General features: G+C 46.7%; 3 protein-coding genes across 3 annotated transcripts; 1 reads left to right on the top strand and 2 right to left on the bottom strand.

Annotated features, from left to right (window-relative positions):
- Positions 1 to 32,233: 32,233 nt before the first annotated feature.
- Positions 32,234 to 32,767, bottom strand: LOC119398821 (uncharacterized). Its single transcript, XM_037665636.1, has one exon. The coding sequence runs from the start codon at positions 32,765 to 32,767 to the stop codon at positions 32,234 to 32,236; it is 534 nt and encodes a 177-aa protein (XP_037521564.1).
- Positions 32,768 to 34,996: 2,229 nt separating this feature from the next.
- LOC119400775 (uncharacterized) lies at positions 34,997 to 38,412 on the top strand. The gene is made up of 2 exons (XM_037667726.2): positions 34,997 to 36,474; positions 37,572 to 38,412. Exons 1-2 carry the CDS (start codon positions 35,449 to 35,451, stop codon positions 37,668 to 37,670), a joined length of 1,125 nt encoding a protein of 374 aa, XP_037523654.1. The 5' UTR covers positions 34,997 to 35,448; the 3' UTR covers positions 37,671 to 38,412.
- A 16,540-nt stretch (positions 38,413 to 54,952) lies between these two features.
- Positions 54,953 to 70,571, bottom strand: LOC119398820 (venom allergen 5-like). Its single transcript, XM_037665634.2, has 4 exons — positions 70,225 to 70,571; positions 58,924 to 59,026; positions 56,398 to 56,573; positions 54,953 to 54,982 (listed from the first exon to the last, which is right to left on the bottom strand). The coding sequence occupies exons 1-4, from the start codon at positions 70,552 to 70,554 to the stop codon at positions 54,953 to 54,955; spliced, it is 639 nt and encodes a 212-aa protein (XP_037521562.2). The 5' UTR covers positions 70,555 to 70,571.
- Between the last annotated feature and the right edge of the window lie 1,518 nt (positions 70,572 to 72,089).

Genomic DNA, 72,089 nt, shown 5'->3' with positions numbered 1-72,089 from the left:
TGACGCGGGCGAAGAAACCAACGCCCGTGGCTCTGACGACGAAGGCCGTGCCACGGCCGAAACGTTAGGCATAAAGAATTGCTTTCTCGTACGTGCACCCCCTTGTTATATATATATATATATATATATATATATATATATATATATATATATATATATATATATATATATATATATATAAATGGGTCATTCCATGCCAAGTGTCCCAGACGTGGCGCTCGCACATCACAGATTTTGCTGATAAAATTTGTACCTTTTTGCTGTGCACATGGAGTATTGTCGCAAAATATTTTTGCTCGAAAAAAATTTTGACGATCATGGCGCCCCCTCGAAATTCACTTGTATTTGTTAAACTGTGCCTAACAGAAAAATGTGTATAAAATCTATTGTTGTGTGTTGAGCTTCTAAACCACGCTTGCGCTATCGCAGAGGTTCTGTTTAGTTGTCCTATTCATTCATTCCGAAATTTTTGTTTCACTACCAGTTACGTACCTTCGAAAACTACAAAATTCTTCAACGTTTGTCATTTTTTTCTGAGCTATCTGAAACTCTCCCTAACCAATCTTAATAATAGTATAATTTTAAGGAAAGTTTATTTCAATAAAAAAATGTTTAGCGGTAAAATATACTTCAAATAGTCCAGACAAAAATTGTGAAATTAGAGAAAATATGCGATTTGTCGCATGTTTGACCGTATTTTTCATACTGATGCGGTTCAAGTAAAAATACTCGTCATGCGGCGTTTGATAGAAGACTTCATCGTTAAGTAATGCAGAAAGTCTAATCAAATCATTTTTTGTTTTAAGGAAGAAAATAATTTTTGAATTGGGCCCTCCGAACGCGCCCTGCATTTCATTTTGTTGCCACTTCGCCGCAAAGCATGTGGTCGCCCTTACAGCTGACGCTCGTCACAGGCGGCGGCAAGATGCGAGATGCATGTCAGTGGTTCGTAAGGGCTCGAAAGTCTTGTCGCGTTGACGTCAGGGCGACGAGTAATAACTCGCGTTACAATGTGAGCTTCCTTGGCGGGCCCAATGGGAAGTATGGACGCCCGAGAGCAGCCTATGGCGTCGTTGGCACATTGTGCTAGAGGCAGTCTGTACAACATGTATACCCTGAGAAAGAAGTGTGTACAGTGTGCATTATTTCTTTCAGTATGTGTATGCTAGCTGTGCAGACGGCCGTCTAGCACCTTGTGCCAACGACGCCATATGCTGCTCTCGGGCGTCCATACTTCCCATTGGGCCCGCCAAGCAAGCTCACATTGTAAACGCGAGTTCATTACTCGTCGCCCTGACGTCAACGCGGCAAGACTTTCGACCACTCACGAGCCACTGACATACATCTCGCATCTTGCCACTGCCTGTGACGAGCGTTAGCTGTAAGGGCGGCCACATGCTTTGCGGCGAAGTGGCAACAAAATGAAATGCAGAGCGCGTTCGGAGGGCAAAATTCAAAAAGTATTTGCTTCCTTAAAATAAAAACATGATTTGTTTAGACTTTCTGCTTTACTTATGATGAAGTCTTCTATCAAACGCCGCATGACTAGGATTTTTACTTGGACCGCATCAGTATGAAAAATACGGTCAAACATGCAACAAATCGCATATTTTCTCTAATTTCAGAATTTTTTTCTGGACTATTTGAAGTCTATTTTACTCCTAAACATTTTTGTATTGAAGTACACTTTTCTGAAAATCATACTATTATTAAGATTGGTTAGGGAGGGTTTCAGATAGCTCAGAAAAAAATCACGAATATTGAAGAATTGTGTATTTTTTGAAGTTACGTAACTGGTAGTGAAACATAAAAATTTCGGAATTAATGAGCAGGACAACTAAACAGAACCTCTGCGATAGCGCAAGCGCGGTTTAGAAGCTCAACACACAAAAATGAATTTTTTTACAAATTTTTCTATTAGGCACAGTTTAACAAATACAAGCGAATTTCGAGGGGGCGCCATGATCGTCAAAATTTTTTACGAGCAAAAATGTTTTGCGACAGTACTCCATGTGGCACAGGAAAAAGGCACAAATTTTATCACCAAAATCTGTGTGTGTGGGGGGGGGGGGAGCAATGGAAAGGAAGGGAACCGCACGGATCTTTGGTGTACTAGGACTCGCTTCTTGTTCCTGTTGCAATGAGGGACTTTCTTCGGACTTCAACAAGTGACGGTCCTGTCTAAGCGTTAAGCGAGAGTGCAACCGCTCAGCGGAAATAATCTAGTTATTATGTGCCCTCAATTATCGCGTAAATGCAGGCCGTCATTTTATGAGCACGCTATTTGGTCAGAGAGGACACGGGGCTTGGCATAGCCACTCCGTTATTAAGAGCCTTTGAATGCTTAGATATCGTAATGCACGCCGTAGTAGTGGGCGGCAGAATAAAGCTGACAATCTGGGATTCATTAACGTTTCCCTAAATTTAAGTACATGGGTGTCTTTCGTTTCGCCCCCATGTGAGTGCTTCCGGTATGGCTGTTAATTAGTTACCAGCCGTAGTTCCGGCATGTGTAACATTCCTATAACTCAATGAGATGTGTAGAACTTGTATTAGACGAACCACAGGCCTATACTTTAGTACAATTCAGCCCCTTTCCCATCTCCTTTAAACAGCTCGCTCTCAAAAGCCTGACGTAGTAATCGAAGACGTTCAAGTGAGGCTTGAAAAATTTACATAACTTTTCTATACCTATTTATTTCAGAGATGGTTACTACTACGTAGGCCTGAAGTCCGGTACCTTGGAACCATCACTGTCGCTGAACGCTTTTGGTAAGATATATCTCTTCTACTTTGAATGCTAGAAAGTTTATTTAACAGAAGGCGTGTATTTTAATACGAAATCACACTTTTTGGACCAAACGTTTAAGTTAGAGGGCCATAGGCAATTGTTTTCCAGAGAAAAAAGCACATCTATGGCAGCTGTTTATATATTGCTACCGTATTAGCCGGGTCAGGGTATGAGCCACGAGGGAAGAAGAAGAGGCTCAGCTCGTTCTACAATGTTTTTCTAGCCTTGAATATTAGTGTGAGTTTTTCATTACATATCCTTATTATAAACATATTTGAAATGTAAAACAATTTTATCTCAAAAATAAGGTGCCGCCCGTTTCATGGCCGATCCCCCACAGTGGGTTGCGCCAGGCTGACAAGGACCAACCAACCAACCAACTACGGACGCCATTACCTTCTATCATTGCCTGACTTCATCTGAAAATAAACACCGTTAACCTCAATCGAACCGTAACAGTTTTGCGGTGGAGGTGCGGGGTATCGAATCAAGCAACACGGTTGTGCAACCGCCTGATCTACGCCGAAGCCGCTGCATTGCTGGTCTGCGCCCGTTACCACTGGAGGTCGACATGTCTCGCGGTGAAGACGGAACCCGGAACTACGCAGCTGCAGCCACAGCACGAGTTCCAGCAGCACCTTTGCTACCTGCTTCGGTCGCAGCTGGCCCTTCGCAGCGTCAACATCTGATAGAGCCTCGTACCTTCGAAGGCAAATCTGGCGAGGACGTGGACGAGTGGCTCATACACTACAAACGGGTGAGCAATTACTACCGTAGGGACGCGGCAACTCAGCTGACTAACGTGGTGTTTGTCTTGACGGACACGACACTAACATGGTATGAGAACCATGAGAACATCCTCACGACGTGGGATCGCTTCGTGTCGGAAGTAAAAGAGTGTTTTGGGGACTCTGTGGCAAAGAGGAAGCAAGCTGAACAAACGCTGCTGGAAAGAGGCCAGGTACCAGGCGAAACATGCACTATGTGCATTGAAGCAACATTGAAGCTGTGCAAGACCGTCAACCATTGCATGTCTGAAGAGGGCAGAGTCGGCCACCTGTAAAAAGGAATCGCAGAGGACGTTTATCAATTCCTCATCGGCAAAGACAGCATTGCTACAGTAGCCGACGTCATACGGCACTGTCGTACATGTGAGACACTGAAGATGCGGCGTACCGACTACCGAATGTGACCACGGTAGCGAATGTTGACGACTACGCACATTTTGATCTTGCGTCTACAATACGCGAGATCGTACGTGAAGAACTTAGTCGACACGCTCGCGCGAAGCTTTGTGAAGCTGCACCTATGTCGGTTCCAGCTCAGCATGTTTCCATTGCTGCAGCGGGCGTCGATGAGGACAACTACGGTTCTGGCGCACCACCGAAGCCGCAGCGCAATGACTACCAAGACTCAAGGTACGAGCGCCGCTTCAGGTACCCTCGTCAGCTGGCCGCCAGCTATCAGGGCTCGAACGAATATACACTTGTGCCACCGCGTCGGGGCGATGTTTTTCAGCAGTATAATGTATATCGCGAACCTCCTGTGTGCTATGGTTGCGGTGCTGCCGGACACATAGCTCGATTCTGTCATCGGCGGAGTGAGGCGACATCGCGATACGAGCCACCGTCAGCATTTCCTCGTGGTGGCAACGCTTACAACGATCCCTGGTCCGCCTATCCCAGGAGCACCCGGCAACAGGAGAAGCGGCGGGGTAGCTCTCCTGCTTCTGATCGCAGCTTCACACCTCCATCTGCCCGACCGCGTCGCTCCCCTTCACCTCGACGGCGGCTGTCGTCACCGCCACCGCAGGGAAACTAGCTGGCGCGACCGATGGAGGTGAGGTCGCACAAAATGACTCGACTCATATACCTCCACCACTTACCATGTTTAAGAACAGGATACACGTTTCAATAGATGGACTAAGTGCAACAGCTTTAGTGGACACCGGTGCGACAATTTCAGGCATGAGTGTTTCGTTCAGAGATCGCATTGGCCGCAAAGTTACGTTTCCCTGCCAGGATTCTACTAGATTTCGTGGCGTCGCGGTGACGTACTTCAACCTGTAGTAGTCTGTACCGTTAACGTGCTGTTGGCAGGACGGTGTTCCCGACTGAGTTTATGGTTCTGCAGCGGTGTACGCACGATGTTATTCTCGGCATTGACTTCCTCCCAGAGTGTGGTGCTTTCGTCGACTGTGGTATCTGTGAGCTTTATGTTAGTGTTGGCATTGTTCCTGATCTCTTTGACGAGCCGACGCCTGCGGAAGACACACTGATTGTTTCCGAAGAGCTTACAGTACCACCATGGTCCATGAGGTCAATTGCCGTATCTTCTTCAGTTGCTGCCCTGACATCCTTTGATGCCGTCGTTCAACCTCTCACGGCTACGTGTGCAAAGAAACAACGTTTCTGTGGGTGCTTAACTGTTCGCCAGTGCCGGTTATTCTTCATCGAGGAATGAAGCTCGCACGGCTCGATGATGCCACGGAGAGTTCTATTGCTGCTATCGATGACGAAAAAAGTGAAAAACAATTAACGATTTCCAAACGCAGTTGCTCCTACGAGACACACATTTTGAGCATGGTCAACAAGACGCTACAGTCATATGAGCAACAACCGCTGGTTCAGCTATTAGAACGACATGCGTCCGTGTTTGACTTTGGCGAAAAGGAGGAGCGGCTGTCCTTACCGTGTTCTCGAGCCCAACACAGGATTGATACAGGCTCTGCTCATCCGGTTCGGCAAAAACCTTACCGAGTGTCGTCATCGGAACGGAAAGTCATTGCTGACCAAGTTCAGGGTATGCTGCACAAAGACGTTATTGAAGAGTCGACAAGCCCGTGGGCAACGCCTGTCATTTTGGTTAAGAAGAAGGACAGCTCTTGGAGGTTCTGCGTCGATTGTAGACGATTGAACGCCCTGACTAAAAAGGATCTGTATCCACTGCCCCGGATCGACGACGTCATTGAGTGCCTGCACTAAGCTTCTTACTTTTCGTCACTTTACCTAAGATTAGGGTATTGGCAGATCCCTATGCACTATGCTGACAAGGAAAAGACCGCATTTGTGACACCTCATGGACTGTATCAATTTATTGTTATGCCGTTCGGGCTTTGCGATGCTCCCGCAACTTTTGAAAGATTTATGTATTCGATTCTTCGCGGTCTTAAATGGGAAGTGCGTTTGTGCTATTTGGACGACGTGGTTATTTTTGGATGCATATTCGACGAGCATAAAGCCCGCTTAAGCCTTGTTCTGGACTGTGTTGAAAAGGCTGGCTTGGTTTTGAACTCAAAGAAGTGCCGTTTTGATAAATGACAGGCAATGGTCCTCGGCCATCTGGTCGACAAAGATGGTGTCAGGCCCGACCGTCAAAAAATTGAAGCAAGCAGCACCTTTAAGCCACCCAAGTCTGTGAAGGAACTCCGCAGCTTCCTAGGGCTATGTTCTTACTTTCGACGCTTTGTGCACACGTTTGCGGAGATTGTGTATCCATTGAAGAGCCTCTTGCGAAAGAAAGCCCATTCGAATGGACATCTGAATGTGATGCTGTATTCTCTCAACTAAAATTTCTGCTAACACTAGAACCTCTCCTTCGTCACATTGATCCATCTGCGCCTATTGAAGTGCGCTGTGACGCAAGCGTTATTGGCATCGGAGGTGTGCTCGTTCATCGCCGTAATGATGAAGAGCATGTGGTCGCCTATACGAGTCGTTCTCTGAGCAAGGCATAAAGAAATTATACTGTGACAGAGCAAGAATGCTTGGCAGCTGTATTTTCGGTTCGGAAGCTTCGTTGTCACCTGTATGGGCGTCCGTTCACGATTGTCACCGACCATCATTCCCTGTGTTGGCTCGTTACCCTCCGAGACCCTTCTGGACGCCTTGCGCGCTCGGCTTTGCGGCTCCACGAATTTCACTTTATTGTTTCATACAAAAGCGGTAGGCGTCATTCCGATGCGGATTGCCTTTCTCGTCTTTCGTTCTCGACAACGGAAGATAATGCGGACACCTCCGACATCTGCTTTGCTGCTCTCTCTCACACGTTTCCTGACGGCACCATCTTCCGTCGGGGACAGCCTAATGATTCATGTTTGGACCCGCGGTTCGCCGAAGCTCGCAGTCCTAAAGGCAGTGGTCGATTTTGCCTTCGAGATAGACTGTTATACAAGATAAATTACTCGGGTCATGGTGCGCGGTATATATTGGTTGTTCCCGACAGTCTGCGACGCGACGTTCTCCGTGTCATGCATGATCAGACGTCAGGCCATCTTGGATTCATTAGCACCTTACACCGAATGCAGGAGCGCTTTTACTGGCCTAAAATGCGAACATGTACGGAGCAATACGACTCGAGCTGCGACAAGAGCCAGCGTCACAAGCGACCTACAAGCGCTCCACATGGACTTCTTCATCCTGTATCGCGACCCACTTCGCCTTTCGAGCAAGTTGGGATCGACCTGCCACGGCCGTTTCCGCAATCTTCGAACAACAACCGCTGGGTCATAGTGTGTCTCGATCACCTCACCCGATATGCGGAAACCGCTGCGATACCATCCTCCACAGCCGCGTCCGTAGCTTCCTTCCTGTTACGCTCCGTTGTTCTTCGCCATGGACCGCCTCGTGTACTCATTAGTGACCGTGGTCGCCAATTCGTCGCCGGCACTATGGAAGAATAGCTTCGCCTTTGTAATTCGCAGTTCCGCCACTCAACGCCATATCATTCCCAGACAAACGGGCTTGTCGAACGTACAAACCGCACCCTAACTTATATGCTGGCTATGTACGTATCATCGAAACACAAGAACTGGGATGATACCTTGCCATTTATAACCTATGCTTATAATACAGCGAAGGACGAAACCACAGACTCACTCCTTTCTACCTGCTCAACGCTTGATCTCTGTGGACTTGCCTCGATACAATACTCCCATTTGCGCTTCATACGGACGACTCAGTTGCCCAAACATTTTGCCGTGCTGAAGAAGCCCGCCAAATTTCTCGCCTGCGCACACTGGCATCGCAAGACCGATCCAAGCAGCGGTATGATCAACGCCGCGACGATGTTTCATTCCAAAAGGGTGACTGTGTGGTTTATGCCAAACGCAAACGTGGTCTATGCCAGAAATTTTTATCCCAGTATGCTGGCCCATTCGTCGTAGTAGATCGCTTGAGTGAGTTGACCTACGTGGTGGCACGTCTGACGCCGGTCGTCGGTCTAGTCGGACCCAGTTGGCGCATGTTGCTCGCCTCAAGAAGTTCCATCCCGCACTTCGCCAGTGTTTCTGACTCGCCCAGCGGGCTTCTTCTGTGAACCGGGTCAGGGTATAAGCCCCGAGGGAAGAAGAAGAATAGGTTCAACTGGTTCTACCTATGGACGCCACCACCACCTATCCTTGCCCGACCTCATCTGCAAATTAACACAGTTAACCTCAATCGAACCGTAACAATATGAATTGCAATAAACTCGAACAAAACAGTTTGAAATAAGTAAAACAAACACAGTACAAAACGACGTTTGGCTCATGTGGCCGAGTTTGAATGCTTTTTTCACACTCACATTTAGAGATTTCTTTGATAAGGACATCCTGAAAACTCAATATGCTAAAATAACATCTACCTGGCGCACATGCTGCCAAAAAAGAGAGACCGGATGAAGGGTCTTCACGTGCCTTCATCATTTTAACAGCAGAGCTTTTAATCTCGCCATATTTCCGTGACGCGAAAATAGAAATGGTCATCATGATGAACCGGCACGCGCTGTTTTCCCCTTGTTTATCGTCGTCCTCAGCATCATCTTCTGCCTCACTTCCAGAGCACGTGCAGTGATTTTTCCGGATTGAAATACAATGACCTGATGGGCCAGAAAACGAGTACACAGCGATAGAAATAGAGAGGGAAAAAGAAAGAGAGACAGATAGAAAGACAAATAGAGAAACTCTTGGCGAAAAAAGTTTTCGCGAGGCGAGACTACAATCCGTGAACCCAATATTGAAGGCGAGCGTCTCAACCACTCGGCTATCCAGGCACCACTCGCTAACAAATTTTATTATAAGAGATCAGTATCGCTACATGCATCAAATTCGTGGATAACACATTCATACTGGGGATTCATGTTATGTGAAATATACAACAAATAGCTGGCTATAGCGCATTATTGCAGTGTGTGCGAAGCTCTGCACGGCTTCCACCAAGTGTTATATGTATAACATATGTCCCAATTTACGTGAGTAAAGCGGTGTCGCTTAAAACAAATGACCTGAAAATACGATTGCACAAGAACACCATATAAATATGAACTACGCTTTGTTTGGAACACGTGTGTTCCATCTAGTTTCAGATTGGTCGTCCTTTCGAATGCCCATTATGTTACAGCGTGAAAAAAAAAAACGAGGAAAAAAGCTGATCCACACATACGGCAGGGCACAGCGTCGTATGAATGCCTTACCTTTTTCCTGGTTCTCGTCGGGCTGTAACATAATGAACCAGTACCAACTAGCCCAGTTCACTGTGCTCCTAAATTTAGAATACCGTCAAGCTAAGCGCACGCCAACCAGGCTTGCGGTTGTTTACACTAAAATAGTAGCGAGAGTTCGAGCAAGAAGCAGCGAAAAAAGACACGGCATTAAGTATTGCTGCTATATATGTAGCCAAACAATACAGAATATGTATTAGGTTATGTATTTATTATTGAATAATTAATACTATGATTGCGAGTAAGCAAAAAAATACGCGTCAAAGTAATATTTTTTTTTCATTCTTGCTTGAGCTACAAACAACAGGTAAGTTCCACATAAAGGAATACATCGTTTTATTCAGTAGTTTTCGTTTATTTACTCTGAACACCATGTAAGCTGCAGAAAGAAGTGGGTAAAAGTAAGACCGTAGAGGAAACAAAATAGAGTGATTAAAATTTTCAAGTATATTGCGGTGCAGAAATAAGTGTGTCGTGAAGGACATGCTCGCAGAATATTCAAGGAATAATTTCATATGCGAGGAACTGCGAAGCACTGCTGGAGAGTGAACGGATATGCTGGTTTTCATGTAGTTAGAGGGAGTAAAATGTGCTGAGGTATTCTGAACAGTTTATAGGGCGGTAGTTACGTTTACTTGCACAAAATCCCACACTGAATTACTACCAGTTCAAAACGTGTTTCAGACAAATGAATTGCCTTACAGTGAGCCTCGTGTACAAACCTAATGAACGAGCGAATGGGAATTTTTTCGAGGGCCTCGTTTCTTTGTTAGACAGAACCAAATTAATCGAACAGACACTTTAGCCAGGGAAATCATAGCGGACATTAATTGTCGTCTTTAAAGGGGCACTCAAGAGCAAAACCATTTTTCTCATATTAGGAAAGTACTCTTTCACGATGCCAAAACCACCACGCTTGCTGCGAGAAGATGCTTAGTAAGCACGAAAATACGCAACAACAAAATGTGGGTGGCGACGCTACCTTGATGTTTCCACACCATTCGCCGTGACGTTACATGTTTTGACGGCGGCTACTAGGGACTACGTAGTTCCTAATCGGTAAAAATGAAGTACATTGTCCTCTGAGGGGGCCAGAGACTTGCCATACCAAGTTTGGGGTAATTTTATTGAGCAAATGGCGCCAGAATAAGATACACTTTGAAATCAGCGACGTCACGCGAGAAGATTTCGGCGCGAAATTTAAAAATGAGACTTTGACCTTGGTTTTCTTCTCTATTATTAAACCTATGGTGGCGAAATTAACGACATTAGAGTTCTCAGAGCCCAATTTATCGATCTAAACCAATTCATTGTTTCTCTTTAGTGTCCCTTTAATTGTAGTGTAGTAATAAAGGCGTGCGTTGAAATTGATTACAGTGGACGAAAAATCACCCTTTCCGTCGGTGGGATCTGAATCTACAACCTTCTAGTTACACGTCTGGCGCTTCCCCGTTTACTTCGTTGGGTACTTATGTATTTGTTATCCCTAGGAGTCTCAGCCAGCACCGCACGTAGCCCAGGTGGCGAGTTTGGAACTTTCATTTCTGACAGAGGGCATCACGTGGCACTTGATCTTAGCACCACGTAATAATAATAATATCTGTGGTTTAACGTCCCAAAACCACGATATGATTATGAGAGACGCCGTACTGGAGGGCTCCGGAAATTTGGACCACCTGAGATTCTTTAACGTGCACCTAAATCTAAGTACACGGGCCTCAAACATTTCCGCCTCCATCGAAAATGCAGCCGCCGCGGCCGAGATTCGATCCCGCGACCTTCGGATCAGCAGTCGAGCGCCATAACCACTAGACCACTGCGGCGGGGTGTTAGCACCACGTAGCAGCTGACCAATAAACCCTCGCATGCTAACTTGATGTTTTAAGTCTACCGAGGCGACGCCCTCGCTGAATCTACGAAAGAAGGGGATCTTTCGATCGTTTCGGTTGTGTATAAAAAAGAAACGAGGCCCTCCAAAAATACCCTTTTTTTCTTTAATTCACCGCGAAGCCCTTGCCCCGGCTTACTTATGCCTCAGGTTCGCATGCGACGTTTTATCGGTCAGCTGCCGCCTCATGGAAAGATCGCGTGCCACGAGACAAACTCTGGCAAAGAAGAGTGTTCCACACTCACCGCCTTGAGTACGAGTGGCACTGGCTAACACTCCAATAGGCTACACATACATAAATACCCAGCAAACGTACGGCGAAGCGCTTTCCGTCGTAGCTCAATCGGTTGAGCATCGGGTGTTTAGATACCATCAACGCAAAGGGCGATTTTCCGTTCACTTTATTCCATTTCAATTTAGGCAATTATTACTGCACTACAGTTAAAGCCAACAATTAAAGTCCGTTATGATTTCCCTTGGCTAATCGATTGATTTGGTTGTGTCTGTACACACTCAAAAGCTACGATCCTCGACAGACAGACTAAAATCTTTAATATAGAACAACTACGTCCATTATTTGCAAAAACGAGCGCGGCACCGTAGACGGCGACGCAGCTACAAACACATAGCCTCTGAGCAGCATGGCGTATGCATGACCGCGCCGTGTGTGTACATGTGTCTCTCTATCTGCACACCCATATACTTTTATAAAGTTGATTTGCACGTTAGTTAACTATAACCATGCTTATAACAATAATTGATGGGGTTTAACATCCAAAAACCACGATTATGAGCGACGCCGTAGTGGAGGGCTCCAGAAATTTTGACCACCCGGGGTTCTTTATACGTGCACCTAAATCTAAGAACACGGGCCTCAAGCACTTCGCGAGCCCTCAGGCAAAGCGACCGCCGCGGCCGGGATTCGATCTCCGCGACCTCTGGGTCAGCACTCGAGCACCTTAACAACTATATATTTAGACCACCGTGGCGGGTAACTATGCTTATTGAACGATAACGTCTGTTGCAATTCCACTATAGAAAGGGTACGGGGCGACCAGTAATGTTTAAAAGCAGACTCAATTTTATAGTGACAAGGAATGTGCACGTCATTTCATGCAAGGATGCCGCATTGCATAGAGTCAAGAAAGAAGGGCGAAACAACACAAGCCCTGCATAACACAAGCATAGCATCGCGTAATGCAACGCGTATTCGTCAGGTTGTTTTTAGCTCTAATCGACGCACACGGCAACAGCTCCGCGGAAGCGTATAACGAACACCACAGAAGGCAGAGACACTAGTACAACGCATACTTTCGTATCAAACACTTCCTCTTGCACACCATCTCCATTATGGCAGCTCGCGGCTCCGGCAATCTTACCTACACAAAGTCGTCATGCACAGTCACGCGATTTGGCAACGTTCTTGAACTCACCGAAGAGCGATATTCTCTGTGGCGACAGTCTCGTCAAAAGGCGCGCGCTTGTGATCTTGTTCAAAGCTTCGCACTCGTTGGGGCTACGACAACACATGGCCGTCAACGATTCAATGTCAAACAACGATGCGTCCGTCCCGACACGCGGTGTAAGTACGTGTTCATTCCACGACTTCCAGCGACGATACCGGCACGTAGTATTAATCAACGTTGTAAAAATACATGCGCGCAACAAAATTATTTCGGCATTACACACTGCGCTGCAAGAACTTCTTTTACAACGGCCCTCAAATGCGTCAAGTGCCTGAACGGCTTAAACGTCAGTGCGCCTGCGCGCCCCCTGGTTTGAAGTGATTGGCTCTCGCTCAGCGAGGCGATTTGAAACTGAGTTTCAGCTGCGCGCCCTCTTCCGTTCGATTGCCGCACCGGTTCTCGCTTTTCTCCCCTTCCTTATCGTGTTCGCTCGCGCGCCTTCACGATACAAGGCGAAACCCCATATGCGCAAAAATTCAGCGACAGCGACGAGCGATGCTATGAGCGACGAAACGAGCCGTTCGCGCCACGTGTTGCGTGGTCGATTTCGCGCGATCGCTCGGTTTTTCAGATTTGGAATCCGTCGCATGTCCGTTGCTCGTCGCCCGGAAGTTCTGTGTTCAAGTAGCCAATAGCAAAACACCGGAATAAGATGCATCAGTGACGTATTGCTGATTGCCGCCACTTTCTTATCGACGCACATCAACAACAACGTTCATCAACATGACCAACGGCGACGAGCGCAATGTTGACGTTGTTGAACGCGAAGGCTGACATCTCAGGGCCGGGAACTACCAAGTCCCGCGCAGTCTGTGACGCGGCTTGGCAGCACGTATCAGCAATGATGGGATCGAAAAAAATGCTGCAAGACAATGATAAACATTTTATGTACCATTGTGCAACAAAACATCGTATTTTACATTGCATACCGCTGAGAACGGGCCACTTTTGGTACGAGTAAACGCCCTCATGCCAGCAACAGTGGAGATCGCTCGCCGAGGCCGTCGCGTGAATGGGGTTTGCCCATCCAAGCGACCGCTTGCGCGAAGACGATCTACTCGCGTCGCTCGTCGCTGTCGCGTGCATTTTCGCGTATATGGGGTTTGGCCTTCACGGCAGTGCCTGAAAGGAAAAGCAACTTCTTGTTGGGGAGGCCGCTTCTGAGCGATTCTTCATTTGTATTTCCAGTGCTTGCTGTTTAAACATAGCGTTCGTGGACCATTCGTGTACAGGATATGTAACGAACGGTCCGTTTTTACTACTATCTGTAACAGCTGTTGTCCTCACGGCCGTGTCTGTGTGTGGAATCATGTGGAAAACTTGAGCCTTGGACAGCAAATGTCCGCAGTGCCGAGTGAGATCTCTTTGAAATTTGCACCGAGCCAGTGTCATCATCGATGCCTCGCCCTTAGGGCGATTCAGTTGCAACTCCTTTCTTATTGATGTTCCCTGTTAATTTAAATTAATATATTCTAAGCGGGAGATGTAAGCAAGTGCATACACCCATTATCAATTTGAAATCGCTTACTGAAACACGATTTAATATTACATTGCACGTCGTCGTAATGAAAAGAGAAAAATGCATATTTGTTGAAGAACATTTTAATTAACAAATTACCTTCTGAAAATGTCGTGAAAATGAACAAATATAATGAGCTAGCGAACGGGCCACAGGCAATTCGCAAAATATTTTTAACAAAATTGGTTTCTGGGCACAGTGCTTCGTATATGAAAAGAATGGCGAAATACTGTATATTGAATAGTAACAAAAATGAAAGCACTGCAGTGGGCCCTGCTATTTGTGTCTTGAAAAAGAGCTGTTGTACTCTGTTCACCGTTTGCCCATCGTCCCGCTTCAAAGCTGCGATTTCCAGTGTTCCACGAAATACATTGCCCTTTGCATTGTAGCAACGAAGGCGGAAAGAACCACACAGTCCTTGCAGTACATCCAGTCGGTGAGCCATAGAGTGCGACATACTTACTGGAAACATCTTTAGTTCTAATGTGAGCATGCGAGTTACGAGGGGAAATATATATGTGCCATGTGCGCCAGAATGTGTTAATGAGATATACAAAAACGCATTCCTGCTCAATTTCACATTGTGGTTCAATTAATTAACTGAGCCCCCTTAGTTCTTTTTTAACATACCTTACAGCTAGGGCCCAATGGGGCAATAAGGAGTGCGTGCTTAGATGTTACACTAAACAAAAAGGTAGAAAAATTGCATAAAGTACACACGTCTGATAAAATTTCAATGAAAACCTGATTTTTAGCAAAACATCATATAACTCTACTTCAGCTTCTGTCTTTAGACAGTCTACAGACTGGGATTTGACAATAGGAAATAACACAAATTTATCACAATCTATACACTGGGATTAGACAAAAAACAAACTTCATCAACTTAAGTTTTGTCTATAGATTGTATATAGACTAACAATAGAAAAAAAGAACCATACGCTTTTTAAAACTTTTGTTTATAGACAATCTATAGAACGGAATTAGACAAAAGATGACACGCATTTATAAACTTTTGTCTATAGATTGTCAAAAGATTTTCTTTAGGCAAAATACTAAATCTCCATAAAGGCGAACTCATCTACAAGAAGTCTACAGACACTCTATAGACTGTCTAAATTCATTTTTGTAAGGGTAGCGTGTTCGAGGTATTCCTTTGCTGCACCTTGTTACACTTACGTAACATTCTAAGAACTAACAATCAAAACAGAGAAAAGCCCGCTTAAACCTGCGTGTAGACGTTGCTGCATTTCCGCAACAAGTTTTTTTTTTTTTAAATGCTTCGCCTTGAGCTACCATAATTGCTCATTCTAACCAATCAAGGACTGAAGCTGTGCGTCAGAGTGCAGTGATACGTCTTAGCTTTATCAATTATAACTGTATTTCTGAACCTAGTAAAGTGACGGAAGATGTCCTGCGCTCTTCTACACAACCTCCTAGTTCTGTAGATTTCAAAGAATATTGTCATATTTGAATAGTTTGTTCCTGGCGACGGACAGTTGCTCCGTTGCTCAAATGCAACGTGTACATTTACTTCCTTCTCAAAAATGAAAATCGGCTTTTAACGCTTCCATGGCCGAGTGATTCCTTCTAACGGTAAATACACCGTGGTTTCCTACATTCATGTCTGCAAAACTGCGCGAAAAACGAAGACATAGGAAGAATCATACAGGACGAAGCGCCTCTTCACGTGTCCTCGTTTATCGCATTCTTTTGCGTTATTAACACCATACCACATGCTTATTCCCAGACCCTTTCCGCAAGTGAAGACAATGCAGAGTGCAAGTCTATTTCAATGCAACATGTGTGCGACATGTTTTGAGGTCACATGCATTAACTTTTATTGAGATCTTTGTGTTCGCGCGTTACAGTGTCGCTTCGTCTCGAGTTAACCGTTGCGTTTGCGCTTCCACGTTCCCACTTTTGGTGCATACCGCTAAGACACAGTGCACATTGAGGTGGTTTTGTTACACCTTCCACTCAGCCCTCAGCTCCGACTGTCCCCGCCTCTCCTGGGCTTCTTCGTCTTCGTTCACTGACCGAGCCCAGGACGTGTCATAAAAGTTGTTCGGCCTGCATTCAAATAGTACACGCTTGCTGTTAGGTCTACGGCGGCACTTAGCTCTGCTTTGCCGCAAATTTTATTGTTTTTGTTACGATTGGTTTTCTCTTTCAAATATTCAGTGTGATGTAGAAGAGCGCTGCAAGGGTCCCGGCTCCACGGGAATCTGCATGACGTACTGCGAGGAGTGGAGAATCCAGTCGTGTTCAACAAACAAGAGCATTTGATTTATTTTGTACCAAGCTCCACCATGAGTCAGCCGCGCAGTGTTATGCGCACTTAAATCTTTGAAATCGAATGGCAATGAACATGTTTCCCCTTGAAATCGTTGTTTCTTTGCTTGTTGTTGCACATGCGGAACGTACCATTTTTATATGGAATCAGGGGTTTTACGTACTAAAACCGCCATATGTTTATAACGCGCGCCGCACTGGACTGGTCCAGAAATTATGACCATCTAGTGTTCTTTAACGTGCACTGACATCAAACAGCATGCGCGCCTCTAGCATGAAACAAAAACTGTGCGAAAGAAAAATTGTGCAGTGAAGGAATATAGTCACCTTCAGGTTTTGTAGGAGTGCTAGTTTTGCTGAAGAAGGAGCGGCGGAAATAGTTGACTTAAGTATCCGCGTACGTTGTTGGTATTTTGAATGATGTGTTCAATGTGTGGCCTACAGTTCATATTACATGTTATACGCGGGCCTAAATAGTTTTAGAAGTGAAGGGTTATTGTGCAGCGCTGAACACGCGTAGCGGACATTTTTTTTTATTTTTTACCATACAGTTAGGCGAAGCAACTATGTCTGGTTGGTTGTTATATGTTAAGTATTTGTGTCTTTATGGGCCCCACCATAGAGCCTTGTTGATGTATATAGCGGAAGCCGGCCTCTACCTGTATATTTAACTATGTATGCCGTTGGGCAAACTTTCGAAATTGAAAAAAAAAGTATGCCTGCCTGTTGTTTATGGAAATTAGAAGGATTGCGGGTCCAGAGTAGAGTAATTTCGAATGATTCAATCTAACTAAACAGTCGTAACAACAAACCGGCAGGCGGTTTTTCGTTCAGGCCGCAGACCGAAACTTATAAGTGAGTTACCGTAATAGCATTCGAGTTTCAAGTAGTAAAATCTAGTTAAAGAACAGTCCATCTTCGTTATCTTGCTGATGTGTTTTATTGTCATAGAATATACATGGACATTCTTTGTTGAAAAGAGGAGACGGTGGCAGTCGTGCCAAGCATGCATACTGCCACTATTATGGTTAATGGCGCGCAAGAGATGAACAAGATGGTAGCCACTGTTCCCTGTATATGGTGCCCTGAACCTCGGAACAGCGTCTCAAGTTAGATTTCAGACCTTGGCGACAATTCATCGATTGACGATAGTGAATTCGCCGCCTGCATGTTCGCGAGGCGGGAGCGCATTACGTCAACTGCGACTCTGGTCTGTTCTTGCCCTTAAAGACAACGGCCTGAGATTCGCAGTTCTATGTCCATACAATACAGAGCGACACATCCTGTCCGCCTGGCCCTGGGAGCAGCAGCGGTGCGCCGGCCCATCCACTGAATTGTCATTTCGGCAACAACTTTGAGGTTGAGGTTCGCGAGGCCAGGGCAATGAATTTTTGCTGCCACGACACCCGTCCTCCAGATCTTCCTCTCGAGGCTACCATCTGTTCACAATTCGATACCTTGTGCTTTCCTTAGAATGGTCAATCCAAGGTCCGTAAAGGTCGAAACGCGGATATCATTCATTATGAGTAATTGTGAAGGCCCCGTAATTAAGCGAGACGGAAGGAGACAGAAAGAACAGAAGAAATCAACGCAACGCGGCAGCATGATATGGGGAGACCATTGCGTACGGGCAGAGACGTACTGAAAGAAAGTGATGTAGTATTTTCATCTAGATCGCCGAAGATTGGTAAGCTCAAGAAATGACGCTTGAATCACGAATCGATAAGAAAGGACGGGTAAATTAGACGCCAGTTTGAACGAAGCGTTAAACATTTGTCACTGAGACAGTACAGTTAACCGTAGGAAAAATTTTCAGACGACAAACAGAATTTGTGAGAGGACAAAAATGAATATATTTTTAAATCTGACATGCGACAAGCACTGTCAGCAGCAGCAATCAGACTTGTGCCTACAAGAATGAGAACCTTAAAATTTCGCAGGTTTATTTCAGGTGAGCTATGACACATCCGCCGCGCTCAATGTCTACTGACGCCAAAACTGGACGAAAGCACCTCAGTGCTCGGAAAAAAGAAAATCATGCAACAGAAAAAGAAGAAAAGGCTTTCATCACGCGTAGATATGAAAAAGAAGGGCTAACAGCGATGAAAGTAAGAGCACGTAAGAATTGGCAGAACCGCGACGTTTGCCATGAACAGACAAACCACAGTTAGGCCGAAACACATGAAGGTATCCGGTCATGTCAGATGAGGGACTGTGATTATAAATTGTTCTAAACAGTTGAAACAGTTCTGGAAGAGAAAAAGGTTCTAGCTAAAATCCAAGTAGCTTTCACTTCATTGCGTGGTTACAGATTGAATTGGGACCACAGCGAAATGCGTCTGAAGAACTACGCCGAATTTAAGCGTCGTCATTGTGCGTGCGACAGCAATCGGCGAACCCTAAGTGTTGGTTAGTGCCGGATGTTAAGTGCACTACGAATCGACATATCCGCATACAGCGAACGAAAAGGCAGCACAGGGCGTCACCAGTTAGCCGATTTCAGACGACCGCCAAGCCTGCGTGCGACCGCTTTCGACCCTTCGCTCCGCCGCACGGCACGCGGAACCGCTCGGGCATGCCGCATAGATTCACTTCCGTGCAGGCGGCGAACAATTTATAGACATGCTTTACAGCTGGCGGTGTGCGCTAGCTCAGGACCGTTGTAGCGTCGTAGAAGCTTGTTTACTAAACCGCGAGATGGATGCGCAAAGCGCGTATGGTAGTAAAAGTCATCGCCGCTCTTTTCGCGAGCGCCGGCCAGCGCTCGCTTATGGAGGGGTAGGAATGTACGCTTTTAGTAAGCTAATTTTGCAGCCCTTTATTTGCGCAAATGTCGATGATACCTAACACTCATGATGAGCGCTATAGCGAAAACTGAGAACGAAGAAGGCAGAAGAAACGAGGACGAGCGCTTCTTATTCCTCAGTTTGCGCTACAGCCCTTATCATAACCTACCAACTAGCCCAAGCCGCCACTCCTCTGAGTGAAGAATTGTATTCCGTTAACACCCGATTGTGTATGAACCTTTATTTTTTTCAGTGGGTAAATCGCAGGATCTCTCCGCAAGCTTCTTTTATGAAATTTACTTTGCTACCAGAAACTGTTACGTTGTTGGGTCTGTTGGAAAAAAAGAAGGTAAGAGAAATGTTACACAGACAAAAATCGTAAATCAATTCGGTGTCAGCAAGACATGAATGTGATTATAACTTAACATAGATAACATACGAGGAGTGCCTTCGTGAATAAAAGGAATGACAACGCAACAAAGTACAGCAAAATGGTGTGTGAAGTGGGGAAACATCGATTAGGTACAAGTTAGACATGGACCCCGCCCACCGTAAAGATTAGAAAGCAAGAGTAAAGGTCGTTCCAGCTCACAGGCAAACAATATCACTGCTTGATCATTCTTTCTGCCACGTAGCACTCCAGGAAAAGCAGCTCATAGCAGCCTCTGAATTGTCTAAAAAGGTAAACACCCAAAGAGAGAGGTTTCGAGTAGCTCATAGCTAATTTTTCTACATGGGGCCTCCTTCAAAATGAGGACATCAGTAAATCAGTCCTTATATTTAAGGTACACATAAAATGTTACCACTTATAAAAAGAGAGAACTTCCTTACTTTCAAAGCAATTTCTTTAAAAGAACGCGCACAGTTTTCCGTAGTTTATTGTCTTTAGATATACGACAAACTACTTTGATGCGGGCCCTACTCTAGGATCCTTTTTTCAAACCGGCCTTTTTTCAAGAATTTAGGCGATGAAATGCCAGGTCAAAATTATTTTCGAACTAAAACTAAGGAATGCGATAACTGTAGATGGGCAAATAAAGCTTTCAGGTATTTTTTGCAAGAAGACACCATATCACAGTGGAGAAAAGGAACTAAGATATTCACCATCAACTATACGGCTGGCAGTGTAAGTGATAGGGTAACAAAGAGTGTCATAGTAAGAGTGGCGTTCTTTCGTTTTGCTTTTAGAAAACATCTGGCGTCTTTCGTTGTTTTATTTCAACGGCGTTTTTAACAAAATTTTTAGTTTAATCACGCACAGGAGAAATCTCACCAGGCACTACCTTGGAGGTAAACAATGGCTGCTAATGGGAATGAGAGACAGAAGAAGTCGGCTTTTAGCTAACACTTACACTTCTACTTCTACTAAAGTTTCCTCTGGAACATGCCAATGACTGCTTGGGGAATGAGAGACAGAAGAATTCGGCTTTTAGTTAACGCGCACGCTGCGAATTTTTTGTTCAACAACGCACAGGAAAAATCTCCCACCAGCCCACCTTGGAGGTGAAGATCTGGAACTAGCGAGATTGTACGCACTACGACTACGAGGGACGAACGGGTGCCGCCTTAAGGAGCTTCGCCCGTAAAAGTCAGAGAGGCGGATAGTGTGCATTGGGTATATTGTGCTGCAAAAAAAAAAAAAAAAAACATTATGCAGTTGCACTCAAGGCGCGCGTGGTTCAAAGGTTCCGTTTTCGCCGAACTGCGCTTCGCCCGGCGCCCTGCTTCGCTCACGCGGTTGCGTCTCAGTGGGAGTTTCGGTGTCGCGGACTGCCGCGTGTGTTTTGCGCGCTCGTGAAAGTCGCTCTGACAGAATTTTCGACAAAATGCCGCATGCATGTGATGTTGCCGAATGCCCGAATGGTGCACGCCGCCAGTGCACGCTGCCGCGCAGTAAAGGCGGGCAACGTTGGGCACGGCAGCAGTGACGTGTGAACGACTGATTTCAGGCGTGTGATTTGAAGTGCGCTCACGCGATGGGGACCTCTAAAACGTGATTTTAATTCAAAATAAGCATTCCTTGCCATAAAACTAGCACTACAAAGTTTCTGGACCGCTATTTCAACAATCAACGTCGACTTAATATTTGCCTTTAGTGTCCCTTTAAGGCCATGTCAACATTTTCTGTGAACACTCAGAATGAATTACAAGTGTATCATTTCAAATCAAATGGGCTTCACAATTTTAAAGTGTTTGGTATAATGTGGTTCAATATTCACTTTTGTTCTAGATTCGGGGAGGCCAGCATGTGCACTATGGGTACAAAATAATACAAAAGAAGATTTATACGCTGGTTGCAAGTCGTGGTACAACACAAGCTGCCGTCACATAAAAACAAGTTTGTATACTTACAACGAAACTAAATGCAGCCGTCTCAAAGTGACAAAGAACATACCAGTACCTTGAACACATATTTGTGTTGTGCGAAGAAACACGGATGAAGGGGAGTACACAGGACGGGCGCAAATGAAACCTGTTTCTTTGGTGTGAATTTAGCTCAATACCTGTGATAAAACGTGCTAATCTAAGCCTTCCCGTGTGGTAAATATTCGTATAAAGTGCACACTGCCTGCACCAAGTTTTCACTCACATGCTAGGCCTTTACGCGCATCATCTTTCTTAAACACACAACTAGATGTCTTTATAAAATTAAGCAGCACTTCGCAGATATAGACTGAAAAGCAGGCGAACCAATCAAGTGACGAAATTCTCGTGCCGAAGTAAAACACACCTCGTGCATATTTACTTAAACTACATATATGCGATTATTAGAACCTCACAGGACCCTTTCCTGAGCGCAATAATATCCAGCATATGGCAAAAAAGAATCCTACAGTGGAAGCTGTTCCATCGGCATAGGCTAAACATACCAAGGCATGTGCGTTTTGAACATGTCAATATTACATGTTCGCCTTAAGTGTACCGACCTCCGCAATTCAGATGTATTAAACAAGTAAAATAGTAGAATCTTCGAAGTGAGAATGCCCGTACACGCTACGACAACCAGGCAATGACCACCATGAATCGTTGCGAGGATCTACGACTGACACTTGTGGGAATCGAGCGCGCCTTCCCCTTTGGCGCCTCGTTCCCCATCTAGCGCGTGTGCTGCCCCCGCGCCAGCACCCGCGCGAACCTATCTTCTCGCAAACCTATCTCCGCACACTCGCCTTAATAAATATCTACACTGGCCTCAATAAATATTTAGAAAACTTAGGGACGCTTCAGCTTCGCCTTTAAGAGTTGAACGCGATAGCGATATCCGGCCCCATCCTCATCGTGCTCTGTTTCGCTTGTCATTATGTACACTCGCCCGGTCTCACACACACGCACACACGCACACACACACGCACACACGCACACACACACACACACACACACACACACACACACACACACACACACACACACACACATACACACACACTCGACATCCTTATAGTAAAGGTAAAGGTTTCCGCCCTCTTCAACAGCACTTTCATGACAACAGTGTACCCACTGCGTGTGTGTAAGAGAGTGCGCGCACTATTGAGTATGCCCTTTGTAAAGCGTGGCACGCTTTAAACCAGCAGCAATTACGCGCGTGATACTTTTTAGAAGTTGCGATGCACCCACTACGCGTTCGTAACGGTATACGCGCAGTAAAGTGTGTGCCTTCTGCAATGCGTGGCCGGCTTTAAAGGGACCCCATAGAATAAAGAACCAGTTTAGAGAAGGGAAACTGTAGCCTTGACAACGGTACGAAAGATAAGCAGCGGTAGCGCATGGAACTACCGAAGGCACCCAAGAGATGGCGCTGCGTAAACAGGAAACGGAAAGCAAAATTTATTGTTTTTTTTTTGTACGTAGAAAAATGCAAATGGCTGCCTTTTTAGTACCGGGTGCGTATGCGCATACGCGGGTGCCTCGGCCGGTTTTTTATTCTATCCTTTTTAAACAGAAGTGGAGGCCGGGACTCGTGTAGGGCTACGGAGGTCTCGTTATCTTTCGCCCGCTTGTTTTGAGCGCGTCGATACGCCCAGCAGCACGCCAAAGCGCCCTTCGCAACGCAGTACCTGTGCGTACGAAGGTTACATGGAGCCGAAAGGCATACATTGGCAACTGGCACCAGTAAGAACAATTCACGAGTGAGTAGAAAGAACGATAATCTTTATTGACAGTGAGCAAGCGGTAAAAGGCCCTTGTTCAGACATCGTGAGCTCGTAAACGACTAGCCTTCGCGGTACTTCAAAGAGACGAAACAAATTAGATGACGTTTGTTGCCGGTTCCACCGTCAGCTAGCGCTCACAATTACCAACTTGTATTGTAGGGCAGGCGTAAAGCATCAGCATTTTTTTTTTTGCTACAGTTTCAGTACTTGCTTTCAACGAGTACGCCTGAAGACCCGCGGGTTTGTTGTTATTACAACATATTGCGGTCAGACTGAGAATACCAAGCAGGTTCACGCAAAGAAATCACATTATAGTGGATGCCTACAGAATGGCAGAAAACATGAGCATTTTAACGCGTGATACCGATGAAACAACCCATAAATGAGATATATGCAAGGCCTCAAAGAGGTGCAGAAACACAGAGAAGGGAGAAACGATTTCCTATCCCGGTCATTCTCTTATTGTGACATCGCCACTGGAAAGTAGGCTTCATCAACAGTCTGGCCAAGTCGTGCTCATGCCATCGCATAATTCACTCGTTCATTTGAGCCCACCAGACCTTGCAAGTGCAAGTGAAATAGCAGCTTTGTCCAATCGTGTTAGCATACAACGCAAAAGCGAGAACAGTGAAGTGTGGTATGTTAACGAGGTCACAAAGCAGAAAGAAAAACGCTGAGCGTGAAAGTACGTGTACCTGCCATCGTCGAGGAACCTGTGGAAACTGACGCCTTCGCTGGTATCGCAGCTCCTGCGGCACCATACAGTAGCACACCGACTGCCCACCATAATTGCAATATGATTACATCGGTGAAATAAAAAAGTTTCATGCGTATTTTAGACAACATTAACGATAGAACTCGCAAGAAAACGGGGAGCAACAAACCAGCTGCCAACCATCGGACGATAACTGCGCATATTCTGCGCGTTATCTGCGGCACCCGAGACGCAGCGGCGCACTTTTTGCGCTTCGTCACTGGTCACAGCGACGGTCCAGTTGCTCGCTACCGCGCGCCGGCCGTCAGCGGTGAGCGACAAGGCAGAGATGTTTTCAATCACTAAGCAACAAATTTACTCATCATTCAAACATTACTTTCAGTTACACAAGAAAAAGCAATTTTTTGCGGCAATGATAGCTGTATTTCTCTTAAATGTTTCTTTTATTACGGCGCCTCTGGCGGATTTTTTGGCGTTGCCGAGGGCAGATTTGAACGGAGCCACTATGGTTTGTTTTTTAGCTGCGACGGGGTCGATTTTTTCGCCCCCCTTCGACGATGGCTGGAACTTGAGACTTTCCGAGGCCTGGGGACCCTGCAACACTTTTTGAGCAGGGTCAAAAAGCGCTGCCAATCGGTATTCGAGGCTCCTGAGAACACGCGAGCCAAATATTATAGCGAAGCGAGCGGCCTGGAATTTACAATAAATTGTCAAAGTCAGCTTAAAATCGCTCCCTCTTCTCTCGACAAATAATGTATTAGTCCGCAATATATGACGCGATTGTCGGCAGTTCCACCATTGGCTGATGTTATAATCACAATAACACCGTCATTATTACCTTAGTTGTTAATTTGGAGTTCAATAAGTAGATAATATGTATGTTTATATTGTGTTATGCCGTTAAAACATCGAACAAACATTAATATTAGCACTTCCGGTCTCACCGACAGCTCGTCTGCTTGTAGTTGCGTGGTTGCGTTTTCTTCACCATGTGCAGTGCCGAAATCGTGAATATTTCTGTGCTTTTGACCATCGCCGGTTGCCTTTGAGAGTGGCAGCCGTTCGAGTGTTGCCTCGTCAGCTGGAAACTGCATCGTCGGCACGTTCTCACGACCGACCGAGGGCAGCGGTGCAGTATTTCTCCGATAACAATGCTGGCGCAGGCTAGCTTAGGATACCTGTGTTCGCTGTATGGCGAGAGTCCCGTTCGCTGTCTGTTCAGTATGTCATCGAGCCGTACCTCGGCGTATCCTCCCCGTAGTCTCAGGTTCCCGAGAAACCGCGACACAGCAACCAAGCAGAGTCGCATTTTCACGGTAGCTGCAGACAGCCGGGGGATGGGTCCGCGCCGGCCCTGATGCCCCACGATCCTTTCTTCTAGTCTTTAGTTCTTTGTTGTCAGCCCGCACTCGCTGTGCGCCCGCATTCGAAGAGCAAACAGCATCGAAATACCGCCACTGGGAGAAGGGTGCACGCAGCTTTGCCGTGTTGAATACGATTGAAGCGCGAGCAGTGCGACGAGGCGGTGTATCGAAGTGTGGGTCGAAACCCATCTCAGCTGTCATTCGTTCCAAACGCGCACGCAAGTTTGCATCCATGGTTGGCAGAGCGATGAAAACACTACGGCAGTTCGAGGTGCACACCCAACATTACCAAACCGACTCGCAGTTTTCAAGCACGCGCGTTACACGGTGCCATCACCGCTCGACGACGACCGCGCGAGCCGACCGGAAGTGGCGCCACAGGCCACGTGGTTGCGCCGAGACGCCAGAGAGAAAAAAAATGAGGAAAAAAAAATGCCGCCGGCGCTGACGTCGCCTCCTCGCACATCCGCCCTCCCTTCACGCCGCGCGCAGCTTTCCGCGCGCTCGCTGCTTTGAGTTGAGGGAGAAAGCTGCGGCACGTGATCTCTATAATTTGGTAACACCACTTAGACTTGACGGATTCCAAAAATTTTTGCGGCATATGACTCGTGAAGAGTCATACGTCAATAATGATACTATTCCAATATAACTAAGAAAGGTGTTGCAGAGTCCCTTTAAACCACCAACTCTTTATGCAGTTCACATGGAGTGACGCCCGAAGACAGTATACGCTTGAACCCCGCTTTACCGCGATATTACATCTCGTACTGCGACACCTGTACACAGGACGCGTATGTTTCTGAAGCATTAAAGTTAATTTAATTAAAGCAATGAAGTGGCTCTGTGGTAGAACACCTGCTTGCCACGCAGACGGCCTCGGTTCGATTCTCACTTGAACCTATGCACTTTGCATCTTTCGCGATATTTCGGTCACAGACAACATGATGATTTTTCGCTAACAACCAACGACACCGACGCCGACACCGGAATTTCTGCGGAACGAGCTCTTTAAAGCTATCGCTTTAAAATCTGTAAGCCTACCTTGTTCAGAACGTTGAAGCAATTCTTTCGAATGAATACGAAGTTGATAGTTTGTTATTATAGCTGAGTGAAAATATTTCCTAAAAATTAAGATTAAGAATCTGCTGCACAATATTGTGGTATTTTCGACCTCCATAGCAATCATTCGTTACGCGATCCGGCCAAGTATATTTCCTAAATAATATATTTCCTAAATAAATGCTCAACAGACCATTCGAGAAATCACAATCTCATATGTTTGTAATCGATAGTCACAGTGATACGCGAATAGAAAGATGATGTAATTCCGTTTTGTACTTTATAATCTAGGCGAAAAAAAGCTGGTTAAAATAATCTACCTCCATTTTGTTTTCTGCTACAGAAAGATACGGTGCTGCTCACCCATGTCTACTAAAATGTTGAGACACTAGTGATGCTGTTCGTGACATATTTATCAAAATTAGAAGCCTTACATTAAGATATGAGATATTTGGCGCTTCATTTTATTTCTCAGACCATTAATAGCGCGCAATAGTCTTAAATAATTCAATTACTGGAAGTATTCTACGCTGGCTTATCCAGCTCATAATTTCGGCACAGCTACTAAATACCCACTCGCTGCATTGGGCGGAAACGTGCGGTTTGGTTTTTTAATACATGTTTATCAATACACGAAGCTACATTTCATTGAAGAGTAACACAACAAAACAAAGTCACAGTTTCGCCGCAAGGGCGAAGCAATGAATGCGATAGCAAAAAATTGGAATCTCATATGAAGAACGCCAAGCAGCTCGTTACTTACAGCACGCCGCTGAAGCACAAAGGACACCCGAAATGAACGCAGAGGCACACACAGGACAAGTGTTAACAGCTGTCACAGTTGTTACGTCTTTCTGCTTAAACATCGCGCTGTAAGTGTCGACAATGTTTGTTTGTTTCCTCAAAACTATGGCACATACCCACTCGGGGGGATTGGCCAAGACTGCGTGTCGACGATGTAGAATGAGACGCTCTTAGATATTTCTTATTCTTTTAAACTCTTGCATGCGGAGAGACCCATCTGCGTCTCATGCCACATGGTGGCGTCTGGCGCAAGGTGTGACCGGTGTAATTTTTCTTTCGTTCCACATCACGAGTGGGTACAGAAAGGGGCCACTTTGTCGTGCGCGTCTCAAGGGCAGTTTTCAAATTGAAAGAAAAGGTAGGAGCGTTGCGTGATAGAAAACACGTCCAAGCTCCTCCGATATCTGCGTACCGCAAGCGGTAAATGGTAAACATAAATAGCGCACCGTTCTTTCGCTGGCGTATACATGGCGTGTGGTTGAGTTGTCTAACTCAACGTGCTGGGGAGCGAGGGGTCGCTGGTTCGATTCTGCGGTCGGGTGCTTCATAAATTTTTCTTCTGCTTTATTTTTCTTTGCGTCTTTTTTATAGATATACATACATATACATATCCGGGACATGACGGCGACGGCAAAAATCCGCCGATAGTGTCCATATAATTGTTATCGCATTAAAAATTGGAGGCACCACTAATCTAAGACTTAGGTGTGTGGTAATAGCACTCGAACCGCGGCGTTCGTGTGCCTTGATGTATTCATTGGTTTAAGTTCGTGTTTCCACGCCGTGCCGCAGAAGATCTTTCAGGACATGTAGGAAGAAGCACCTGGTTGAGATCAATTCCTGCAGGTGCCACAGCGATCCAAGCCATTAACAAGAAAAGCATGTGTTCTTTGAATAAACTCATTCAGTTAATTTTCAATATTTACACTGGCACTTGTTGAATGGTAGGTAGACTTATAATTCAGTATCATGTTTTCCACATCACTGTTAATGCGAACCAGTATCATCGAATTCATACCGGTTAGAACTTGTTTAAACACATGGTTTGAATATTCGCAAAACCGGAAGTAAGCTTTCGACCGGAAGTGCTGGGAAAAGAAACAGTGTCACTCGTTGGTTGTGTAACTAAAATATTTTTTACAGCCCAAAACATCCGCTTAGACTGTAGAATGTTGCAAAACTCGAAGCCATAATTGTGTTAGCGTGCTACCTCTGTTGCGGAACGTCGGCCTTCTAATCGTAGCGCCACCAAAAAGACGGATCCATGAGACTGCAACGAAATGCCTTTAATGGCGACAATCGAACACAAAAAAAGTACATGATGATAGTGGTGCACGGACTTCTTGGCGCTAGCTGCGGAGACAGCAGCCCACTATCAATTCCTCTTCTTTGTCGTCTGCTGATCTCCGACATCCTCCGGGGCCTCAAATGTGGTATCATCTAGCTCTAGACTATGTAGCTTCTGCACTGGCCTCTTGACTACTTTGCCTCCCTGTAATCGCACTAAACAGGCGCGCACCACTCCGTCGTTTCCTGGGTACACTTCTTGAACCCGGGCTAGTGGCCAGAATAACTTGGGCGTGTTAGGAATGTCCACAATCACGATGTCGCCGACCTTTAAGTTTCTTGGGACCACCACCATGTCATCAGCGCGATATTCTGAAAGCGCTGAACATGTTTTTGCGCGATACAGAGCTCGACGAGAGACTGTAAATAGTTTTTGGACATTCAAGGACTTACTTCGTCGCCACTTTTTTCCATCATCATCATCCGCATCTTCTCTCCACTCTCTATACTACCACTCTCCCCTTTCCTACTGCTGAGTAGCAGGCCAGAACATTGATTCAGGCCGACCTCTCAGCTTTTCTGCCATAATAAACCTTTTCTCTCTCTCTGAGTGATGCGTGGGTGAGCGATGAGCAGATGGTAGCTGAAGCAAATACTCATGTTTCCATCGCTTCCAGAAGTCTTCCATCATTTTCTGTCGATGTTGGAAACGGCGCTGGTAGTCTTTGGCCCCGTGGCTTGCTCCTTGTTTTGACAACGTATTTCCTTCTGGTAACGTCGTCAGTTGCTGGCCGACTAGGAAATGCGCTGGCGTGAGAGCTGCAGGTTCGCTGGCCTGATCACGACAATACGTTAGTGGCCGTGAATTGAGAACCGCTTCAATCTCAGTCAAGATGGTTAATAGTTCTTCTGCGCACAGACAGCTTCGGCCTAAAACTTTTCGTAGTGCCGTCTTCACAGTCCCAACCAATCGTTCCCACCAGCCTCCCCACCATGGGGCCGCTTCGACTATGAACTTCCACTGTATCCTTTGGTTTGCAATATAAGCCTGGAAGTCGTCTTTTCGAATAACCTTCCATATCTTTTGTAGCTCCCGAGACGTCCGCTTGAAGGTAAGGGCATTGTCGGAGTAAATGGTACTTGGCAGTCCCCTTCTTGCACTAAAACGCCGGAATGCCAACATGAAAGCAGGTGACGACATATCCGAGAGCAGTTCCAAGTGCAATGCTCTTGTCACTGCACACGTGAAAAGAACGATGTACATTTTGGAATCGGAGCTCTCGGATGACTTCGCATACAATGGTCCGGCGAAATCAATTCCTGTAGTGTCGAAAGGTTTCGTCTTTTCGACGCGGCAAGCTGGAAGCGGCGGGTACGGCGGCACAGTGGGTCTCGTGCGAAGACGCACGCATGTCAGGCATCGGTTGATCGCTTTCTTTGCCGCTTGTCGCGCTCTCGGGATCCAGAAGCGTTCGCGTACGTTGTGTACTGTCGCCGTTACACCTCCGTGCATGGCTCGCCGATGGGCATCGTTAAATACCAGCTCGGTGAAACGGTGTCGACTTGGAAGCAGGAATGGATGCTTCACGTCCCAGCTGTCTCTGAGATTTTCTAGTCTTCCGCCGACGCGTAGAAGCCCGCTTTCGTCGATAAATGGGTGTAGTTGTGCTACCCATGAGTTACTGGGTGAACCTTGTTTTTCTTCTAGCCACCTCCGCTCGTCGGGAAACGATTCAGATTGAACTTGGCGGATCCAGTATCTCTCGGCTGCCAAAATTTCTTCAGCAGATATGGCTCCATCTTCCTTAGTCTTGAACTTAACCTTGGACACAAAACGCTGCATCCATGCTGTGATCCGAAGGAGCTTGGTTGTGAGTGATTCCTCTGGAATGACGTCCCTGTGTGGCATGTAGTACGCAGGGCCATCCATTGATTCGTTGTCAAGTACAACTTCAGCGTGGCCGGAAACAATGTACTGACGAACCGCTGTATCATATCTCTCCAGCAGTCCTCCTGACTTCGAGATACGTTTAACCAGATTTCGTAGTCGAGTAAGTGCGACGCTGTAGTTGTCTTGTAGCATCTCGATATCCGGGTGTTTACGTGGCACGGCTACTTGGTACCTTTTTCCGATCTTTGTCATCTTACTTTCGAAAACAGACAAGGTGTCTGAGCACCCGTGAATCGCTTCCGTTGGTGCAATTCGCATGGCATCCAACGTCCAAAAGGACTCCAGTATGTTTTGCTCCAATCCTTTGCTTTCTTCAGCTTGCACTCGCAGGACGCAGATCATCACCTCGGATGTTCCGCTTATGAAGCTCGTTTTTGTGACAGGACCTTGCAGCGTCCATCCAAGAGTGGTCTTGACCGCTACCAATCCTTGTACTTCCGTGCTGCGTATGATGTCGCCGCTCACGATCTTCCACAGTTGATCAGATCCTATGAGCAGGCTAATGCCTTTTTCGCCACACTCTCTAGGCACAGTTTGCTCGTCTGCCAGCCGATAATTTCGCTCTCGCAATTTGGCTGCGAAGGAGCATTCCATAGCCGTGGCAGGGATGTCGTGGCAAATTACTGGCATGGCTATGGCTTCGATGACGTGCTCGTTGTAATGAAACTGGCTACGTAGGCGAACCTCGACGACATTGCACTTTCTCACACGAGAAGGAGCGTCTGATGCAAACGTGTTCACCGCAAGGCAAGTCTCTCTAAGGATTTTTAGTCCCAACCGTGTCACCAGGTCTTCCTTAATGAACGTGCGTTGACTGCCTCCGTCGATGATGCCTCTGACATAAGACGTCTCGTTGAAACCGACAATCCAAGAACGGAAGGTCTGTAAGTTGACGGCTTCGTCAAGTTGATAGCTTGTAACGGCAGTCGACCGCAGTGACTCTTCTTTTATTGGCTTAGTAGCAGCAGAGACCATGTTGGGTGACTTTTCGCCTCTTGTCGCACGATAAACTGGGTCGCACATCGTTGTAGCGTGCCTGCCTTTGCATGTCACGCACACCAGCCTCCGCCGGCACTCGTTTGCGCGGTGGCCCTTCATAGTACACCGATAGCACCGCATAAATTTAGCGAGCCGGTTCTTTTTCTCTGAAATGGTCAAGGTAGCGCTGCATGCCTCGGTTTCATGCCTCTCAGACTTGCAAAAGAAACATTTGTTGCGTACTTGATTCGGTTCTTCGGATGCATGTAGGACCGATGACAACGGCACATGCTTTCTGTTGTTCCCGCTGCCTTTGGTAGAGGACGTCGATGGAGCACATTGCTCTCTTGTTTCGAGCTCTATCTGTGTATACCGCAAGAGCTGCTCAAGGTTTTCGCAAGGCGTTGTGGTTGGCTCTCCTGAAGCAGCGCGTCCGTGCCTTGTGCTTCCTCCTGGAGACGTCTATGGCGGTAGAACGCCACGATGATTTCTTGTGGCAAGGATTGAAGCATAATGTCGTAAAGCATCGCCGAAAAACTGCTAGTTGGGACGTCTAGGACGTTGAGGCAGCGGACATTAAGCTGGACTGCGTCGTAAAGCCTTCGCAACTCCCTCGTATCCGATGGAGAGGTCACGTGCTGCAGTTCACGAAGCGCTCTAAGTGCTGCTGTACGATCCTGCTCTTGTCCCCGAACCTCTGCTTCAGCAGCTGGATAGCACTTTCATAACATGCTTCCGTGGTTGGTAGTCCGTCAATTGCAGCTGCTGCTTCACCCCCAAATAGTTGTGTAGGTAATGAAATTTATCCGTCGTGCTCAGAGTGGGATTCGTGTGGACAGCTCCGTTGAATCTCTCCCAAAATGACGTCCATTGACACAAGTCCCCATGAAACGGCTTAATGGTTAGCGTTGGAAGGCGAGGTCCGAAGCTCTGGGATGCAGCTGTCGTTGGGGCAGGCGGCGTGTTGAGCGTCGTCGAATGAGAAGTCTGTCGCGTGTTACCGAGGCTGAGATCTTCAAGCCGGCACCGTAGGCGCGTCAGGGTCTCGAGTGCCTGGTCGTCATAATTCGCCGCAGACTCGTACTCTCTCTCAAGTTCCTCTACCGGAATCACTTCCTCGAGCTCGGCATTGATCTTCCGAAGCTCGTTACGGCTTGCGATGAGCTTGTCGATAACCTTGCTTAGCGCTGTTCGGTCGTTGCAGTCACTCTCCAACAACGTCGTCGCCTCATTCATTACTTTCGTTGACTGGGTTCGCCTAGCAGCACGTTTCGCTTTCAGGCGGTCCATGTCTGTTTAGGATCACGGCTTACTTGCTCGTAAGGTAGCCGGCTCCGCTCGTTACTTCCCTGGTTGCGGTTCCAGTGAGGATCAGGTTGCTCCGGCTGCGGTTTCTAGTAGAAACTCATCGTCGCCGTCGCTCGTTGTCCACGTCGTTAGATCCGCTCGTTATCCCGTGGGTTTTCGGCACCATGTGTTGCGGAACGTCGGCCTTCTAATCGTAGCGCCACCAAAAAGACGGATCCATGAGACTGCAACGAAATGCCTTTAATGGCGACAATCGAACACAAAAAAAGTACATGATAGTGGTGCACGGACTTCTTGGCGCTAGCTGCGGAGACAGCAGCCCACTATCAATTCCTCTTCTTTGTCGTCTGCTGATCTCCGACAACCTCCATCTACCTTCTCAAAGTTTTGATAGCCGCCTGACAATTATGAACTGTAACACTGCTCGTGTGCACATGATATATGGCATATGAAAGCCGTTAATCACAGCGGTGAACCAAACACATACGTATTATTTCCCTTCTTGCTTATTCTTTTACGTGCTAACCTTCGCTCCTCATTTTATGGAATTTATTGCGCAGTTCTCAGCGCTGTATGCACACATGCCGTTCCACAGTGCACCATAGCACGTAAGAGATGAGCACAGAGCCTTGCTCAAGTGCTAGGGCAGAAGTAATTCAGGTGCCCTGCAGAACACAGGGTGGCGCGTGAAATGCGTGCGAATTTGGGGTTGGTGAGCAGATGAGACAATTGTCGAGGATCTGTCAATGCTGCTCGCCAGTTTCTCTAGGGAAGATAACTTTGGCCATTGATGTACAAACGTCACCAGTTATATTTACGTAGGAGATTGATGCATTTAGAAAGGTACCTATGTTAGTGATTGCGGGAATTTCCTAAGAAATTAAGCACAGTATTCACAAACGCTCCGATTTTCACACTAAAGTGGAATTCGTAATGAACACTTAACTGTCAGCCTGAGAAAATGCGAAGGTACCATTGAATCATCCAAATTAGGACAATTTTAAGGCACTTTACGAAAGGTGCGCTTATTTGAATAATTGCGTGACATGGCAGTGAGCCTATGCACAACTTTACACTTGAATCTTCTGCGCAGGTGCGTGTAAAATATTTCGGCAACAGAAGTTTAACGAAACAGTGCCTCGGCACTCCTAGAGGGATAAAGTGTGATACAATGAAATCTAGAGGAATATACGACGCTAGCGAGCCTGCAGGACAATTTTAAAGACGTTTAGCCACCATGCAAATGACGGGAAGTGCCCGCATCTGACCTCCTTCGGAGGGCTTTGTTTCTGAAGATTCGCGACGCTTATTTTTATGAAGTTGTATGAAGTTCTATCTAATTAAAATTTCTTGTTTCTTTAGTATGCCAAACTTATTGCAGAAAGTTTGAGAGAGAGTGAAAGTGAAGAAACTGAAGTACTGCCAAATTCAATTCTCTGAGCATGCGTTTCTTTGCAATTAGCATTACCAAATAATGAATTCAGCTCACAGCAGTGAAAACAGACATATTTTCCTTTCGAAAGTACGCATAATCTATTTATGAAACTACAGGAAATGAAAACAGTGCATCGAGGAAGAAACAATAAACACATCGTCTGCTGTGACATCAAGCATGTCTGCCCATGTGCACAACGATCGTATCAACAGTGGTACATAAGTACAACGCATTTCTCGGTCTGCTGTGAAGCCTCTTCAGTGGAGTGTGACGGTGCACTAACTTCACTTCACCGTCGTTTTGCAGCCGAGTTGAGAGCGTCTTCTTACAAAGCACTCAGAAAATAGCCACAGTTTCGCCGCAAGGGCAAATCAATGAAATGCAACACCAACATATTGGAATGTCACGCGAAGAACGGGAAACAGCTCAAAACTAGCAGCATGCTACTCAGGCACAAAGGACGCACGAAAAGAACGCACACGGGATGAGCGCAACTGTCATAGCCCGACACTTAAAGCTCGCTCCTGAAACAAAACAAGGACGCACGAAACAAGCGCACAAGTACACAAAGGACTAGCGCGAACTAACTGTTCCAGTTGTTGTATCGCCATGTGATGAGACATGCGCGGAAGTGTTCTGTATTTTAGTTACTCAGCGCAAGGTACACCCTTTCTCTTTATCCTTGGCCACACGCGTTGGCCTGCCTATATAATCGAGCCTCAAATAAAGGTTGCTGTTCTTTCGCCCATCGGATGTCGGCCTGTTGCTACATCAAATGCAGCTCAACGATACATGGTGTCAGAAGTGCCAGGCGTGCCCGACGACGCCCTAACGAGAGTCAAGTTTTGGGAACTACGGCACGGAAATGGATCTTCTGAAGCCTCCAGACCCTCTGCGTATCACAGGCGACATCTCCAAAAACTGGCAGCTATTTAAGCAAAAGCTAGAGCTCTACATTGCCGTAGTGAGACCCCAAGACAAGCCTCTGAGCAATGCTGCAAAGACTGCACTACTGCTGACATTGGCTGGTGATGAAATTCTCGAAATCTTTAACAATTTCGTTTTTAATGAAGGTGAAAGCAGAGAAGATTAGAAGACCGTCGTAGAGAAGTTTGACAACTACTGGAGCGCACAGACAAATGAAGTGTGCGAGCGGTATGAGTTCCGGAAGAGAATGCAGGCAGCAGGAGAGACGTTCGAACACTTTGTACGCGACGTGAGGAAGCAGGCTCGGCAATGCAATTTCGAAGGGTTGGCCGACTCCATGATCCGCGATCAAATAGTAATTGGAATCCATAATGAGAATTTACGCACGAAGCTTCTCCAAGACAACCAGCCGACAATGGCTAAAGTGGAGCAAATGTGCAAGGCATTCGAAGCAGCAGCTCTCCAAAACGAAGCATGGGCTAAAAAAGAAGAACAAATAGACCCGGTGCAGATGACGCAAGAAAAAAAGATGGCCTCACGGAAAACCCAAGTGTTCCAAGTGCGGCAGGGTGCACAAGCCACGAAACTGTCCTGCTATGGAAAAACGTGCAGGGTATGCCAGTCAAAGAACCACTTCGCAGCGTGCTGTCGAAAGGCAGCGCAAGTCGGTGAACTGAGGGACGGTGAGGATGACTTCAGCATCTTGGACGTCTGTGTGGACTGCGTAGGAACAAAGCGTGACTGGATGGTCAAGGCGAACGTTGGTAGTGAGCAAGTTTTTCTGAAAATTGACACGGGTTCACAAGCAAATCTACTGCCATTTTCTATCTACAAGATCATCAAACCAAGACCGCTCCTCAGACAGAGCAGTTCAACGCTAAGGTCGTACAGCGGATCCACAATCAAGCATGTGGGCGTCGTCAGCGAACAAGTGGTCATCGGGTGGCAAAGCTGCATGTTGAGTTTTTTCGTTGTCAAGAAGGGACATCAGGCGCTGCTTGGTCTGAACGCGACGGAACAGCTCGGATTGATCACCAGAAACGTGGATACTGTAACAAACAGTTCTGAAAAACTTCTGCAGGAATACAGCGCGGTTTTCCAAGGTACCGGCTGCGTCCAACGCCAATACAAGATGGTGCTCAAGGAAGGCTCAGTTCCAGTTGTACAAGCAGCACGGCGGATACCCTTGACCCTGCGGGAACCACTGCGCAATGAAGTGAGGCGAATGGAAGAAGCCGGAATCATTGTCAAGGTCAACGAGCCGACTGACTTGGTGAGCCCGTTAGTAATTGTTAAAAAGAAAGACGGAAAACTAAGGCTCTGTATGGATCCTAGAAGGATCAACGAATGCATAAAGAGAGAGCATTACGAGATGCCACGGCGCGAGGATATACAAGCAGAATTTGCAGGCGCTGGAGTGCGCAGCCGTCTCGATGCGAAAGCAGGGTTTCATCGAATTCCACTTGATGACAGCACATCAAGAATCTGTACATTTGCAACACCGTTCGGCATATATCGATTTTTAAGGCTGCCGTTTGATATCTTATCTGCGTCAGAAGTTTTTCAGAAAACGTTGAACGAAATCTTCGAGTCCTTGCAAGGCATTCATGTATACGTGGATGACATTTTGGTGTGGGAAACGTCAAGAAAGCAGCGTGACAGGCGTTTAAAAAGCGCGCTTGAAGCCGCGAAACGAGCGGGATTAGCACTGAATGCAGAGAAGTGCAAAGTGGGCGTCGAAGAAATTGAATTTTTAGGCGATGTGATCCCTGAAAAAGGAATAACGCCTAACCGCCAACTTGTGAACTGCATATCCGACATACCTGCGCCAACCGACAAACGTGGAGTGCAGCGATTGCTCGGCGTAGCCAACTATTTTTCCAAGTATATTCCTTCGTTAGCACAAAAGACCCCTGGTTTGCGCAGTTTAATCAAACATGACGCAGTGTTTGAATGGTCTCCCAGCCACGCAAAAAGAATGGGCCGAAATATGCGAATGCCTAATCAGGGGCCAGTTCTGGCAATTTTCGACCCTCTGAAAGACACAAAGGTGACGTCAGACGCGTCACTGGTTGGGCTGGGCGCGACCCTTCTACAACGTCATGGCGATAGCTGGCATCCTGTGGCGTACGCATCCAGAACGCTATCTTCAGTAGAACAACGTTACTCTCAGATTGAAAAAGAGGCTTTGGCGGTGACGTTCGGATGTCAGAAATTTCATTATTTCATCTACGGCCGCAAGATAACGTTGGAGACCGACCACCGCCCACTAATAGCTATCGCTAAAAAAGCAATCGGAGAAATGGCGCCCAGACTTCAAAGGTTCTTCCTGCGGTTATTAAAATGATTTCACTATGCAATACATTCCAGGAAAGCCGCTCATCCTGGCGGACATGCTTTCAAGAGCTACAGTCCCTGACCCAGAAGGTGACGCCGCAGGTGAGGAAGACATCGAAATACACGCCGTGAGTATGCTTGCAGATATTGTAACCGATGTCACGCTAAAGCGGCTCGAAAACGCAACGGATAAAGACCCATACCTGTGTGGAGTAAAGGAGAGTATATATGCCGGCGAAAGCATAAGGGAGGGTTGACACCCTTTGCCAGTGAACTTTCTGTCATCAAAGGAGTTCTTCTAAAAGGCAGCAAAGTAATAATCCCTGCGCGCATGCGAAAGGAAATGCTAGAGCGCATTCATCAATGTCACATGGGCCAGAACAAATGCAAAGCAAGAGCGAGAAGATGCGTGTTTTGGTCAGGCATTAATGGCGAAATCTCTGCTATCACTCAAAAGTGCGAGGTATGCATACGCCACGCATACAGCCAACCAGCAGAACCACTAATCATGAAATCATCACCTGAATACCCGTGGTATCGCGTTGGTATCGATCTATTCTACTACGGGGGGAAATCATATCTATCCGTGTATAACGCTCTGTCGAACTTTCCAGAAATTGCGCAGCTGGAGGACACGTCATCGGCAACGGTCATCGACAAACTGGAAGCCATATTTGCAAGATATGGAATCCCGGTAGAAGTGTGGAGCGACAATGGACCCCAGTTTGCAAGTCGAGAATTTCGCCTATTCGCGGACAAGTACGACTTTCGACATGTGACATCGAGTCCGGAGTTCCCTCGTTCCAATGGTTTGGCGGAGAAGGGAGTTCAAGTGGTGAAAAGGATTCTGAAGAAAACTAACGAAGCAGGCGAAGATTTCTGACTGGGTCTCCTGACTTACCGGTTGACGCCTTTGGAATGTGGACGGTCACCGGGAAAATTCCTGCAAGGAAGACAACTGAGGTCAACCTTGCCAGATTTCAACGTCCAAAACAAGGTGAAAGTTCAAAAGCACATCCAGGCTGATCGTTCAAAAGGGTCGCTTCCACCTCTTGAAGAAGGTCAAGTCGTGATGACCTCAGAAAAGCCAAGTAATTCGTCAGACGCACCCGAGATCGCCAGGGAAACAAGCTCATTAGGTGGAACAGGCAGCATCTGTTACCCACAAAGGAAACTTTCAACCCCGATGTTCTTGGTGACCTCAGCGACGATTACGTTCGTCACTCCACGCCGGCTACACCAGTGAATCCCAGCGAGAACCCCACGCAGGACGTGCAAGTGGCAGCGCAACCAAGTGCGGATGATAGCACAGCGCAGGTGACAGCGCAAGCATCCGCTATTCTGCCTAGAAGATCGAGTAGGCAGAGACGGCCCCCCACGCAGCTACAATACGACCATAACTTTAACCAAGTGCCTTGAACATTGTTCGTAGTATGATGCTTTTTTTTGCGTTTCTTTTTGTTCAGAAGAAGGTTGTATCACCATGTGATAAGACATGCGCCGAAGTGTTCTGTATTTTCTTGGCCACACGTGTTGGCCTGCCTATATAATCGAGCCCCAAATAAAGGTTGCTGTTCTTTCGCCCATCGGATGTCGGCCTGTTGCTACATCAAATGCAGCTCAACGATACAGTTGTTACTTCTTTGTGTTTGAGAAGCGCACTCCATTCGCCAACACAGGCGCTGCAGCGATCGCTTTGTTTCGGGGGGGGGGGTTCAACCATACTTTATGTATGTTCGTGCGTGCGTTTGTATGTGTGCGTGCATATATACGCAAGCAAAAGTGAAAAATTTTGGGGGAGGGGGGTGTTTGCACCCCCACCCCCCCCTCCCCCCTGGCTCCGCCCCTGCCCGTCTCCATCACGAAATATGCGCGCGCATTCGGGTGACTATGACCTGTAGGGCAAGGGACTAGTGGTAGCGGAAAGAGGTGCGAGCGCATCGCAACGGGTGCGGCGGCGACTTTTAAAGCGCGCCCTTCGTGCCATCTTGCTGGTGATGCAGAGAACACGCTGAAGTGACAACGCCGAGCTCTTCTTACCGGCAGCGGTAAATGGTGTATATAAATAGCTCCCTATCACTATGCTGAAGGACGCACGCTCCACGGCCTAGTCGTCTGACGCCGCGTGCGGTGGAGCGAGGGATCGCAGATTCGAATCCTCGATCACGGGCTTCGGAAATATCTTTGACTTACTTTTCTTTGTGGCTTTTCTGTATCTATACTTACATATACATATACGGTACATGGCATCAACGGCGATGCCGACGACTAGAACCAGATGAGAGTGTCCTATAACTGCTATCGCAACACAATTCGGGTAGCTACGCACTAGTGGTGCGAAGACTCAGGAACGAACTGACCTGGTGGCCTTCCTCTCGAGCTTTCTCTCCTCACCGTCCCCTCACTTTTCTACCCCTTGTCATTCTATACCATAAAAGACTATGCTCTGCTTTACCCTCTGCCCTCCACGTCACCGTCACTTTCTTTTTTCCACCTCCTATCTATAAAATACTATTCGTGACTATGCAATGATTTACCCTCTTCCTTCCACCGTTGGCTCCACCTCAAATTGACATCACTCCTCCTCACAATCACTTTCCTTTCCCGCTTTCTTACTATACTGTACTATACAAGGCTATGCTATGTTTTCTCAGTTGCGCCAAGTGGTTACAAGGCACGGCGCAGTGGCATCACATCCTGGCGCTGTTTCTGGTTTACGCGATACGCACAAACAACAAGCTTAAACAGCTCCGTGGTTTAAAAAAATGAAACCAGCTTCACACTAGTGATGACAAGTCCGAAAGAGATGCGGAGCTGGGTGGGCTCACTTGTTTCTCGCAAGTTTAAATGCGAAGCTTTTCTCTGCCTTGGTGAATCAGTGGTTACGGCGCTCGGCTGCTCACCCCCCGGTCGCGGGTTTGGTCCAAGCCATGGCGGTCGCATTTTGGTGGAGGCCAATTGGTAGAGCGCCATGTACTATGTCAGTGCACGTTAAATTACGCCAGATGGTCGATATTTCCGGAGCTCTGCACTACGGCGTGCCTCATAATCATATGGTGTTTTACAGCGAAACCTGTTATGAAATCACAGCAGCCGTTTTTGGCGCCGTAGTTGGCCGCCGCCGCCACTGCCCGTAAACACTATCGCGCGAAATAACAAGATAAGAAAAAAATGCCCACGATGGAACGGGGTTCGAACCTGGGCCCTCTGCGTGGCAGACTAGTGTTCCACCGCAGAGTTATGCCGATGCTTGAAACTCCTTTGTAAAAAAACCCTACACAGGCCTCATTTCGGGAAAGAACCACATTAACATAAATGGTATAGCGTGGTAGAAGAGTAAAATTACAACCAGGCGCCATACAGCGCGAATTGCGCAACCAGGCGTCACACAATGCGAATTGCGCAACGAGTGGGTCTTTGGATGCTTCCAACAAATTACAAAAGAGTCAGCCCTTTGTAATTCAGGCGCTGCATAGTGCCAGCATCAACAAAGGGCACATAATGTCTTACAGGTGTGCAGCGGTTACCACGGTTCTCCGGAAAATGGCGAAAAATGTCATAGTAAGTGCTTCCCTACTTCACAAAATTATAATTTACGGCATAGTGGGTACCTTGCAAATAAAATGGTATCAGTAGCCCCAAGGGAGTTAACAACGGGCACTTGAAATGCCGGTCTTCCAGTTTTAGCTGTAACTTTGCTGCGCTTTCTGCGCAGGCCTTCAGTTTTTTGGGATGTGAAGCTCACGCGAATATTGTAAAATGTGCAGCATTTCTTAGTGACCAAAGACACTTAGAGCTTTTGTTTCTATCTATCTATCTATCTATCTATCTATCTATCTATCTATCTATCTATCTATCTATCTATCTATCTATCTATCTATCTATCTATCTATCTATCTATCTATCTATCTATCTATCTATCTATCTATCTATCTATCTATCTATCTATCTATCTATCTATCTATCTATCTATCTATCTATCTATCTATCTATCTATCTATCTAAGAGCCACCTAAATGTGGGTGCTCTCGTGGTCGCCTCCTTAACTTGGTGTAGATAGAAATTGGCAAAGGAGGGCATCAGGGCATGACTGTCTAATCGTTATATGAGTAACGGAAAAATCCAGTCGCGTACGTTGTGAAATCGTTTCCATTTGTCACGTGTGACTGAGTGGGTGAAATAATTTTGTTGAAGATCCGGCAAGGACGCGACCTCATAGACCTCCCGGATAGACAAACGTAGAGAATCAGCCCTGTCGCGGGCATGTCAGACAGCCGGGAATGCTTTTTCTAGACCGGAGCTACTTAGAGCGAGTCCCTCTCCTGTTTCCATAACATAGGGTATCTCGACCTGTGCTTCCAGAGCATGTGTGCTGGAACGGAGGTCTACCCGCAAGACGTGCAGGCGTTGTCGCGGTATGCGTCAGGCTAGATTTTGTGCAGAAAAGACGACACGGATAAATGCCGGTCTGCAATAGCCTTAGAGAAACGGCGTACAGCCTGTTAACCTTATGGTGAGCGGTGGAAAAACCCTTCTAAACATATAAAATAATTTGGTAATCTCTTTGTGAGCGGCTGGAGCGCCCCTGTGGTCATAGGTGAAAGAAGAGTCGTTGTTTCTTACAGAAGGAACGCAGTCGGTGACGTCACACGCAGCCTCGTGAGCAGACTCATTGAGGTTCTGGGAAGAACCCTCAATCAAGTTTGCTTCAGCGGGAAGCGAGTAGATCGAATAATGGGTGAGAGCATCCGGACTTGTGACTAAGAAAACGAGCAGCTTGCTTTGTGATGCAACCCTTCTGAAAAGCCCTAACTGCAGTTTAATTTACGCTATATATTCCGGACGTTCGTCCATCTAGCAGGGCAATGACGATGGTGGCTTCCTCGCAGACTTCGGGGCCTGAAGCGCAGATCGAAGCGCTCTCGGAATTCTTGCCACCGGAAACAACCACGGTGACGGCGGGGATCTTCCCACTGCTGTAATTCACGGCGTCGACGAAGCTTGCTCTAGTGTGACACGCCGGGGATTTCACGTGTGGCACAGACCCGTATACGTGCCGCGGTATGCTGGTATGCGATGCAGGTGAGCAGCTGTTTATATCTACCAGGAATGGCGAGAAGAGATAATGGGAATTTAAACTTATTAGCGTGAAAGTTTGGGCTAGTCTGTACTCTATTTCACAGGATATTCACAGCGCGAAAATGATTGAAGGACAAATGAACGAAGTCAAGTCAGAGCTCGTCTGTGTCTTCTCGCCTGTCCTTCGTTTATTTATCGCGCTGTGAATACGTCGGGTAATCAACGCGATGCCGCGTTAGTTACCCAATATATTACTTCGTTTCCATGAAACCGACGTCCATGTTCTAACGTGAGATCAAATGTTACACCAGACCAAAAGCTACACTTTAAACGTCAATGTAGTCGATGTTCCTGGTAAGCCCATGAATAGTGCACAACTACTCTATTTACAAAATTACACCATTTCCCGCTAAAGGGGACCATGAGGTGATGCGAAGCCGGAGCACTTGCACGATCGCGTTCCGTTGGCGTTCTTTGGGCATGCTGCCGACCTCGCGTCGTGGAACGCGAAGAGGAACGCTACGCGCGTCTTGTCTTCCCTCTAGCCTGGCCGTTCATTCTTACAGGGCGAGCGGGGATCGCGGTCGGCAGGCGTGCGAGAGGGGGGCAGCGTAGGAAAGGAGAGAGAGGGGGAGGGGACGCGCCTGCGCTGGTGCTCATCGTGGCGTTGCGCAGGAGAGAATTTCGGCATGTATAGCCCGCGTTTCAGAGGGAGAGTGGAAAGGGGAAGTGGAGAGGGGGAGGGGAGAGGGGGCGGTGTGTTGAGTGGAGAGGGTATGCGCATGCGCAGTAAGGGTGGTCACGGTGCACACCCCCACAACCACCACCACCACCACCGGATTGAACTCCGCCATAAGATACTTCGCATATAAAAACAGGCCAATCCACCTGGTAACGTTTGGATGAAAGCCAGAATATGCAGCATAGTCAACTCAATGACTGCTTCACATGAAGCCATCTCTCACAATGCATGAGATCCGCCGTTACTGCTTCACATGAAGCCATCTCTCACAATGCATGAGATCCGCCGTTTTCTTTTTAGATGTGAAGCATCTTATAGCGGAGTTCAATCCGGTGGCGGTGGTGGTGGTGGTGGTGTGCGGCGTGACCACCCCTCCCCCTCTCCACTTCCCCTTCTACCCTCCCCTTTCCCTCTCCCCCTTTGCCCTGCCTATTCCCCTACCCTCTCTACTTCCCCTCTCCCTTTTCTCCCCTCACCACTCCCCCTCTGAAACGCGGGCTCTACATGCAGAAACACTGATTCGCATCGCCTCATGGTCCCCTTTAGCGGGAGATGGTGTGATTTTTAAATGCGAAGCATTTCTTAACCTCTGGCACTTTGAGCGTTTCTATCTACGTAGGAAGTGTTCGCTTTACAGAACGCTTGTGACTACCGATCCGCTAGTTTCTTAATATTTCTGCCTTCACCGCTGGATATCCGCCTCATTTCTGGCGACGATGCAAGTATAGACGTCCCTGGGCCCTGCCGGGAATGGCGGCGACAGCGGCGGCGGTCTCCACGAAGCGCACTGGGATCCATAGTGCTACGGACAGCGACGAAACCAGTGTCTACTCGCTCAGCAGTGAGGACTGGTCCGATGACGACTTTCAGCTTGTACGACGCCGTAAGGCGAAGCGAAGAAACACCGGGTCCCCCCTGTCTTCAGGCAAGTCAACTCTGAAATCTACTCGGAAGACCGCAGTCAGTACGATCATTTTCGCACCAGAACTCGCTACCGACAACCTGAGACAACTCAACAGGCAGTCTGTCTCGGTGCTTCTCGAAGCGGCGGTGCCAAATGAAGTAAGGGACGTGAGAGTCAACACACGAAAAAGATGTCCTGGCAGTCGACGTTGCACATGAGACTGCACTGAGCACATTGAGCAAAATTACGGAACTTGATGGCATAAAGGTTCGCTCGTACATCCCAATGGCTAGTGATACTACTACTGGTGTCATCTACGATGTGGACGTCTCTGTTTCCAGCACAGACTTGCTCAGTCTGGTGAAGCCAACAGTAGATGGCATCCCTATAATACACATGTCGCGCATGGGCACATCTCGCTGTATAAAACTAGCATTCAAGGGTGAATCTCTGCCGTCGCATGTCAAGGTAGGCCACTTTCGGCATCCTGTACGACCGTTCATCCCGAGGCCACTCCAATGCCGCAAATGTATGAGGTTTGGACACGTGAGCGCCGTGTGTCAGAGCACGATCATTTGCTCACGCTGCGCCGAACCACACGCTGCAGACTCCTGTGAGGCCACGGTCCTCAAGTGCCGCAATTGCCTCGGGTCGCATGACGCTTCGTCAAATGAGTGCCCCAAGAAACAGAAGGAAAGCGAAATCTTAAAGCAGATGGTGCGAGACCGCTCGTCTCGTCGGGAAGCTGTTGCTGTCGTCACAAAGCGACGCTCCCGACGCCGTAGAGGTTCAAGGAGCTCTGTGAAGCGCAGTGCACAGGTGACACCTCATCCTCTGCTTCCTAGACTAGACACGCCCGAGTCGATTCCTGAGGACAAGACTGCACCAGAGCTCATGGACACTGAAGCATGGCCGCCATTGCCAAAGCTGCATCTAGAGCCACAGCCAGAACCACAGCCAAAGCCACAGCACCATACACAGCGACTCCAATGGTCGCAGCAGACATATACTGAGTCAATGACAGCGCTGGTTCCCTACGACTTCCCCGAGAAAGACAAGGACATTGCTGCGATGCTTCGCTCTCTTCTGAACACCATATTCATGCTTCTGAATAAGCTAAACACTCCGACAGCCCGAGCTGCCCTGCAAATGCTGGAGGTTCTCGACCCAGTGTTTTCAGCGCTGCAGTAATCACAACGGCTCGCCCATGGCCCTCTCAAAGGCCGCGATTCCCCAATGGAATATCAGAGCGCTGATGTAATGTAGGTCAGAGAAGCTCCATCCAGCCTCAGTGACTGATTGTACCCCTTTGCACGCGCATTGCTTTCCTTCTCTCTCGCTCTCTTCCTCTTTCTATTCCCCATTCCCTTGTCCCCAGTGCAGGGTAGCAAACCGGACGTCATTCTGGTTAACCTCCCTGCCTTTCCTCCTCTCTTTCTCTCTCTCTCTCTATCTACGTATTTATCTATCTATCTAGCCGCCTACGTCGGGGTGCTCTCATGATCGCCTTCTTAACTTGGTGTAGACCAAAATTTGCATGGGAGGGTAAGACGATTTGACGAATATGACTGCCGGGTCATGACATGAATAACGATAAAATCTTGTCGCGTACGTCGTCAAACCCTTTCCACTAGACACGTGTGGCACATACCCGTTTACCACGGGCCGCAGTGTACGGGTATGCGCCACAGGTGATTAACAGTTTATATCGGCCCAGGAACGGCGAGAACAGACATTGTTAACCTAAATGCTAGAGAGTTAAGGAAAATCAACATCGGAAGCGTTGACTCAACGAAGGGAAAGAATGAAAAATAGGATCCCAGCAGGAATCGAACCCAAGCATTCTGCGTGGCAATCAGGTGCTTGGGTTCTACCACTGAGCCACGCCATGTCTATGAACTGGTTTGGAAAAACAGCCTACGCAGGCGTAATATTGCAACATGAATTGTGGTTGTGGTGCTGGCTATCTAATTTTACAAGAAAGCTATAAACACTACATGATACTCCTACGATACAGGCGTCATATCAGATTAACGTCTGTAGTTCCAGTGTTGGCTCCGTTTCTATAGCAGTCTAATAGACATTACGTTTGTATTCCTATGATTCAAGAAGCTATATTGAAGCATTGCTCGTCCCCGGAGGAATACATTAACGAAAGTTACATATGATATCCACACCACCGCACCGTAAAGTGCACTTAGTCCGCCAGAACGCCGCAGTGTCCTCTTCATTTCTTACGAGGCTGAGCGATGGCCTCATGCTGACCGTGGATGATGCCAGATTGATTGACAGCCGCTTTCTAGACTAGGCTACGTAGACCACATACGCCCAGGTAGTCTACAAATACGACAAACACCATCCACTGATGTTCGTCTACGTAGCACTATCCAGGCCTACCAGCCTCGACGGCCTATACGTCACCAACGCGAAGGGTGGCTTCAGGTTCCGACATGTCGCCGGCTATGTCGACAGACAATTTGTCGACGAAATGACCGAGGCATCCACGAATTCCAACGGCTCTACTATACCACATACTTCACTACACATGGACCCCTCGTCACCACTATCACAACCGGATCCTATAAAAAGTCATGACCAGCTGCTGGTGCTCACTGATCACGGTGATGATGCCCTCGTTCAAGAACTGTTAAGAACTTCTTGCACACATGCACACGTGTTCGTGAAACGTGCGTGCGTTCTCGGGACACGTATAGGCACTACATATCAGCTTACCGATTCTGGTGTTGGTAATACCCACGTTGCCATTGGCAGCGTTACCCAACCGTAAACAACTGGTTATATAACACATATGCGGCTCTTAAACATATATAAGCGTGCGAATAAAATTTATACAAATGTTTAGCGTCATTTTGTAACGTGTCGCTCAGTAAAAAAACGTTACGCCACAGTCACCTACCCGCAGCATGCTTCGCATAACATCGACTCCCACAGTACGTGGGATCTGCCGAATTTTTTCTTGTTTTCTTTATTTATCTTTCGCTTTTTGTCGCAGTTTTATCTACATCTTTTTTGTCTCTGTTTATTTCCATTTCTATTATTATTTTTCTCGCTCTTTCTCTATTTCTTTCTGTTCCCTTTCTTTATGTCTTAGTTTAAGTTTCTCGCTTTCTCTTTCTTTATACGTCTTTCTTTGATTCTTTCTTGTTCTCTGTCTACATTTTCCTTCATGTTTCCCTTTCTTTCTCTCTTTGTACTCTTTCTCTCGCAAATCAGAGTCATTGCTTCGCACGCCGAATTGATCAGCGCACTTGTTTTGTGAGTGAAGCAGCAGATATACAACGACGAGGACTCCGAGAGCATTTGTAGGTTTATGAGCATGGTAATTTCTGTTCATGCAAACGGGGCTTTTCTGAGCTTAAATAGCTCCGCTGTTGAAGCGGTGTATCTGTGCAGTTTCCTGCACTGGCTCGGGACACTACATCTGAGGAGCGATGCGTGAATGACGCTTTCCTAAACTGTGAAATAAACTTAATGAGAGCATCATTTCGGGCTAGTTGGTGATCCATGACGTCAAAGAAATTGCGCGACCTCTCTCGCGTCGCGTCCATTCGCGCGCATGCGTGATGTATAGTGTGGCATATATAAGCAGATCCAGTGGCACAATAAACCCCGTTGAAATTTTGCGCTGTGTTTGTACTTGTCTTCTGCCCGTGTTTTCGTCGCGCAATTTCTTTGACGTCTTGTGAAATAGAACCTGCAATGTCGCAACGTCGCCGCAAACAAAAATTCGCTCTCCAGCCACTTTCAACAAAGACACCGCTTGAGCGCTTTACGCCGCACAACACCACCTACGCTTTTATCTCCGTATCTATAACCGACCTTTCTTTCTACGTATCTATCTATCTATTTTCGAGCGTTTCTGTCTACGTATCCACCGCGATGTCACGACAAAACGTATCATGGTGTCATGACAAAAGGCATTCTTTTCAAATGCTATGATGATGTTAAATACCCCTCGGCAAATATTTGCAAGGTACGCTTGAATGAAATCAATCAAAACTTTATTGTCAGCACCACCGAAATCCATACGGCACTGGTGAATACACGTGTACTTTTCTTAGGGGCTCAAAGAAGGAAGAAGAGTTATAATAGCGGTGGCGAAATGCGTTCAGGTCTGTCAGTTACCTTGGCTTCGCATTCCCGGCATGTTTCTTCATCTTCCGATAGCACAAAACCTTCATAGATTTTAAGGGGCAGTCATTCGTAGGGGCTGTGGGTCAGGTGATACGAATTACCACGATAGTGTCAGACCTTTCCTTATCGAATGCCAGCCGCAAGTCCTTGCTCGTCATCATCTGTAACGCAACCAATCCTGAAGACCATGCGCTGATCAGTGCAGACCGGGGGTAACGACGTAAGCGTTATGCATGCTTGCTCCAACATCCGGTCCGAGTAAAACTGAACCAAATCAGTGTCAGCTAATTGCAGAGTCCTGACGGTTGTTCGCAAGACGTATCTTCGGGGCAGTCGGTGCATGTCTCACCAGGTTCATAGACAGGCAGCGAGATAATATTCCCCCTGTAAACGTAATAGAGACATTATTCAGCAGTCGGCAATAATTTTCGCAAATTTGAATTCACGGCTGCTTGGGTAATATTAGAATGGCCGCAGGGACTAAACAGTATTTTTATAAATGCCTCAAACCTACTGAATACATTAAGGCAGCCTTCTATGAGAACTGAAGTCAGATAGGCTCCCGCCTAATAAGTGTACTTTGTGCGATGTTCCTGTCCTGTGTCGAAATTATTAGGCTTCTGGCAGATACTTCCTGTCATTCTCGGTAAGGTGGCCTTTCTTTTTTGCGGCCTGATTTCCTTCGATCTCTCTCAAGCTTCGCCCTACCTACGAACTCGCCCCAGCTTCCGGGCTCTGTCAAGTAGGAAAAAAATCGAGATACAAGTTGAAGGACTTCCGCCGTCAAAAAGACTGCAACGACCAGCAGCACGAGTGTTACCTGGTGAAAGTATAACCAGCGTGCTCGCTCATACCCTACCCCATTATTTTACTACAAAAAGCACTAGTGAGGAGAAAACTGGCTGACTGTGTTAGTTTATTTGTTCATTTGACAAATTAACCCCGTATGGCTGCCACATAGAGAGTGTGAAATAGATACGATTTCGGACTCCGCACTTCACGAAAAAAAAAGTGCAAGGATCTCTGGGCGACAAGTGTTCCATAGAAACAGGGAGCCATGATGCTTGGACAACCCAGATATTCCACCAACAAAAGCAAGGTCCTCTATACTACGTACATATGGATATATGAAAGGTAATGATATCTTTAATGAGCTTCTGGAATCTCAAGGCATCGTACAACCAAATTTGCGCGTGAATATCTCGATCGATTATTTTGTTATGTGGGTTTTGAGATTGCGCCGCCCCGGTAGCTCGGTGGATATGGTGCATTGCTGCTGACCCATGATACCCTGGTTCAGTTCAGGACACGGCAGTCCCATTTCGATGAAGGCAATGTACTCAAGGCTCATGTGCTGTCCAAAGTCTGTGCACGCGACCTAGTAGTGAATACTTTATTTGAGTAGATTTCAAAACAGGAGAAAGTGCCTCAGATCAGGCTGGCCGACGTTTCGACAGAGGACCTATATTTGTCAAAGGCGCCTTGTCATCCCTGGCGTGTTAGTTTTATGGGGTTAGTGATGACGTCATGTCCAACGGTGGCGCTTCTGTTGCTGTTGGTAATTGCTGTTGGTTTCCAGGCAGAAATTACCAACAGCAACAGACCCGCCACCGTTGGACATGACGTCATCACTAACCCCATAAAACTAACACGCCAGGGATGACAAGGCGCCTTTCACAAAGATAGGTCCCCTATCGAAACGTCGGCCAGCCTGATCTGAGGCACTTTCTCCTGTTTTGAAATCTATAACGTGTATCCATCTGTCGGTTCCCTTCTTGATCTTTATTTTGAGTAGGTTTGAAGAAGGGGAAATTCCCTGGAGGGGGGCATGACTAGGTAGCCTCCTTCTTACGGGAGTCCATTTACAGTAGCCGCTACCCGGGCGCGCGAGACCAGGGTCTTCTGGCTGGCCAGGTTCGAGCAGTCGAGCAGGGCGCCTCCCATTCCTCTCGGGTAGGATGGGGTAGGAAGGAGAGGTTCGGTGTTAGCTGACATTTCCACGCTGTATAAAAGATGTTCGAGGACCCTTCCCACAGTATGTGCACTTCGCTGAGCACGTAGGATCAAAATTGTTTTGAAGTGCCGAGTACACTATTGTTTTGGTGAACAGACGGAGGAGTAAACATTGCTCCACTTTTGTGAGCCCTTTTCAGCGCTCATGAGATGTGGTATGCTCTAATTGGTTGTATTTGGTGATTTCTCTAAACGTAGAGACTCGATAGAAATTGGAGTCAGCATCTGAGTGAGGCAGGGCAGTCGCCCGGTAAATACACCCACAGGCCGCGGCGTTCGCCGCTTCATTACCCCCGAGACCCACGTGTGCGACGGTCCACACTATCGCGCGGGGCGTAGGTACTCCGCTGTATCAGAATGGGCCATAGCGCTAACACACACGGACGAGGAAGAGACAACAGGACAGGCGCTAACTTTCAACTGATTGTTTATTTTCGAAAGCAACGGTATAAATAGATCCGTACGCAAAGCACCACTCATCGCCCATGAAAACCTGCAGCGTCAAGAAAGGCCAATTCATTAGCAGTCAGCGCCACCGACGGGCAGCTGACACAGCTATCACCGGCCCTCGCGATCATGGCGGCTTCCACGATCTCTCTGGTAGTCTTATCTGCATTCCTATATACGACTGTGCACTCTTTAAACAACGCTTGACACCCACAATCATTACAATGCACAGACACGTGCCCATCACGATAACGGCCCAACTTCTGCTTATGTTCCCTCAGCCTATCGTTCAGGCATCTCCCCGACTGCCCAAAGTAGACCTTGCCGCAAGAAAACGGGAACCGATACACTGGATTATTAATACATGGCACAAATGGATTCTGATGTTTCTTCACACATTCTGCACGCCTCTTGGCTAATGGGTCCGTGGCCTTGCAAATGCTTATTGGTTTCTGTGGGGCAGAAAAAAGCACTTCTACCTTAACCTTCTGACCAATTTTCTTCAGGGCGTGTGACACGTTGTGAATATACGGCACGACAACCTTTTTCATTCCCGGAGAACTGTTTACACAGGTATCAATCTGTCTATTTAATTTTCTTAGCCCACTTTCTGCTACTGAGATAAGTACATGGTCGGGGTAACCTGCCACTAAAAGGCGCTCCTTCTGAATAACAAAACTACTAGCAATCTTATGGGGGCATGATTTGCGAAGCGCGTTGCCAAAACAAACCAACTAGCCCCAAAATCCACGTTGACAAACTCCGCTGTAGTCGCTGTTTTGTAAAATTTTGTGCGCGAAATATGGTGTAGACCTTCTTACAATGTTTTACGGACTCCCCGTGAGTCAGTGATGAAGACTATCGAATCCCGGTTAGAGGTTACGAGCGCGATGGCCACTTCTTCTGCACGTGTTACATCTCGTGTTTTGCAATTTAGTCCGTTTATTACCGTGTTTTGGTGAATTACCGCCGCCGTGTACCATCCCCCGCCGTGTTGGCCGGAGGCACCCACGTTCAAAACACCGTGTTTGTCCCCATAGTGGTGCACTCGAGCTTTGGCTCGAGCTAGGCGCCCACCGCTATGACATTCTCGTGTTAAGGTGTAAGGAAGACGGCCTACGCTGTGGGCGTGGCTCCAGATTTTCGGGAAGCGTACGCGCTCTTCCTCTAGCGTTGAGTGATAAATGTGCAATCGGCCAGCGAGGTCGCGTCCTCATTGTCTTTTTTGAGAGTCCCAGTATTAGATTGCTAGCTGCGCTTCCCTGAGCTCCTCGAAGTAAATCGGGAACTCGAGGGCTCGCTTGTATATTTTGCGCAAGATTACCTCAATACCATTTTTCTCGAATTTGCGAAGCTGTAAATAGGGGGCCGAGTACAGAACGCGGCTCGTCACGAAAGCATGAGGTAGCCGCATAGCGTTTTTGAAATTGCAGTCCGCCATGTTAGTTTGAAAGCAATCTAATCATGCGGCCTACTTGTTCGCCCCTCTGATGTAATTTGTTCAGTGTTCTGTCTATTTCGCGGTGTTTCTGTATAAATAGGCCTAAAATTCTCAGCTCCTCGTGTTCGGGGATGGATCCGTTCACTAGGGATATTTCAGTCTTAGTATTACACTTGCATGTGGGACGAATCTGTACAAACTCCGATTTTGTTGGGGAACATTGAAGGTCACTGCGGTGAGTGTAGCTGTGCACGATTTCGTCCGCTTTCTGGAGATTAGCTTCAATTTCACCTACCGGGCCGTGTTTAGCCCAAATGGTTATGCCGTCGGCACAAAGCGCGTGCAGTACGCCTTCGACTATCTCCAATGGACCTGGTAGTTTTCTCATTGCGAGGTTAAAAGAAGGCTAAGAGGTCCAATTATCCGGAGCCCATGGCGTACTCCCAATCATATTGAGGATTTAGCACGTAAAACACCCCCAACTGTTATTATGTCACAATAGCTACATACAGGCCCGTAGCCCGGGGGAGGGGGAGGGGGAGGGGAGGGGTTGCTAGGGAACCACCCCCTCCAGCCCCACATTTTGATAGAAGGGGTCTTTTACCTTAAATAAATAATTAAAATAGGTGTTTTTTTTAAATAGTCAAGGCCTTCAGCAAAGCGCCCCCCTCCCCCCCGAAAAAATCGGTGGATATTACCAGGATTTTGTTTATTAATAATGTTTATATACCCTTGCAATATACCCTTTTGAACAAAGAAAAAGTGACGAAATAGTACATAAACTTGGCTAAGACACGGCTATCACTCTTCATGGAAATAGTACACAATATGTTACGACAAGTTACGTCATTTTTGTTCGATTACAAGTAGCATGTGCAAAGAAAACTATATGCGTACCGCTCCTTTTTGTGTACGACTAAAATACGACAGTTATAATCAAAGCATGTCGTTAGAACTAGGATAATTGTATCTACTGAGCTTACTAGATTATTACAACAGCATCAAACCTCAAGCATGCTGACGTATCCACATGCCAGCTGAAGGAACCTGAAGGACATAATATCCTCCGAAGCTGTGGTACTTACATTGGTGCATATTGACAGACATAAATGTTTTGGAATCGATAAGTGCTGTCATCGTTCTTCAAGGTGTAGTATGTAAAACCACATCCCAGGTAACGAGTTTCGGCCCATATTAACTGCGAAAAGAAAACAAAATTGCCGCTCTGTGTTTACGAATGTATCTTCGGAAAACACTAAAGGCGTGCTCATAAAAATGTCCTCATGCCGGCATTGTTCTTAAAGCACAAATGAAATAACAGTTCAATCTTAGTGTAATACGCACACTTACGCAGAAACGGAGTATGCATGACGACATACGACGATCCGTTCCTGTCTAAGTGTGCGCTATTCTACATACGTCCTGTACCAACAGTCCAAGTTGTTCTTGAACAAAACTTCACGCTTGAGACGTGCCTTTCATTCGAATGCTCGGCATGCAGAGGCTTTTTGGACAATTATTGGGAAGTTATTTTATTTCGAGGGCAACCAGAGTGCGATAGCTTAACGGACTGGTCACCCTGCGACATCGACAGTACTGCGACGTGTTCAGTTCTTAAGCGGTCTGAGTGATGATACGCTGGTAACGATTACGTCGACAGTCTCAGTGTTTTTATCACGGCACCGTTTGGCGGCGACGTCCGGCAATGCTCTCAGTTCCAGTGAATGTCTTGGTTTGTCTCGTGGCTGCATCTTCGTCGCATCGCTTCGTGTTTATTTATTTATTTATTTATTTATTTATTCATTTATTTATTTATACGACCATACTTAGTACCCCTTAAGGCATTACACTGGAGGCGATAGAAAGGAACAACAGTCAGTACAAAAGGTGGGGAACATATACAAGCGGAAAACAACTCAAAATAAAAAAAAATAATGCTTAAAAAGATATATGTAACGTTATAAAATTTGCCGTAACGTGCTGTGGACGTAAAGGCAGTTGTCATCATCCCCGACATGGTGTTTGACAAATTAACACAGCAATATATGAACAATAGTTTGAATGGATAAAACCTAATTCAGGAAAAACTACTAAAAGGCCCGAAAATATGGAGGTAAGACACAAAACAAGTGTAATGATAATGTATCTTGAAACAGTTATAAATGTGCAGTCGCGTTTTAATGAAATATGCAAATAATTCTTAGTTACGACATCTTCATTCCAAAAACGCTGTTAGGGCAGCTTGAAATGGCAATCATTCCGTAAGCGAGACGACAGATGATTGTACAGGCTTCCATTCTCTAATATATATTAGGGAGTTTTGAGAATTGGGGACCCACAAAATTTGCTAGCGGCCAGGGTGCATGCGTAGAAACCAAGTCACTCTTGGTCTTTTGCGCTCGCGTTGACGCGAGCGCAAAAGCCCAAGACTTTTTGTGCACTCTTGATACAGTTGTCAGGGCTATCTAGTAGCGGTGCAGTGAAGTAGTGCATAATGAGGTAGCCATTACTGAAGGTAACTACTACTACGCAAATAAATAATGAAAGGAAAGTATTCCCAAAGCTTCATCTAACCATTCGGCATCCAGTGCAAGAACCTGGTGAACAAACCCTTACGCCACAAGCACGCCTGGTCAAGCCGCATACGACACACTCAGGGCGCCCTGCATGCAAGCAAGTACATTCAGGTGCCGCGACTTCCGCAACGTTTATCAATGGCCAGCGCCCCTGGTAGATGTTCTTGCTGTTCATGGAGCGGAGTCGAGCAATTGGCGTCAGATAATATTTTTTACTCTTCACTTTCCTCGCGGGATGCTGCCCATGGCACGGCCATCTCAAAGTACCAGATCTGGCTGGTGTACCAGGCCTGTCTAGAGATGTCTGTCAGGGGCATCTCTGTTGTTTCGGGTATTAAGCACATTTTAATATATAACATAAATATGCGATCGTGCGTTCGTCGTTTCTGAGTGCCAGAGACAGATCAGTCCACAACAAATACGAAAATCTTTCGAATAATTTTCAATGATCCTTGGCGAACACTTTTCCTCATTCTTTATAACAGTTTAAATTGTTAGTAAACAATAAGTGCCGCTTTCTTTTCCGTTTTGTCTGTCATTGTGGTGGGCTCAGAGAGACTTTCACTTGCGGAAAAAAAACTCCAGGCCAGCGCTGAACATGCAGCACAGCCGCAGCGCAATCGGGAGCGTCCATCAAAGAACCCATTGTAACCTCTCTTAGGGCGCCTATGGCAACTACAATGGCGAAGCACCTACGACGGCATAAATTATCATCATTATGCGATTTGGCGAAGCGCCTACTACGCGTCTGTAAGGTAACATTTGCGCGTACGTGCCTGCGCACTTTTTTGCTGTTACTAATGATGTCACTGAGGACCATGATGCATTCTTTCTGAGCGCTTTGTAGTGGGAGGCGAGATTTATAACACCCGCTCGCTACGCAATTGACATGACGAGGCAGCTCGTGCGATTCTGTCTGTGTGCTACGCAGCATTGCATCTGCTAATGTTCCACCATCCCCCGAAATGACCCCTGTATAGGGCCTACTTCCGAAGCAGTTTCAAGCACTGGCGTGGCTATGTGACAGTATAATTGATTACCATGCAGGATGCCAGGGTTCGATTGCGCCTCGGACTATATTTTTTGTTGTTGTTGTTGGTATTAAAGCGATTCTTGAGACGGCCAGCGAAGAGGGCGAACGACATCGCCATCACCGTCGGCTGTTGTTCTGAGCTTAAACAGCTGACGCTGTAAAAGGACACTAAGTAAAGCCGTTGCGGAACTGACGAATAGAAGCGGCCCTTGTCAGAAGGTTGCTTGAAAGGGCGTTTCTTGTTTTGTTCCGTTCCTTTTTTTAGCTACTTTGAAAATATATGGCACCATCTGAAGTCGCCTTCGTCGGCTTGTTTTGATAGTTCAAAATTTTAAGCAGTTGAGCTATCACGGTTTATGTGAGTTTTGCATATATTTAACTGAAACACTATTCAATAAAGGTACTTCGCCTTGTTATCCTGAAGGAACTAGCCATATTACAAAGTGTGCAGCCGCACTCTGTCACCAACCTGGGTGAAATGGGTCACTTCGGGCCCTGGGGGTGGCTGGAAGTTGGACACAGACTCTGGCGGGTAATACTGGTATTCCTTGAACCAGTTGTGTATGTGCACTTCCCAGCGACGCATAGTGATATTTGCTGTGAAGGCTTCGTGAGCGATGTTCTCACCAATGAATGAGAAGTGCTCTACGAGGAAAGAAAAAACAGCGAAGTCGTGAGAAGTCTGAAAGCTTCTCTTGAAGACGATGAAAAATGACAAGAAACATTCAAAGATACACTATGTGTAGCGGAAAACAAGCACTGCTATATATATATATATATATATATATAACCCACAATGCGCCAGACAATGAACCCGATACGGTTTTTTTTTTTGTTAAAAAGAAGTTTCGCAGTTGAACGGACGTCTCGACGTCTCGCCTCCAACCGGAATGTTCAGTATGCTGAAAACTGAAAAATGTGAACCATTCTGAAGGAACGAAATTTTCATAAATCGTTGGTGTACACTTACAAATAAACTAAAAAGTGCGCAAGAAGTATCAGGAATGAAACACGTAAACGATTCGCGACCACAAAAAATTTTTACGCACAAAAAAAATATTATTATCAACCCCAAAAACTGGCTGTGGCTGGTACGTGAAGTTGCGGGCAGCATTAGTCGTACCAGAATACCATAGCGTGAAACGCAAGAGTCGCTGAATTTCATAGCTGTCATCAGATAGCTTGCCTAGCGTTTTATTAAATACGTCGACTTCGACAATGTAAAGACACTCGGCAGCCACACTGAAAGGGACTGCAGTACTTTCGTTCAGGAATAACTGGTAGTTGCGTGTAAACTTTTCTTTGAGTTCAATAAAATATATTTCAAGCCCTGTCTCTTTTCTAGTCAGACGATAAGAGCCTCAACATTTCCAAAGTTTGAGTTATATCCAGTGACGAGCAGAAACGCCTCATATCAGTGGGATAAAAAGGAAGGCGTAACGCGACCTTTTATGTTACTGAAAAATGTTTCCCTGGTAGGCCAACTACTACGGCTTGGCAGTGCTATTGAGTACATTCTTTATTTACTGAAAACAGCAATGCTTTACCTGTAATGCCTTAGTTCTAACCTTCTACTGCCCACACAATTCGAACGCCACACAATACCTCGGCTTTCAGTGATGCTTTAACAGAAGCCCGGCTGCAATTCATTACGTGACACTTTTTCGCGTTCACTGTGCCATGTAGATAAGCCTTGAGCGTGGTTGAAATTCAAGCCTACATAGTGGTTTGCACTAGAGTAATAAGGCACTTGTTGCATTTAGTTTGTCGCAAGTTGCTGTCCCAGATATTCACCTTTCTCCTCTGTTCAGTTGCGCAGATATTCACTTTGAGATACTGAGGCACACAGTGACAACTTTATATAATTCATATTTACTACAGCGAGAAACAATAACTCATCTTTCACAATATACACGGGAATTAACAGGCATTGTGCATAGTAACCTTATTCACTACCACGAGCGTGTCATTTGTGGACGTAGATAAACTCAGTTGCCAAACATTCATTACTACTAATTAAGTTTTGTTCTAGCACTTGTGAATTGCATGTGTATGTTTCAAAAAGTATGTTTACTCCCCTATGTTTGTATTGCAAGTACTTGCACAACATATGTGGAGGAAAGCAATATTTGTATTGGCCAATATTACATAGTGGGTAGGAGCTAGCTTCAGCGGAAAAAAGAAAACGAAAAATACTACACGCCGAATTACTGCAAATAAACGCTATCGCAGTGTGTAACAATTCGGCACCGCACGAATCACTGAAGTCTGCTGCCATTTTCTGACAGATATCACTGGTTTGTGGACGTCCGCTCCCCACATTTGTTTTTTTTTTTAGTTCATATTTTACTTCCCAAATTTAAAGGCCATGTCTTCCTTATCCCCTTACACCACTTTGTAACTGAGCGCGACGTCAGATAATTCCCGATCAGAAACATAGGCTGTTACTCAAGGCAGTGCAGCCAGAAAACACCACGGCTCGCTAAGACACGTGGATTCAACTACCATAATAAATAGGATAATGCTAGTCCTTTTTGGCTCTGGTTAATGTTGGCTGCTGCTGCTCAGCATTGATTTCTGGCCCTCTTGTTGTGGCATCTACCTAGTGTTTAGCGCGGAACTATTTTACAGAGGGAACAAAGAGGGAAAAACGTGAGCGATCGTGCACGTCTTATTTAATCCTTGCGTGTGAAAGGATTCTACGCTAAACACTGTAAGAGTGTCGGCGGATGTTCGTTAAATCATGACAAACGCTGCCTCTCTACGTACAGCGCGCGCTAGGGAGAGTGAAATGAATATCTCTGGTCATTATTCTTTGTCGTGTCACTACCAGAATAAAGCGACAAATTCCAGGGTTCTGTTGTCGTTTCGACGTTATAGACCAAAGCAACTTTTGACTTATTGAGTGATCGATTACAATCAGGAATATTCATCAGAAATATTCACCGATCTACATGCACCACCTAATCATAAACACACGATTTCCGCCACTTGCCTGTGCGTCTTTGATCCTGCGAACTGTGCCTGCCAGGCCCAAGACCTTCTCCACATTGGTTCGCATATGCCTGAGCAGACTCGGCGATCTCGTCACTCCACACCTGCGCAGAAAAACAAATATTAAAGCTCCAATGAAATTTGCATGTGACAGCCATACTTCCATTGTATGGGTACATGGAAAGAAAGTACACGAACGCAAAAAGCTTCCTTATTCGTACAGCATTACTTCATCGCCTCTCTAAGCAAATGTGTTAGCTCTCGCTTTAGAGTACTTACTATTGGTTTTTTTGACGCATTTGCAAACAATCATTTTATATAATGTGCTTCGAAACTTCATCTTTCGTCGTTATGGAAGCACCAGGAGCCTAAACAAACATGGATGATCCCTCTGTCCATAGGAATCGGTATAACACGAAAGTAAAACGTGTCTTCATAGGCGTGGCTGAGCGTTTGTTGTGCAATGTTTCGCCCTGAGGGCGAAGGAATGAATGCTATAGCACAAGTTGTAATGTCACGCGAAGAACGGCAAGCAGCTCGAAATTTGCAACGCGCGACTCAAGCAGAAAGGACGCACGGAACGAACATACACAGGATGAGCGCGAACCAACAACTTTCGCAGCTCGACATTTAAAGCGCGCTGGTCAAATACAAAGGAGGACGCACGAAACAAACGCGCAAGTATACACAGGATGAGCGCGAACTATCACAGTTGTAACTTACTTGTTTGTGAACCGCGCGCTCCTTTCGCAAAAGCGGCTACTGCAGTGAGCGAAGTGACCTTCGTGCTCTCTGTAACTTCAGCCCAAGCTTGCGGTGAAAGCGCAAGACGGAGACAAGCGCGCGCGCACGAGCGACCGTGCGCTGTAGAGGCACACGGTCATCTCAACGCGCGGGGCGACGACCTTTAAAGCGCGCCCTTCGAGCCCTTCACGCCCTCTCGCTAGTGATAACGAACACACGCTGATGTACCCCGATCTCTGAGTACCGCCACCAGCAAACGGATGTATATAAATAGCACGGCGTTAGTATAACGAAGAACGGTCCGTCTGTGACGGTGTCGTTTCGTGCTGGGGATCGAGGGGTCGTAAGTTCGACTCCCTGTGACGGAACTTTTCTTTCTAGTTTTTTCTTGGCCATATGTTAGTCTTGATATTTTAGAACGTCATATCCGTGACGGAATTGCGTCAGTGGAGCCGTCGGGGACCCCGCAATAAAACACTTTCGTGTTAAAAAACGCTCAACGAGCGTGGCCTTCAAAGGCTGAGTACGCATTTCTTGCAGTGTTTTCCTTTTACCGGAGCTATTTCCATACACTTTCTTGGATGAAAGTTTAAACTAAGCGGAGGGGGCGAGGCTAGAACAGTGTGGCTGTTCTTATTAGAATAGTCATAGTTAGTACACAAGGAGAAGAGATGTATGGTAAATGCCGCGGCTATGTGCTATGAATAGATGCGCCTGCAACCCAGAAGGTCCTCCCCCTCTTCTGCCTCTTCCTCAACTCCCCGTACTCAGGCTCGTGCGCATTGGTCATGCAGTGTTTGTTGTGCAATCGACTTCGATATTTGCTGCTCATTAATAGTGAAGCAATATTTGTCGCCTACTGGCCGCTGGTAAAAAAAAGGAACTCTAAACTGAGGCCAGCACCGACCACCATCACTTCTTTGCTTTAGTGCGTACTTCGAAACCATCAGATAGCTGTGTAGTCTTTCTATCGTGCCAACATTTTCAACGATCTCTCTCTGTCTCTCTCTCTCTCTCTCTCTATATATATATATATATATATATATATATATATATATATATAAACGCAAGAAGCCGATTAATGAACTAGCTCTGAGAGGGAAAGTACAGCAATTCAGAGTTTCACTTCAGAATAGGTACGCGGTTTTAACCGAGGAAACCGACCTTAGCGTTCACGCAGTAAATGATAATCTGACTAGTATCATTAAGGAGTGTGCAGTGGAAGTCGGGGGTACAGTCGTTAGACAGGACACTGGTAAGCTATCCCAAGAGACGAAAACCGTCATTAAGAAACGTCAAGCTATGAAAGCCTGAAATGCAACAGACAAAATAGAGCTGGCGGAGCTTTCGAAGTTAATCAATAGGCGTAAAGTAGCCGACATAAGAAAGTATAATATGGAGAGAATTGAGCATGCTCTAAAGAACCGAAGAAGTCTCAAAGCTATGAAGACAAAACTATGCATATGCAAAAATCAGATGTATGCATTAAGGGACAAGGAAGGCAACGTCACAACCAATATGAATAGAATAATTGAGGTAGCGGAAGAGTTCTACAGAGATCTGTACAGCAGCCGAGACAGTCAGGATGATAACGTAAGAAGCAGTAATAGCGCAGAGGAATCTGACATCCCACCAGTATTGACAGAGGAAGTAAAGGAAGCCCTAAAGGGAATGCAAAGAGGCAAAGCAGCTGGTGAGGATCAGGTAACATCAGACCTGTTGAAAGACGGTGGAGAGATTATGTTAGAAAAACTGGCCACCCTGTATACGAAGTGTCTCTTGACGGGGAGGATACCAGAAACTTGGAAGAATGCCAACATCGTCTTGATTCATAAAAAAAGGGACGTCAAGGACCTGAAAAATTACAGGCCCATAAGCTAACTGTCCGTTATCTACAAGCTATTTACAGAAGTAATTCCTAACAGAATTAATGCGACATTAGAGTTCAATCAACCAAGGGACCAGACAGGATTTCGTACAGGCTTCTCAACAATAGACCACATTCATACTATCAATCAGGTGATAGAGAAATGCGCGTAATACAACCAACCCCTATACATAGCCTTCATAGATTACGAGACGGCATTTGATTCGGTGGAGACATCAGCAGTCATGCAGGCACTGCGGAATCAGGGCATCGACGAAGCCTATATAAATATAATGGAAGAAATCTACAGCGGATCCACAGCCACTATAGTCCTCCATAAAGAAAGCGACAGAATCCCAATAAAGAAGGGCGTACGGCAGGGAGACACGATCTCTCCAATGTTATTCACCGCGTGTTTACAGGAGGTTTTCAGGGTCCTACATTGGGAAGAATTAGGGATAAGAGTTAATGGAGAGTATCTCAGTAACCTGAGATTCGCTGATGACATTGCATTTATGAGTAACGCGGGAGACAAATTACAGCTCATGATTACTGAACTGGATACGGAAAGTAGAAGAGTAGGTCTGAAAATTAATATGCATAAAACTAAAGTAATGTGGAACAATCTTCGCAGAGAACAGCGCTTTGCGATAGGTGGCGAGTCACTGGAAGTTGTAAAGGAGTACGTCTACTTAGGACAGGTAGTAACCGCGGAGCCGAACCCCGAGAGCGCAATAACTAGAAGAATAAGGATGGGATGGGGCTCATTCGGCAAGCATTATCAAATCATGACTGGTAATCTTCCACTATCCCTCAAGAGGAAGGTATATAACAGCTGCATCTTACCGGTACTTACCTACGGAGCAGAAACCTGGAGACTTACAAAGAGGGTTCAACTTAAACTGAGGACGACGCAGCGAGCGATGGCAAGGAAAATGATAGGTGTATTCTTAAGAGACAGGAAGGGAGCAGAATGGGTCGGTGAATAAACGGGGGTTAAGGACATCATAGTTGAAATCAAGAAGAAGAAATGCATATGGGCCGGGCACGTAGCACGTCGGTAGGATAACCGGTGGTCATTAAGGGTAACTGACTGGATTCCAAGAGAGGGCGAACGCGTGAGGGGGAGACAGAAAATTAGGTGGGTAGATGAGATTAAGAAGCTCGTAGGTATAACGTGGCAGCAGAAAGCACAGGACCGGGTTGACTGGCGGAACATAGGAGAGGCCTTTGCCCTGCAGTGGGCGTAGACAGGCTGATGATGATGATGATGATATGCAGCGTGTTCAAAAGTAAGCTTTTTAAGCTTTTTGTTTTCTTAAAATCCAGCAATGCGCGGTACGTGAAAACCACCTTTGCACATATGTTTTCTATCCAAGTTAGACTATCATTTAGTTAGACACAAAGTTAGACTATCATTATCGCTACAGCCGCTCTAGTAACAAAGATTGAATAACGAACTTTGAGTGAGCACTGGCGCGAAGCTCCTCCACGATGTGCCGCAGCAGTTGCGTGCGGCGTTTATTCGGACAACGGGTCGAAGGTATAGGCGAAGATGATAACGGGTATCCTTTTGCTTCCGGTTGGCGATAGCAAGCAGTGACTGCTCGTGACATATGAGAGAAACATTGCGCCAATCCTCGCCGTCTTGCGTGCGCAACCATTAAAACCGCAGTTAAACTTTGTAGCGGGATATCTCGCGGCACATACATGCTAGAAGAATTCTTCCACGTGGAACTGTGTAGAAACGCGACTGCCTCCAACTTTTCAATACACACACGCCCGCTTACTGCACTCATTAAAAAGTCCATTGTTCAATCTTAGCTGTGCATCGGAAGTGATAATTATTGTCTGACTTTGTGTCCCCTGGATACATGAGATATCTGCAAAGGTAATTGTCACTTCTTTGCAGTGCTGAATTTTAACAAAACCATATAGCTTAACTCTGTACACCCGGTATTTCTATATATATATATATATATATATATATATATATATATATATATATATATATATATATATATATATATATATATATATATTGCTACGGTATGAGCCGGATCAGGGTATGAGCCACGAGAGAAGAGAAAGAAGAGGTTCGGCTGGTGCTACCTATGGACGCCATCACCACTTATCATTGCCTGACTTCATCTGTAAATAAACGCAGTTAACCTCAATCGAACCGTAACAGTTTTGTGGTGGAGGCGCTGGGTATCGAATCAAGCAACACGGTTCTGCAACCGCCTGATCTACGCCGAAGCCGCCACATTGCTGGACTGCCCCCGTTACCACTGGAGGTCGACATGTCTCGCGGTGAAGACGGAACCCGGAACTACTCAGCTGCAGCCACAGCACCAGTTCCAGCAGCACCTTTGCTACCTGCTTCGGTCGCAGCTGGCCCTTGGCAGCGTCAGCATCTGATAGAGCCTCGTACCTTCGGAGGCAAATCTGGCGAGGACGTGGATGAGTGGCTCACACACTACAAACGGGTGAGCAATTACTACCGTTGGGACGCGGCAACTCAGCTGACTAACGTGGTGTTTTTCTTGACGGACACGGCACTAACATGGTATGAGAACCATGAGGACGTCCTCACGACGTGGGATCGCTTCGTGTCGGAAGTAAAATATTGTTTTGGGGACTCCGTGGCAAAGAGGAAGCAAGCCGAACAAACGCTGCTGCAAAGAGCCCAGGTACCAGGCGAAACATGCACGATGTACATTGAAGCTATATTGAAGCTGTGCAAGACCGTCAACCCTTGCATGTCTGAAGAGGACAAAGTCGGCCACCTGTTAAAAAGAATCGCAGAGGACGTTTATGAATTCCTCATCGGTAAAGACAGCATTGCTACAGTGGCCGACGTCATACGGCACTGTCGTACATTTGAGACACTGAAAATGCGGCGTATCGTTCCGAAATTCGGCCGACTACCGAATGTGACCACAGTAGCGAGTGTTGAAGACTACGCACCTTTTGATCTTGCGTCTACAATACGCGAAATCATACGTGAAGAACGTTGTCGACACGCTCGCGCGACGCCTTGTGAAGCTGCACCTATGTCGGTTCCCGCTCCACATCAAGTTTCCATTGCTGCAGCGGGCGTCGAGGAGCACAACTACGGTTCTGGCGCACCACCGAGGCCGCAGCGCAATCACTACCAAGACTCAAGGCACGAGCGCCGCTTCAGTTACCCTCGTCAGCCGGCCTCCAGCTATCAGGGGTCAAACGAATATACACTTGTGCCACCGCGACGGGGCGATGCTTTTCAGCAGTATAATGTATATCGCCAACCTCCTGTGTGCTATAGTTGCGGTGCTGCCGGACACGTATCTCGATTCTGTCATCGGCGGAGTGAGGCGACATCGCGATACGAGCCACCGTCAGCATTTCCTCGTGGTGGCAACGCTTACAACAATCCCTGGTCCGCCTATCCCAGGAGCCCCTCGCAACAGGAGAACCAGCGTGGTAGCTCTCCCGCTTCTCATCGCAGCTTCACACCTCCATCTGCCCGACCGCGTCGCTCGCTTTCACCTCGACGGCGGCTGTCGTCACGGCCACCGCAGGGAAACTAGCTGGCGCGACCGATGGAGGTGAGGTCGCACAAAATGACTCGACTTATATACCTCCACCACTTACCATGTTTAAAAACAGGATACACGTTTCAATAGATGGACTAAGTGTAACAGCTTTAGTGGACACCGGTGCGACGATTTCAGTCATGAGTGTTTCGTTCAGAGATCGCATTGGCCGCAAAGTTATGTTTTCCTGCCAGGATTCTACTAGATTTCGTGGCGTCGGCGGTGACGTACTTCAACCTGTAGGAGTCTGTACTGTTAACGTGCTGTTGGCAGGAACGGTGTTCCCAACTGAGTTTGTGGTTCTGCAGCGGTGTACGCACGATGTTATTCTCGGCATTGACTTCCTCCCAGAGTGTGGTGCTTTCGTCGACTGTGGTGCCCGTGAGCTTTCTGTGAGTGTTGGCATTGTTCCTGATCTCTTTGACGAGCCGATGCCTGCGGAAGACACACTGATTGTTTCCGAAGAGCTCACAGTACCACCACGGTCCATGATGTCAATTGCCGTATCTTCTTCAATTGCTGCCGTGACATCCTTTGATGCCGTCGTTCAACCTCTCACGGCTACGTGTGCAAAGAAAGGCATAATAGTACCTAGTTATATGGTATCGATTGATAACGAAACAACGCTTCTGTGGGTGTTTAACTGTTCGCCAGTGCCGGTTATTCTTCCTCGAGGAATGAAGCTCGCACTGCTCGATGATGCCACGGAGAGTTCTATTGCTGCCATCGACGAGGAAAAAAATGACACTCAACGATTTCCAAACGCAGTTGCTCCTACGAGACACACATTTTGAGCATGGTCAGCAAGACGCTACGGTCATATGAGCAACAAACGCTGGTTCAACTATTAGAACGACATGCGTCCGTGTTTGACTTTGGCGAAAAAGAGGAGCGACTGTCCTTACCGTGTTCTCGAGCCCGACACAGGATTGATACAGGCTCTGCTCATCCGGTTCGACAAAAACCCTACCGGGTATCGGCATCGGAACGGAAAGTCATTGCTGACCAAGTTCAAGATATGCTGCACAAAGGCGTTATTGAAGAGTCGTGCAGCCCGTGGGCAGCGCCTGTCATTTTGGTTAAGAAGGACTGCTCTTGGAGGTTCTGCGTCGATTATAGACGATTGAACGCCCTGAATAAAAAGGATGTGTATCCGCTGCCTCGGATCGACGACGTCATTGACTGCCTGCACTCAGCTTCTTACTTTTCGTCACTTGACCTAAGATCAGGGTATTGGCAGATCCCTATGCACCCTGCTGACAAGGAAAAGACCGCATTTGTGACGCCTGATGGACTGTATCAATTTAATGTTATGCCGTTTGGGCTTTCCAATGCTCCCGCAACTTTTGAAAGATTTATGGATTCAATTCTTCGCGGTATAAAATGGGAAGTCTGTTTGAGCTATCTGGACGACGTGGTTATTTTTGGACGCATATTCGACGAGCATAACGCCCACTTAAGCCTCGTTCTGGACTGTGTCGAAAAGGCTGGCTTGGTTTTGAACTCAAAGAAGTGCCGCTTTGGTGAACGACAGGCATTGGTCCTCGGCCATCTGGTCGACAAAGATGGTGTCAGGCCCGACCCTCGGAAAATTGAAGCAGTCACCACCTTTAAGCCACCAAAGTCTGTAAAGGAACTCCACAGCTTCCTAGGGCTATGTTCTTACTTTCGGCGCTTTGTGCCGAAATTTGCGGACATCGTGTATCCATTGAACAGCCTCTTGCGAAAGGACAGCACATTCGAATGGACATCTGAATGTGATGCTGCATTCTCTCAACTAAAATTTCGGCTGACGTCAGAAACTCTCCTTCGTCACTTCGATCCATCTGCGCCTACGGAAGTGCACTGTGACGCAAGCGTTATTGGCATCAGAGGCGTGCTCGTTCAGCGCCATAATGATGAAAAGCATGTGGTCGCCTATACGAGTCGTTCTCTGAGCAAGGCAGAAATGAATTATACTGTAAAAGAGCAAGAATGCTTGGCAGCTGTTTTTTCTGTTCAGAAGTTTCATTGTTACCTGTATGGGCGTCCGTTCACGATTGTAACCGACCATCATTCCCTGTGTTGGCTCGTTAACCTCCGAGACCCTTCTGGACGCCTTGCGCGCTGGGCTTTGCGGCTCCAGAAATTTGACTTTAATGTTTCATACTGCTACGGTATGAGCCGAGTCAGGGTATGAGCCACGAGAGAAGAGAAAGAAGAGGTTCGGCTGGTTCTACCTATGGACGCCATCACCACCTATCATTGCCTGACTTCATCTGTAAAAAATTCGGCAGATCCCACGTACCGCGGGAGTCGATCTTATGCGAAGCATGCGGCGGGAAGTGACTGTGGCGTCATTTTTTTTACTGAGCGACACGTTACAAAATGACTCTAATGATTTGTATTAATTTTATACGCACACATATATGTTGAAGAACCGCATATGTGTTATATAACGAGTTGTTTACGGTTGCGTCACGCTGCCAATGGCAACGTGGGTATTACCAACACCAGAAGCGGTAGGCTGATATGTAGTGCTTATACGTGTCCTGAGAACGCACGCACGTTTCACGAACCCGTGTGCATGTGTGGAAGAAGTTCTTGACACTTCTTAAACAGGAGCATCATCACCGTGATCAGTGAGCACCAGCACCTAGTCATGACTTGTTATAGGTCCTGGTCGTGATGGTGGTGATGAGGGGTCCATGTCTAGTGAGGTATGTGGTATAGTAGAGCTGTTGGAATTCGTGGATGCCTCGGTCATTTCGTCGACAAATTGTCTGTCGATAGAGCCGGTTACATGTCGGAACATCAAGCCACCGTTCGCGTTGGTGAGGTATAGGCCGTCGAGGCTGGTAGGCGTGGATAGTGCTACGAAGACCAACATCAGTGGATGGTGCTTGTCGTATTCGTAGAGTACCTGGGCGTATGTGGCCTACGTAGTCTAGTCTACAAAGCGGCTGTCAATAAATCTGGCATCATCCTCGGTCAGCATGAGGCCATCGCCCGGCCTCATAAAAACGCCAGGCCTGCGCTGAAACCGCAGCACAGTCACAGCGAAAGCTGGAAGAGCGGCGTTTCTAGAGCCCGTTAAGCTCTCTTGGGGCTACAATACAAGTACACTAGAAAAGTACCCACTACGCCACAAATCAAAATTTTTGTGAAGTTGGGAAGCACCCACAAAGCCATTATTCGTCATTCTATGGAGAAGCGAGGCACCAGCTGCACGTATGTAAGGCATTACGTGCACTTTGTTGACGTGACGACTGATGACGATGAAGAATTATGGCTCAGCCCTTTGTAATGGGTTGGAATGTTTAAACGGCCCACCAGTTATGTAATTTGCATTGGGTGACGCCCGGTCGCTATTTCCCTCTCCCGTCATGCTGTATACGTTGACGTGGAAGAGAGACGGGGGGGGGGCGAAGAACTTTATTGAGACCCCGAGGTAATGGATCATGCGCTTATGAGCTTCCTTGGCAACCAATACAAGTGCACTTGCGAGGAACCCACTAAGCTATAAATCATTGTAATCTTACTGAGACCCCGAGGAAGTGGATCATGCGCTTATGGGCTTCCTTGGCAACCAATACAAGTGCACTTGCGAGGAACCCACTACGCTATAAATAATTGTAATTTTTTAGAAGTAGGGCAGCAGGCACTGTGCCATTTTTCGTCATTCTACAGAGAGCGTTGGTACCTGCTAAACGCATGTAAGGGATTATGCGCACTTTGTTGATTCTGCGCCTGATGACGATGAAGAATTATGGCAGAGCCCTTTTGTAATGGGTTGGAAGCATTCAACAACCTACTCGTTGCGCAATTCGCAATTGTTTGACGCCTGGTTACAGAATTCGCGTTGTGCGACGCTTGGTGCTTATTTTAATCTTCTACCACGCTATATTGCATATGCTAATGTGGTTCCTTCCCGACATGAAGCCTGTATAGGACCTTTTTGCAATGCAGTTTCAAGCACCGGCATGGCTCAGAGGTTGAATACTGGGCTCCCACGCAGAGGGCCCAGGTTCGAACCTCGTTCCATCCTGGAATTTTTTCTTATTAAGTTTTTTTTCTTATTTCGAGCGATACTGGTTACGGACACCGGCGGCGGCGGCGGCGGCGGCGGACAACCACGGCGCCAAAAACGGCCGGAGAAATGATCTCATAACAGCTTTCGCTGTAAAAATGAAGAGGACACTGCGTCGTTCTAGCGGACGAAGTGCACTTTATGGTGCGGTGATGTGGATATCATAAGTAACTTTCGTTAATGTATTCTTCCGGGGTCGAGCAATTCTTCAACATAGCTTGCTGAATCATAGGAATAAAAACGTAATGTTCATTAGACTGCTATAAAAGCGGACCCAACACTAGAACCACAGACGTTAATCTGATATGACGCCTTTATCGTAGGAGTATCATGTAGTGTTTATTGCTTTCTTGTAAAATTAGATAGCAAGCACCATAACCATATTTGACGTTGCACCGATACTGCGCCTGCGTAGGCTGGTATTTCCAAACCAGTGTATGGAACTGGCGTGGCTCAGTGGTAGAATACCTGATTGCCACGAAGAATGCTTGGGTTCGATTCCTGCTGGGATCCTAATTTTCTTTCTTTGCAGTCGCCGGGTCAACGCTGCCCGATGTTCGTTTTCCTTAACTCTCTAGCATTTAAGTTACCAATGTGCGTTCTCGCAGCTCCTGGGTAGATATAAACTGTCAATCACCTGTGGCGCATACCCATACACCGCGGCCCGTGGCAAACGGGTATGTGCCACACGTGTCTAGTGGAGAGGGTTTGACGACGTACGCGACAAGATTTTCATGCTATTCATATCGTGACCCGACAATCATATTCGTCCAATCCTCTTACCCTCCCATGCCAATTTTGGTCTACACCAAGTTAAGGAGGTGACCGTGAGAGCACCCAGACGTAGGCGGCTAGATAGATAGATAGATAGATAGATACGTAGATAGAAACGCTCAAAGTGCCAGAGGTTCGCTAAGAAATGCTTCGCATTTAATAAACGCAGTTAACCTCAATCGAACCGTAGCAATATATGTGTGTGTGTGTGTGTGTGTGTGTGTGTGTGTATGTGGTTCATGATTTTAGAGAAATGTGAACCATACGCACCATCTTGTACATGTTTCTCGCCGGGGGAAAGTCGTCCAATTCACCTAGCGCCACGTGGCTGCGATCCTGGTTGTGTAGGCTGAGAATGTTTGCTTGATCGCCGTCGACAAGGCCGCTAGCCATGATGTTGCACCTCGGATTGGGCTTCTCGCAAACTGCCGCGTTAACCCCGTTCTGTGGCGGCACGTTGCATGTACTCTGTTCCGCTTTGGAGGCGTCGGGCACAATGAGAGTAAGGAGCAGCATCAAAGCGAAGATCGGTGCATCCATACCATGTTCAAGCATCCGTCTATGCGCGCTGCCTTTCGACATTCTCCCAGTCGCTTTCATGTCGGAGAGACTGCAGCTTACTGCTGTAAAAAAATTAACCCACATGTTATTGAAAAGCAAGATGTTGAAGAGATGGGAAACTAATCGAGAAGTATGTTCGCCATTTCCTGAGGGCCGCCGTATATGCATATACAGGGTGCCCCAGATATCTTCAGTCAGAGTTTAAAAATATGCCGCCGTACTCAATGACGACGCAACCGAGTACATGCTCCTGATTATTGCCTGGGGTAATTCGCACAATTCCTCGTGTTCTGATTAACTGCATCTTAGGTTACTTTATTCTTTATTTCAATATCTTTTGAAGCCTATAAGCTGGGAAAAAATTCGACTGAGAAAGTTGAAGACCGGTTTGCAAAACGTCCGATTAGAAAGTCTCTAGCACTGTATTCATTAAGTATTAGCGCGTTTCTGCTTTCTGCTGATGCCCGCGAAAAATAAAGAAATACCACTTCACATGCCTGCTTGCGCGCCAGTGCGTTCGATGATTCTATTGTTCCCCGACGTTCCGCATGCAGACAACCATAGCATTTACTCGTTTGTGCTGCCTCGTCAAGGCAGCGACGATGGTGGTGGCTGTCCGACAAACACGTTTTCCTAACCGGGGCGATTGAAGGATATCTTTTGTACGCGGAACGTTAGGGAGCACTAGAATAACGGCGCGCATAGGTGCGCAAGTGGGCATGTAGTAATGTGATATTTTTTTATATTTAGCAGGCCTCTGTAGTAAGCAAAAAAACACTAATACTTGATGGATATCAAGATAGACTCTTTCTAATCGGATGTTTTGCCATCCGATGTGCAACTATCTGATTGACGTTTTTGTCCAGCATCGTTGCTTCAAAAAATAATTAGATAAAGTGGCCTAATAAACCAATTATTCAGCACACAAAACTAGCCTGAAGCTCTCCAGGCAACAGTCAGCAACATGCATATGGCCGCGTCGTGATAGAGTGTGTGGGCATATTTTAAAACTCTGGCTAAAGATAGCTGGGGCACCCCGTATAATATAGTATAAGGCATCTGGGAACGCTTCCGAAAGGCACCCAGGAAAACATTTCTTGACCACTTTGAAAACAGCGCTAAAAGAAAGGACACCGAGAAGAGAAGACACCTTTGTCACGCTGTTTTCCAGATCGTCGAGAACTATTTCCAACTGACCAAGTTGTCTATTCTTCCCAGGAAAACAGTTGATTACCATAAAAAGCACCGTTTGCTTTCCGCTTTTTGTCATAAAATTGATTTCTTAATGCTCTAAATTTTTTACCGAATTTTGTATCCTTTTCCTTTGCGAACTGCTATTGTTTTCAAACTGCAATATCCAGCCTTACTCTGCATCAGTCTTTCTGTGCAGTCAACGTTGCACCAGGTTTGAATATTTAAGGCAGTCTTTGCTGCCGCACTAGGTATTGAGCTATGTTTTATTTATATTTCTCCTGTATTTCTGCGCGCTTCAATTTGTGTAATCTATGTAGTAGATATTGCTTCTTAGCACCTCCTGCCTCTGGACATCATTCGATTCTTCTAGGCTTAACATT

Source organism: Rhipicephalus sanguineus, chromosome 7, assembly GCF_013339695.2.
Source record: "Rhipicephalus sanguineus isolate Rsan-2018 chromosome 7, BIME_Rsan_1.4, whole genome shotgun sequence".
NCBI classification, from domain to species: Eukaryota; Metazoa; Arthropoda; class Arachnida; order Ixodida; family Ixodidae; genus Rhipicephalus; species Rhipicephalus sanguineus.
This window is presented reverse-complemented; position numbering and strand designations above follow the sequence as displayed.

What these genes read in the sequence shown, in the direction of transcription:
- LOC119398821 (XM_037665636.1), bottom strand. Translation starts at nt 32,767, where the DNA reads ATGAATGAGGCGACGACGTTGTTGGAGAGTGACTGCAACGACCGAACA.
- LOC119400775 (XM_037667726.2), top strand. Translation starts at nt 35,449, where the DNA reads ATGCAGGCAGCAGGAGAGACGTTCGAACACTTTGTACGCGACGTGAGG. An exon ending in TCAACGAGCCGACTGACTTG is followed by an intron (nt 36,475 to 37,571) that starts GTGAGCCCGTTA and finishes AATACATTCCAG; the next exon opens with GAAAGCCGCTCATCCTGGCG.
- LOC119398820 (XM_037665634.2), bottom strand. Translation starts at nt 70,554, where the DNA reads ATGAAAGCGACTGGGAGAATGTCGAAAGGCAGCGCGCATAGACGGATG. An exon ending in GCAGGATCAAAGACGCACAG is followed by an intron (nt 56,574 to 58,923) that starts GCAAGTGGCGGA and finishes CTTTCCTCGTAG; the next exon opens with AGCACTTCTCATTCATTGGT. An exon ending in AAGTGACCCATTTCACCCAG is followed by an intron (nt 54,983 to 56,397) that starts GTTGGTGACAGA and finishes GCTTGCATGCAG; the next exon opens with GGCGCCCTGAGTGTGTCGTA.